Source organism: Leptodactylus fuscus, chromosome 5 (assembly GCF_031893055.1).
Source record: "Leptodactylus fuscus isolate aLepFus1 chromosome 5, aLepFus1.hap2, whole genome shotgun sequence".
Taxonomy (NCBI): Eukaryota; Metazoa; Chordata; class Amphibia; order Anura; family Leptodactylidae; genus Leptodactylus; species Leptodactylus fuscus.
In genome coordinates this window covers 4,066,399-4,138,487 of record NC_134269.1, presented here as the reverse complement: position 1 = coordinate 4,138,487, position 72,089 = coordinate 4,066,399, and the positions used below count along the sequence as shown (strand labels likewise).

Sequence of the window (72,089 nt, the reverse complement as noted above, 5' to 3'; positions counted from 1 at the left end):
ACTGGGGTCGGAGCACCTCTCCGTTTACTAAAGTCCACCACCATCTCCTTGGTCTTCCCAGCATTAATCCTGAGATGGTTCTGCTGGCAGCATTCAACAAAATCCCGGTTTAAGTCTCTGTATTCCTTATCGTCGCCATCAGTGATAAGGCCGACTATAGCAGAGTCATCGGAGTACTTCTGTAAGTAACAGCTGGAGGAGTTGCACCTAAAGTCAGCAGTGTACAGTGTGAAGCGGTAGAGGCGGACCTCGAGACTTTGAGGGATTCATGCAAAAATGATGTCGGTAGGAATAAAAAATGTTCAAATAATCTGAGTAGCCAAGAATTTCGGGCATTACAGGATTTGAAAAAACGTAAAGATATTATTATCAAAAAATCCGATAAGGATGGTAAAATCGTTATAATGAACGAACAAGACTATGTGAAAGGTTGTTTGGACATTTTGGATGATGTGACAACATATAAAAAATTGGATGCCGATCCAACCAGAGTTTTTATGTCTAGGTTAACAGCGTTGGTAGAACAAGGAGTTAAGTTAGGTATTTTTTCACAAGCGCAGTCAAAACACCTGATTCCAATTAATCCGGTAATTGCCATATTCCATGGCTTACCGAAGACACATAAAAACATCCACCCTCCACCGCTTAGGCCAATTATTGCAGGAATTAATTTGATAAGAGAAAGTATTTGTTCATGGCTAGACGGGTTACTACAGCTGCTAGTTCAAAGGATCCCAGGATACTAAGTCTTTAGTTAGGGATACTAAGTCTTTATTAAATATCATGAACGGTTTTTCATGGAAAGCAGAATATGCATGGATGACTTGTGACGTCCAACAGTTATACTCGAATATTTCTCATGATTTGGCTATTGTAGCTTTATCATTTCATCTAAAAAAATATAGTAAATATTCTATGATATTATGTGAGTATATGTTGGACGTCACAGAATTTTTATTAAAGCACAACTTTTTTGTATTTAATGAACAATTTTACCTTCAAATTAAAGGAGCCCCGATGGGGGCTCCTTTCTCTCCATCGATCGCCAATCTGTTTCTGTCATGGTGGGAGGAGGAATATATCTTTTCCATCACTAACCCGTACCACAATAACATCATATGGTACGGGAGATATATAGATGATGTGTTGATAATTTGGCAAGGAGAAATTGAAAGTATATCTGGATTTGTAGAATATATTAATAAAAACAACATTGGTCTTACATTTACCTCCTCCCACCATGACAGACAGATTGCCTTTCTGGATGTTACCCTCACGGGGAATTTGTGTTCCGGGGTTGTAGAAAGTAGTATTTTTAGAAAACCTAATGCAGGAAATTCCATGTTGTTGGCATCGAGCCATCATCCTGGACACACTATAAAATCTATCCCCGTGGGGGAACTTATTAGAACAAGACGAGCATGTTCCACGGATATGGAATATAGAATTCAGCAAGATGTGACTATTAAAAGATTACAGGATCGTGGTTTTCCACCATGGTCCTTGGAGAGAGCTATAAAAATTGTGGACAAAAAAACTCGAGAATCATTATTAAAAGAAAATGGAAAGAGGAGAAAAACTAAAAATCATAATAATATCATATTCTCCACGCCATATAGCAGACAATTCTCTCAGATTAGTAAAATAATCCATCAAAATTTGCCAATCCTTCCCTCGGATCCTTTAACCAGATCAATACTCAGTGAGGGCGTACAATGTGTTGCTCGTCGTGCACACACGATAGGGAATGCAGTTTCTCCAAGCATGTATATCCGAGAAAAAAATGTTAGTACAACGTGGCTGCAGTTGAATGTTTTTTTTAATTGTGGACAAACTAGGTGTACTATGTGTCCTTATGTGAAAAAAACTAAATATTTTCATGACTCCAAATATACTCGACAGTATGAAATAAATGGTTTTTTGAATTGTGGTACGGATCACATTGTATACGTGGTTGAGTGTGTACAATGTGATCTGATGTATGTAGGGTGCTCCATTCGGAGTGTAAAAGTTCGAATATCGGAGCATATACAAGGTAGTGTAAAAGAAGGTGAAGGGTCATCAAATGTGTCTAAACATTTTTTTCAAGTTCATGGAGGCAACGTCTCTAGCCTAAAATTTTATGCTATCGAGAAAATAAATAAACCTAAGAGGGGAGGGGATTGGCGTAAGCAGGTTTTGTTGAGAGAAGCATATTGGATCTTAGAGTTGAAAACTAGATATCCAATGGGGCTTAATATACGCTCAGACCTCTCATATATCTATTGAATAATAATAATAATAATATCTTGGTTGGATATAGATAAGGTTTATTACAAATGGTCTTTCATCTTCTTGCTTTGTTATACTGTAGCAATGTAACAGTCATGCGATAGGATAGGTTAGTTGCTGGATAAAAAGAAGTCACACGATAGTCATGTGATACGGATGTTGTGATGTCTAACAGGAAGTAATCATATGCCGCGTAAGAAGATCGTGTGAATAGAATCTATGGATGTGTCGCATGGGGAAGGTACTGCTATACAATTATATTGAGGGGTAAGTGAGTACAATTTATGATTGTGGATTAGTATACATTCCCTGTTTAAAATGCTATTGGAATATGGTTATTGTTTGCAATATTTATGGTAGTTTGACTAGTAAATAAAATAGGGGGAAGTACATACTGCAAGTTAGTACGAACTATATCAAATGTGGTAATAAAATGTTGGTAATATAATGTAAAATGTGAATTATATATAGATATGTAATGTATGTGTATATAATATAAGTATTTATAATAATTGTTTTGGTCAATAGAGAGTTAAATGAAGTTTAGGGGTGGAGCCAGCTTTTTGAGAGTGTTTTTAAGGAGTCAGTATTTCATTGTTGGGTATGCCATGAGGAAGGGATAATATCCCAAAACGCGTAGCCTTTGTCTTTAGCTGGAATATGACCATTTTTTAATTTTGGATTAATAAAATTGGAGTTTTTTATACCACATTGAATTGGATTTCTGTGATTCGGTTGAAGCTGGAATTGTTTTACTCAAGAAGAGGAATGGGGCAAGAACTGTACCTTGTGGTGCTCCCGTACTACAGATCACAGTGTCAGACACACAGTCCTGGGCTCTCACATACTGAGGGCGGGTTGTCAGGTAGTCTAGGATCCAGTTGGACAGGTGATGGTCCACACCACCAAGGTTCAGCTTCTCCCTCAGTAGTCCTGGCTGAATGGTGTTGAAAGCACTGGAGAAATCACAGAACATTATTCTCACAGTGTTCCCGGGTTTCTCCAGGTGAGAGAGAGCTCTATGAAGAAGGTGGATGATGGCGTCATCTACCCCAATGCCCGGCCAATAGGCAAACTGGAGGGGGTCCAGAGCGGAGCTCACTAGGGGACGTAGGTGTGTCAGGACTAGTCTCTCTAGGACCTTCATCAGGTGGGACGTCAGTGCTACAGGTCGGTAGTAATTGTAGCCCATCGGGTTGGGTTTCTTTGGGACTGGTACCACGCAAGATGTTTTCCACAGTTGAGGTACCACTCCCAGCTTCAGGCTCATATTGTACATGTGCGTAATAATGCCACCCAGCTGGTCACTGCACATTTTAAGAACTCTTGCGCTTATACCATCAGGTCCTCCCGCTTTGTTTGCTCTAATCCTCTTCATTTCCTTACACACTAGAGACTTCTGCAGGATCAGATATTCAGATTGCAGTTGACCGCAGTTCGGTGGGGTTGGGTCTTGGTGTGTGAGGGGAGGGGGATTGGCTGACATTCTGGTGGAGGGAGCATTTGCTTGGAGTCGAATCTATTGAAGAATAGATTAAGCTCGTTAAGCCACTTCCTGTCCCCTACTGTTCGATGCCCTGTTGTTTTTTTCTTGTGTCCTGAAATTGCCTTAAGGCTGTCCCACACCTCAGAGATTCTACCCTCCCCCATATGTAGTTCCATCTTCCGCCTGTAGTTGGCTTTTCCCTTCTCTGATCAATTGTCTTAGTTGTTTCTGCACCGCCCCCAGGCCATTTTGAGGGCTGCTATATTTTAGTATCTATCTATCTATCTATCTATCTATCTATCTATCTATCTATCTATCTATCTATCATCTATATATCTATCTATCTCCAATCTATTGTAAGCCAATGGCTGGTCAGGTAATGGAGGGGGTGTACATCTCACCCAGACTACTAAGGTGGGTGAGATGAGAAAACTCCAGAAGGATTGTTTGTTCTCAGCAGACAACTTTCGTCTGTTGAGCAGTATGGTAAATGCTCATTACTAGGCTGGATTTTTAGGAATGGCAGGTAGGTTGGTAGTGGGACCTGTCATTCCACCCCCCCTCCAGTCCACACTTTGGGTATGTTCTGGCAGCAACTCAGCTGCAGAGAGTCTGCTCATTAAGGGAGGCTTTAGTAGTCAGCTCCAGCAGCAGACTTTGGGCAGAGCTTGTCTAGAGTGCCAAACAGAGAGGTCATATTTTTGGACCTGTGTCCTGAATTATTCAACTGGCTTTTGATTTCTGCTATTCTAGGTGATGTAACCTATTCTGTGTTCAGTTAGAGCCTAGCCGGGCAGGTATTTATATTGTTTCCTTTTGTTGCTGCACTACTGTTTTGAGTGAAAATAAATTCTACCTTTGTCTGGGACTAAAGAAACTGGACTTGTGTGTCTATGCCACCCCACCTAGCAACCCCAGACCCTGACAATTGGTGGAGGATGCGGGCATACAGCGGTTGCTAGGAGCAATGACACGTCCACTCCTTGCTGGAGATTTTTTTTTTTATGTCTTGGGTGAAGGCTGCTGCCGCTATACAGACCGAGACTATGGAGGAGATACTGAAGCATCTTGTACAGTCCAATGTGCAGCAACAACAAACTAATGATTTGCTGATGGAGCAAGTTGCACTTCTTAAAGAGACTGTTGTCACTAGCCCGCAAAGACCTGTGGAGCAGAGAGATGAGAAGCGGGCTGTGCAAAGAGCTTTGCAAAAGATGACCCCAGATGATGACGTGGAGGCCTTCCTGACTGTGTTTGAGAGAGTGGCCGAATGGGAGAAACTGCTGACTGGGCAGACGTCATTGCTCCCTATTTGACCTGTGAACCCCAAAAGGCCTATTATGACCTCTACCAGCAAGATGTCCAGGACTATGATAAACTAAAGGTGGAAATTCTTGCTCAGCTGGGGGTAACAACTGCTGTCCATGCCCAGCAGGTACATACCTGGAGCCACCATATGGACAAGCCTGCCAGATCCCAGATGTACGACCTGATTCACCTAGTGAAAAACCGGGTGGAACCAGACACCTGTACCCCTGCAAAGATGGTGGAGAAGGTGGTCCTAGACTGGTTCACCAGAGCTCTTCCTCCTGCGTTGCAGTGCTGGGTTGGACATGGAGACCCCAAAGATGCCAACCAGCTCGTCAGCCTTCTGGAGAGGTACCTAGCGACTGAAGCGGAACTCCATGATGACCCTACAGCGCGACAATCCCCCAGGAACACCCGGCGGAGGGCACCTCCTAGTAAGACTGTTCCGTTATTTGAGAGCGGAGAGAAAAGAGCTCGAGATGTGTTTTCTAGGCAGTCCACCAGCCCAAGAAGGAACTCTCTGCTGGAGAAACCAGGGCTGGTACAGTGTTGGAGATGCCATGAGCAGGGACATCTTGCTTCCCAGTGCCCATGCACCTCTGAAGCAATGGACTGTGATGCTGGTAGGTGTCGATCATTATTTGCCAGACCTGTCTGTGCTGCGGCAACAGGACTAGAGACTGGGCCTCAGGTCTGCAATGTTGTAGTGCATGGCCTTTCTATCCAGGCGTTGTTGGACTCTGGTAGCCTGGTCACTCTGGTGCATGCCAGCTTCATAGCTGGAGACTATATCCCAGGCAAACGTATGAGTGTTTGTTGAATCCATGGGGATGTCAAGGACTACCCCATGTCCAAGGTCACAATAGAGACTATATTAGGATCTGTTTATTATGAAATGGGTGTTGTAAAAAACCTTATGCATAATGTGATTTTGGGATGTGATTTCCCTTTGTTCTGGGATTTGTGGGCAAAAGGTACAGCTACGCAGCCAAAGGTGGAAACCCCGCCTACGCCCAAAGTACATGAGGAGGGTGACACCTTTCCATTACGGGTCCTAGCTGGAGAGGAAGATGATGCCTCTTCCCCAGCTCCTGAGTCTTATATACCTGAATTAGAGGTATCACTGGATAATTTTGGTACCGCACAGTTGAGAGATGCTATTTGGTTTGCATGTAGCTCCTGCTACCTTTCAGAGGTTGATGGACCAGATCTTGCGGCCATATCATGACTACGCAGCAGCTTACCTGGACGATGTGATCTTTCATAGTCCAGACTGGGGAAGTCATCTCTGTAAGGTGCAGGCAGTACTAGACTCCATAAGTGAGGCAGGCCTTACTATCAACCCTGAGAAATGTGGTTTAGGGCTGGAGGAAGCCAAGTACCTGGGTTATGTCATTGGCAAAGGGGTAAAAAAGCCCCAAATCAGTAAGGTGGAGGCAATACAGAACTGGTCAAGACCGCTAACCAAGAAGCAAGTCAGAGCGTTTCTTGGCATTGCTGGCTACTATTGGAGGTTTGTGCCAAACTTTGCCTCTATTGCAGCTCCTCTCACTGACCTGATGAAAGGTGGGAAGTCAGTGATGATCCACTGGACATCAGAGGCAGAGGAGGGGTTCCAAAAGCTAAAGTTAGCTCTTTGCCAGCAGGAAGCTGTCCCCACTGAGAAAAATTCCGCTATTGTGGAAAGGGAATGTTTGGCCATTAAGTGGGCACTGATTGCTCTGAGGTATTACCTCCTGGGGAGAAATATTAAGTTGATCACTGACCATGCTCCCCTTACATGGATGAAAATCAATAAGGACAGAAATGCTAGGGTTACCCAATGGTTCCTGTCTCTGCAAAATTTTGTGTTTGATGTAAAACACAGGCCAGGGAAAAGATTGGGAAACGCTAATGCCCTGTCAAGGGTACATTGTATGATGGCAACAAATGCCCAGCCCTCCGGTCTGGAGAAGAGGGGGGGGGGAATATGTAAGCCGATGGCTGGTCTGGTAATGGAGGGGGTGTAAGCCGATGGCTGGTCAGGTAATGGAGGGGGTGTACATCTCACCCAGACTGCTCAGGTGGGTGAGATGAGAAAACTCCAGAAGGAATGTTTGTTCTCAGCAGACAACTTTCGTCTGCTGAGCATTTTGGTAAATGCTCAATACTGGGCTGGATTTTTAGGAATGGCAGGTAGGTTGGTAGTGGGACTTGTAATTCCACCCCCCTCCAGTCCACACTTTGGGGATGTTCCAGCAGCAAGTCAGCTGCAGAGTCTGCTCATTAAAGGAGGCTTAAGAAGTCAGCTCCAGCAGCAGACTGGGGACAGAGCTTGACTGGTGTGTCAAACAGAGAGGTCATTTTTTGGAGATGTGTCCTGAATGATACTACTGGCTTTTTGGATTTCTGTTATTCTAGGTGAGGTCACCTACTCTATGATTAGTTAGAGCCTAGCTGGGCAGGTATATATTTTTGAATTGTTTCCATTTGTTGCTGTACTACTCTTTTGAGCGAACATAAACTCTACCTTTGTTTTGGACTAAAGAAACTGGACTTGTGTGTCTATGCCACCCCATCTAGCAACCCCAGACCCTGATATTATCTATCTATCTATCTATCTATCTATCTATCTATCTATCTATCTATCTATCTCCTATATAGCTATCTATCTATCTATCTACCTATCTATCTGTTTATATTTGTATTCTAATGTTCTAAATTCAGATAATTCAGTATTACTTACTTACTAATAATTGTTCTCTAGGAATAGATAAAATCTTAAGCTCCTACTCTGAGCACATTGTAATTAGAGATGAGCGAACAGTGTTCTATCGAACACATGTTCGATCGGATATCAGGGTGTTCGCCATGTTCGAATCGAATCGAACACCGCGTGGTAAAGTGCGCCAAAATTCGATTCCCCTCCCACCTTCCCTGGCGCCTTTTTTGCACCAATAACAGCGCAGGGGAGGTGGGACAGGAACTACGACACCGGGGGCATTGAAAAAAATTGGAAAAAGTCATTGGCTGCCGAAATCAGGTGACCTCCATTTTAGACGAATAGTGGATTTCAAATCCGGGTCATATGAGAATGTGAACTTTGTGACTATGAGACAGGGATAGCTGTACAGGCAGGGATAGCTAGGGATAACCTTTATTTAGGGGGGAATGTTATTAAAAATAACTTTTTGGGGCTCTATCGGGTGTGTAATTGTGATTTTTGTGAGATAAACTTTTTCCCATAGGGATGCATTGGCCAGTGCTGATTGGCCGAATTCCGTACTCTGGCCAATCAGTGCTGGCCTATGCATTCTATTAGCTTGATGAAGCAGAGTGTGCACAAGGGTTCAAGCGCACCCTCGGCTCTGATGTAGCAGAGCCGAGGCTGCACAAGGGTTCAAGCGCACCCTCGGCTCTGATGTAGGAGAGCCGAGGGTGCACTTGAACCCTTGTGCACCCTCGGCTCTGCTACATCAGAGCCGAGGGTGCGCTTGAACCCTTGTGCACACTCTGCTTCATCAAGCTAATAGAATGCATTGGCCAGCGCTGATTGGCCAATGCATTCTATTAGCCCGATGAAGTAGAGCTGAATGTGTGTGCTAAGCACACACATTCAGCTCTACTTCATCGGGCTAATAGAATGCATTGGCCAGCGCTGATTGGCCAGATTACGGAATTCGGCCAATCAACGCTGGCTCTGCTGGAGGAGGCGGAGTCTAAGATCGCTCCACACCAGTCTCCATTCAGGTCCGACCTTAGACTCCGCCTCCTCCAGCAGAGCCAGCGCTGATTGGCCGAATTCCGTACTCTGGCCAATCAGCACTGGCTAATGCATTGTATTGGTGTGATGAAGCAGTGCTGAATGTGTATGCTTAGCACACACATTCAGCTCTACTTCATCGGGCTAATAGAATGCATTGGCCAGCGCTGATTGGCCAGAGTACGGAATTTGGCCAATCAGCGCTGGCTCTGCTGGAGGAGGCGGAGTCTAAGATCACTCCACACCAGTCTCCATTCAGGTCCGACCTTAGACTCCGCCTCCTCCAGCAGAGCCAGCGCTGATTGGCCGAATTCCGTACTCTGGCCAATCAGCACTGGCTAATGCATTGTATTGGTGTGATGAAGCAGTGCTGAATGTGTGTGCTTAGCACACACATTCAGCTCTACTTCATCGGGCTAATAGAATGCATTGGCCAATCAGCGCTGGCCAATGCATTCTATTAGCGTGAACTGAGTTTGCACAGGGGTTCTAGTGCACCCTCGGCTCTGCTACATCAGATTGCTACATCTGATGTAGCAGTGCCGACTGTGCATCAGATGTGTAGTTGAGCAAAACTGACTCAGCACTGCTAAGTCTCTGCATTCGCATAGGAATGCATTGGCCAGCCTTCGGCCAATCAGCGCTGGCTCTGCCGGAGGAGGCGGAGTCTAAGGTCGGACCTGAATGGAGACTGGTGTGGAGCGATCTTAGACTCCGCCTCCTCCAGCAGAGCCAGCGCTGATTGGTCGAGTTCCGTACTCTGGCCAATCAGCACTGGCCAATGCATTTCTATGGGGAAAAGTTAGCTTGCGAAAATCGCAAACTGACAGGGATTTCCATGAAATAAAGTGACTTTTATGCCCCCAGACATGCTTCCCCTGCTGTCCCAGTGTCATTCCAGGGTGTTGGTATCATTTCCTGGGGTGTCATAGTGGACTTGGTGACCCTCCAGACACGAATTTGGGTTTCCCCCTTAACGAGTTTATGTTCCCCATAGACTATAATGGGGTTCGAAACCCATTCGAACACTCGAACAGTGAGCGGCTGTTCGAATCGAATTTCGAACCTCGAACATTTTAGTGTTCGCTCATCTCTAATTGTAATGTTTTCATTCTAGTAATGGACTACTGGACTGAATCCGAGACATCTTATCACAGAAATAGAACTGAACTAAAACAAAACTTTCATTACAATTAATCAAAATGCAAAAAAAAACAAAAAATGGTAATACCGAGATATCCTATATCCCTCCTTACTAGGCTGAGATTAGACCCACCTAATGAGTATGATACAGAAAATCTTGGTATATTTTGCATTGTAATGAAATTATGTTTTATTTCAATTCTCAAAAATCTCAGCAAAAAACCTCAGTGAAGACCATGTTATTGATAATTTACCAGATCACACGCTTAGAAAATGTTTCCTGTACGGCTTTCCTAATGTCTTTATTCCTCAGACTGTATATAATGGGGTTAATAAATGGAGTAAACACAGTATATAGCAGGGAGAGGATCTTACTCACGGAGAGTGTGATATCTGTTGGTGGGACAACATAAACACTGAATATGGTCCAGTAGAATATGGAGACCACAATGAGGTGGGAGCTACAGGTGGAGAAGGCTTTCTGTCTACCAGTACTGGATGGGATCCTTAAGACTGCCCGGACAATAGAAGTATAAGATAATATAATGATTAAGGCTGGGATAAATACAGCTACAAACCCTATAAGATAAATCTCCACATGGATAATAAAGGTGTCTGAACAGGCAAGTTCTAGTAAAGGAACAAGGTCACAGAATAAATGGTCAATGACATTGGGGCCACAAAATATAAGCTTGGCAGTTTTTATGATGTAAATCAAAATAATCAGAAATCCAAACAACCAACAAGTAATAGATAATATCACACAATGTCCACTGGTCATGATGGTGGAGTAACGGAGGGGATTACAGATGGCCACATATCTGTCATAGGACATCACAGCCAGAAGCAGACACTCAAATCCTTCAGAGCCACAAAAAAAATAAAGCTGAGTCATACAACCAATAAAAGTAATGGCTGCCCCATTACTCAATAAGATGTAGAGCAGGTTGGGGACAATGTCTGTGATGACCATAATGTCACTGATGGAGAGTTGTGAGATGAAGAAGTACATTGGAGTGTGGAGGATCTTACTGGTGGACACCAGGGTGATGATCAGGAGGTTCCCACATATTGTCCCACAGTAAACCACCAGGAGAAGACAGGACAGAAAAATTGTAAAATTTTGGCTGATTTGAAATCCTGAAAGGAAAAACTCAGTGCCGGCCGTCAGATTCTTCTTCTGCATGTGATACAAATTATATTATATGTTGTAATAAACTAAAACAAGATGTTTCAAAGCTAAAAGCTTAAATAATCATGTTCTGGGCAGAAATATCTGTGTAAGATATTGGAGATAATTTGAGAGGAATCTTTAGCAATCTGCTTTATGGATTATCAGACAGAAATGTTCTGTTAATGCTTTTTTTGCACTTAATCCAGATTTTCTTTGTTGACATTTTCTCGTGAAGTAAAGTCCCGAAAGCAAAAGCCGGCAGCCGAGATGTTGTGAGGCCATAAGATCCCTGAATGTGACCAGAATGCGGCTAAGTCTAGATCTTTATATACTAAATAATAGAGCAGGTGGCAGGAAAATGAGTCCTGGGAGATTTATACTCAAGAGGCTTTAATTCATGGAATTGCTGATTATTAATGTAAAATTACAATTAACAGTTTATTGTGAAGAAAATCTATATCAAGTAATATTTTTTTTTTTTTAAAAAAAATAGTATGCATGTAGCCTTGATTGGGAGCTTTAAAGGGACAGTTGTTAAAAGTAGTGATAGGTAAAGCATAGAGATGAGCGAACACCATTCGATCGAATATCATGGCGTTCAATGTATTTGTTCACAATTGAATACCAGGCCACATACGCAGTAAAAATTTGTATCCCCTCCCACCTTCCCTGGTGTGTTTTTTGCACCAATAACTGTGCAGGGGAGGTGGGACGGGAACTACGACAACAGAGGCAGTGAAAAAAATTGAAAAAAAACATTGGATGCTGAAAACATGTGACCTCCCATTTATAAGAACGGCCGCCACCCTATTCTCCATTTTTGCGGTCAGAGATAGGGAAAGAGACATAGCTATCAGTCTAGACGCTACAGCGAGGCCTCTGGTCTGTGTCGGTCACTACAGCGAGGCCTCTGGTCTGTGTCGGTCACTACAGCGAGGCCTCTGGTCTGTGCCGGTCACTACAGCGAGGCCTCTGGTCTGTGCCGGTCACTACAGCGAGTCCTCCAGTCTGTGCCGGTCACTACAGCGAGGCCTCTGGTCTGTGTCGGTCACTACAGCGAGGCCTCCGGTCTGTGTCGGTCACTACAGCGAGGCCTCTGGTCTGTGTCGGTCACTACAGCGATGCCTCTGGTCTGTGCCGGTCACTACAGCGAGGCCTCTGGTCTGTGCCGGTCATTACATTGGCTGCCTATTCATTATAGAATACAATATAACCTTCTCCCCCTCCCCCACAAGGCTCTCCATAATGCCGCACCTCCATACATTTCCTCCCTCATCTCTTTCTACCGCCCAACCCGTGTTCTCCGCTCACTCAATGACCTAACACTTCCATCCTCTATTATCAGAACCTCCCACGCTCGTATACAAGACTTCTCCCGAGCTGCACCACTTCTCTGGAATGCTCTACCCCGGACAATCACATTAACTCCCAATTTCTACAGTTTCAAGCGCAAACTAAAGACGCATCTTATCAGACAAGCCTATCACAATGTCTAACGTAAACCCTTCCGCACTATAATTAGAATCCCCGAAATGTAACCCTCCTCTGTCCCCACTCCCACATTACCCCACATGATATGAGGCCATTTCAGGATAACTTTATCTGTCCAAGCTCCATCCACATGTTACAGGACACGACTGCTGACGGCTCATACAGTTTTGTTTGTGTAATGACAGTCACCTCAATTACAGAATTTTCTGACCCCTGTATAAGCAATTCCGCCCCTGCGACCTCTTGTGTCATCCTCTCTACCTCATAGATTGTAAGCTCTTGCGAGCAGGGCCCTCAGTCCCATTGTGTAAAATGACTTTCTTTGTATTGTATCTGTCTGTATTGGAACCCTACAAATTGTACAGCGCTGCAAAATATGTTGGCGCTATAGAAATAAAATGTATTATTATTATTATTATATTGCTCAGGAGGAAATAATGAGACAGAAAGATGAATGGTGAGAATGCACTCGGACAAAGTGATAAGTGGTCAAGATGGACTCTCATCTTCACAGGTTGTAAAAAGTTACAACCCCTGTAAACACATGTAGCTAATTGTCAGCACTGGGAATGGCAGGACATCAACTTGCCTATGGATGTGGAATCCAGACAACAACTGCAGGACCTTCAATGGTAGAGAACCAAATGTATAAAATGAAGGTCCACACGGGGATTCAGATACAAATCAACGAGGCACAAACTGTTCCTTCTGATCCACCAGGAACTCACAACAGCCAATGCCGCGATTTTTTCTCCTTATAAAATATGGGCATATTTTATATAGACAAAAATACAATAATCTGCATGTGTTTACAGAGGGGGTGACTTTTCACAACCTTTGAAGGTTGAAAGTACATCTTGACCACTTATCACTTTTTTGGGACATATTGGCTCTTACAGGTTGACCAAAGCCCTTGCTAAGAACCTCCATTTATATCCATATACTAGAGGGAGGACCCGGCTTCGCACGGGTATATTACATTTTATGTTTGTGTAGTGGCCCCATAAGAATTGTCCAGTTTTGCACTGATGTATTTTGTATGTGGTTTGTGTGTATGTCCATAAGTGTCATGTGATTATGTGTATCTCATTTTGGATGTCAGTGAAAAACCTGTGATCAGTTGTTATGGATACCTGGAGTAAAGCTGTATCTAATCCTTCCCCGTGTAGTACTGTGTTTAGATGCAAGTGTCTAATCCTTGTTGGTGTTATACTTTGTGCAGATGCACATATCTAATCCTCCCCATGTGATATTGTGTGAAGAGGCGCGTATCTAATCCTCCAGTAAGTGAAACTGTGTGCAGACGCGCGTATCTAATGACTCTGGCGTGTGGTACTGAGTGCTGAGACGCATATCTAATTCTATGGCTTGTGGTACTGTGTGCAGAGGCATATATCTAATCCTCCAAAGTGTGGTACTGTGTGCAGACACACGTATCTAATCCTCCTCTGTGTGGTATTGTGTGAAGAGGCACATATTTAATCCTGAGGCATGTGGTACTTTGTGCAGACGCGCGTATCTAATCCTCCCCGTGTTGTACTGTGTGCTTAGACACGTATCTAATTCTCTGGCTTGTGGTACTGTGTGCAGACACATGTATCTAATCCTCACCTGTGTGGTATTGTGTTAAGAGGCACGTATATAATCCTGCGGCTTGTGTTACTGTGTGCAGACGCGTATATCTAATCCTCTGGCGTGGGGTACTGTGTGCAGACGCACGTATCTAATCCTCCCTGTGTGGTACTGTGTGCTGAGACGCGTATCTAATTCTCTGGCTTGTGGTACTGTGTGCAGAGGCATGTATCTAATCCTCCAAAGTGTGGTACTGTATTCAGGCACACGTATCTAATCCTCCCCTGTGTGGTATTGTGTGAAGAGGCGTGTATCTAATCCTATTGCGTGTGGAACTGTGTGTAGACGAGCGTATCTAATCCTACGGCATGTGGTACTGTGTGCAGACGCGCGTATCTAATCCTCTGGCGTGTGGTACTGTGTGCAGATGTGCGTATCTAATCCTCTCCTGTATGGTACTGTGTGCAGATGCGCGTATCTAATCCTCTGGCACGTGGTACTATGTGCAGATGAGCGTATCTGTCACGGGATGGTTAGAGTCTATACTATAGGCAATGTGTAATATATATTTCATGTGGAATGTATTCTCTAACCTGTTATATACATCAGTGTGTAGTTGGCTGATTCGGGTCTAGTGTGTTAGCACATTGTATGCAAATACCTCTAACTAGTGAGGACCAGTGAGGACAATGGGTGGAGATAATCTGATCAGTGTCTCCAAGAAGATGTTGGATGGTGCATTGTCCATAGTAGACAGGGAGTCTGCTCTCCTTGGTATAGGTGAGGGGGGCAGGATCTGTGACTCAGCCCTTCCCACCCACAGATATAGGTGTAACAGTCTTAGTATATAGTTGTAGCTGGAGTTAGTATGTGTTAGCCGGCCTGTGCACAGCTCTGCAGAGAGCCAGGATTTCGTTACAGGACCAAGGAGCCAAAGCTATCATTGGATTGTGACTTCTGTGGACTTATTGTTGTTACGGTTGATGTGACCGCCGCCGGCTACTAACTTTGTGGATTACAATAAATTGCTGTTGTCTCCTGACCTCTTGCGTCCGTGTTGATTCAAGATATCCTCCGGAGGAAGACGTATACCTTTGCTCCGTGACAGTATCTAATCCTCCCCCGTGTGGTACTGTGTGCTGAGGCGCACATCTAATTCTCTGACTTGTGGTACTGTGTGCAGAGGCATGTATCTAATCCTCCAAAGTGTGGTACTGTGTGCAGACACACGTATCTAATCCTCCCCTGTGTGGTATTGTGTGAAGAGGCACGTATCTAATCCTACGGCGTGGGGAACTGTGTGTAGACACACATATCTAATCCTGCGGCATGTGGTACTGTGTGCAGATGTGCATATCTTATGCTCTGGTGTGTGGAACTGTGTGTAGACATGTGTATCTAATCCTATGGCGTGTACAACTGTCTGCAGACGCGCGTATCTAATCCTCTGGAGTGTGGAACTGTGTGTAGACGCGTGTATCTAATCCGACGACATGTGGTACTGTGTGTAGACGTGCAAATCTTATGTCCTGGTGCGTGGAACTGTGTGCAGATGCGTGTATCCAATCCTTTGGCATGTGGTACTGTGTGCAGACGCATGTATCCAATCCCCCGGGGTGTGGTACTTTGTGCAGACGCACGTATCAAATCCTTCAGTGTGTGGAACTGTGTGCAGAAGTGCGTATTTAATCCTCTGGTTTGTGGGACTGTGTGCAGACCCGTGTATCTAATCTTCTGGAGTGTGATACTGTTTGCTGATCTGTGTATCTAATCCTCTGATGCGTGTATCTCAGTTTGGATATCAGTGTTGTATTGTGCATGTGGAGTGACCATGTGTATTGCAGTTGGAATATGAGTGAAAGACTTGCATGTTTGTATTGGCTAAGGGGGGGGGGGGCACTGTGTTTGGAATGCTGTATCTCAGCAACGGTACGTCCAAGTGAGTTGGAGTCTCGTCTTAAACCTTCCCGGATACCTGAAGTATCTCTGTACCAAATTTGGTGAAGATCGGTCCAGCCGTTTGGTTCGCATTAGAGCACAGACAGACCGTTGCTGAGATACAGCATTCCAAACACAGTGCCCCCCCCCCCCCCCCTTAGCCACTACAAACCTGCAAGTCTTTCACTCATATTCCAACTGCAATACACACGGTCACTCCACATGCACAACACAACACTGATATCCAAACTGAGATACACGCATCAGAGGATTAGATACACAGATCAGCACACAGTATCACATGCCAGAGGATTAGATACACGCGTCTGCACACAGTCCCACAAACCAGAGGATTAAATACGCGCTTCTGCACACAGTTCCACATGCCGAAGGATTAGATACACGCGTCTGCACAAAGTACCACACGCCGGGAGATTGGATACATGCGTCTGCACACAGTACCACATGCCAAAGGATTGGATACACGCATCTGCACATAGCTCCACACACCAGAGCATAAGATATGCACATCTACACACAGTTCCACATGCCATAGGATTACGCGCCTCTTCACACAATACTACACAGGGGAGGATTAGATACGTGTGTCTGCACACAGTACCACACTTTGGCGGATTAGATACATGCCTCTGCACACAGTACCACAAGCCAGAGAATTACATACACGTCTCAGCACACAGTACCACACAGGGAGGATTAGATACACACGTCTGCACACAGTACCACATGCCGTAGGATTAGATACGTGCGTCTACACACAGTTCCACATGCCGTAGGATTAGATACGCACCTCTTCACACAATACCACACAGGGGAGGATTAGATACATGCCTCTGCACACAGTACCACAAGCCAGAGAATTACATACATGTCTCAGCACACAGTACCACACGGGGGAGGATTCGATACGCACATCTGCACACAGTACCACATGCCAGAGGATTAGATATGTGCATCTGCACACAGTACCACACAGGGGAGGATTAGATACGCACATCTGCACACAGTACCACATGCCAGAGGATTAGATACGTGCGTCTGCACACAGTACCCCATGCCGTAGTATTAGATATATGCCTCTTCACACAATACCACACAGGGGAGGATTAGATACATGTGTTTGCATAGAGTACCACACTTTGGAGGATTAGATACATGCCTCTGCACACAGTACCACAAGCCAGAGAATTATGTACGCGTCTCAGCACACAGTACCACACAGAGAGGATTAGATACACGCGTCTGCACACAGTACCACATGCTGTAGGATAAGATACACGCATCTACACACAGTTCCACATGCCATAGGATTGGATACGCACTTCTTCACACAGTACCACACAGGGGAGGATTAGATACGTGTGTTTGCATACAGTACCACACTTTGGAGGATTAGATACATGCCTCTGCACACAGTACCACAAGCCAGAGAATTAGATACGCGTCTCAATACACAGTACCACACGCGAGAGGATTAGATACGCGCATATGCACACAGTACCACATGCCGTAGGATTAGATATGCGCGTCTACACACAGTTCCACTCGCCGTAGGATTAGATACACGCCTCATCACACAATACCACACAGGGGAGGATTAGATATGCGCATCTGCACACAGTTCCACACACCAGAGGATTAGATAAGCACGTCTGCACACAGTACCACATGCCGTAGGATTAGATACGCGCGTCTGCTTACAGTTCCACATGTCAGACGATTAGATACGCACATCTTCACACAGTTGTACACGCCATAGGATTAGATACATGCGTCTGCATACAGTACCACATGCCGTAGGATTAGATACACACGTCTACACACAGTTCCACACTCCAGAGCATTAGATAAGCGCCTCTTCACACAATACCACACAGGGGAGGATTAGATATGTGTGTCTGAACACAGTACCACACTTTGGAGGATTAGATACATGCCTCTGCACACAGTACCTCACGCCAGAGGATTAGATACACCTGTCTGCACACAGTACCACACGCCAGAGGATTAGATACGCGCGTCTGCACATAGTACCACATGCCGTAAGATTAGATATGCACGTCTGCACACAGTTTCACTTACCGGAGGATTAGATATGTTCCTCTTCACACAATGCCACATGGGGGAGGATTAGATACACACATCTGCACACAGTACCACACGCCGGAGGATTAGATATGTGCATCTGCACACAGTACCACACCAACAAGGATTAGATACTTGCGTCTAAACACAGTACTACACGGGGAAGGATTAGATACAGCTTTACTCCAGGTATCCATAACAACTGATAACAGGTTTTTTACTGATATCCAAAATGAGATACACATAATCACATGACGCTTATGGACACACACACAAACCACATACAAAATACACCAGTGCAAAATTGGACATTTCTTATGGGGCCACTACACAAACATAAAATGTAATTTACCCGTGCAAAGCCGCGTCCTCCCTCTAGTATTATAAAAATGAATTTCTGTCTGTCTGTCTGTCTGTCTGTCTGTTCTCTAATGCGAACCAAACGACTGGACCGATCTTCACCAAATTTGGTACAGAGATACTTCAGATATCCGGGAAGGTTTAAGATGAGACTCCAACTCACTCGGACGTAGCGTTGCTGAGATACAGCATTCCAAACACAATGCCCCCCTTAGCCAATACAAACCTGCAAGTCTTTCACTCATATTCCAACTGCAATACACACGGTCACTCCACATACACAACCCAACACTGATATCCAAACTGAGATACACGCATCAGAGGATTAGATACACAGATCAGCACACAGTATCACACGCCAGAGATTAGATACACGCGTCTGCACACAGTCCCACATACCAGAGGATTAAATACGCACTTCTGCACACAGTTTCACACACCAGAGCATAAGATATGCACATCTGCACACAGTACCACACGCCGAAGCATTAGATACACGTGGCTGCATACAGTACCACATGCTGTAGGATTAGATACGCGCGTCTACACACAGTTCCACATGCCGTAGGATTAGATACGCGCCTCTTCACACAATACCACACAGGGGAGGATTAGATATGTGTGTCTGCACACAGTACCACACTTTGGAGGATTAGATACATGCCTCTACACACAGTACCACAAGCCAGAGAATTAGATACACGTCTCAGCACACAGTACCACACGGTGGAGGATTAGATACACCTGTCTGCACACAGTACCACATGGGGAAGGATTAGATACGTGCATCTGCACACAGTACCACACGGGGGAGGATTAGATACACCTGTCTGCACACAGTACCACATGGGGAAGGATTAGATACGTGCATCTGCACACAGTACCACACGGGGGAGGATTAGATACGTGCATCTGCACACAGTACCACATGGTGGAGGATTAGATACGCGCATCTGCACACAGTACCACATGCCAGAGAACTAGATACGCGCATCTGCACACAGTACTGCATGCCGTAGGATTAGATACACGCGTCTACACACAATTCCACACGCCATAGGATTAGATATGTGCCTCTTCACACAATACCACACAGGGGAGGATTAGATACGTGTGTCTGCATACAGTACCACACTTTGGAGGATTAGATACATGCCTCTGCACACAGTACCACAAGCCAGAGAATTAGATACACGTCTCAGCACACAGTACCACACAGGGGAGAATTAGTTATGCACGTCTGCACACAGTACCACACGCCAGAGGATTAGATACACGCATCTGCACACAGTTCCACATGCCGTAGGATTAGATACCTGCCTCTTCACAGAATACCACACAGGGGAGGATTAGATACATGTCTGCACACACTACCACATGCTGTAGGATTAGATACGCGCGTCTACACACAGTTCCACACGCCGTAGGATTAGATACGCGCCTCTTCACAGAATACCACACAGGGGAGGATTAGATACGTGTCTGCACACACTACCACATGTCGTAGGATTAGATACGCGCATCTACACACAGTTCCACACACCATAGGATTAGATACGCACCTCTCCACACAATACCACACAGGGGAGGATTAGATACGTGTGTCTGCATACAGTACCACACTTTGGAGGACTAGATACATGCCTCTGCACACAGTATCACAAAACAGAGAATTAGATACGCATCTCAGCACACAGTACCACACACCAGAGGATTAGATACCCGCATCTGCACACAGTACCACATGCCGTAGGATTAGATACGCGCGTCTACACACAGTTCCACACGCTGTAGGATTAGATACGCGCCTCATCACACAATACCACACAGGGGAGGATTAGATACTCGCATCTGCACACAGTTCCACACACCAGAGGATTAGATAAGCACGTCTGCACACAATACCACATGCCGTAGGATTAGATACGCGCATCTGCTTACAGTTCCACATGTCAGACGATTAGATACGCACATCTTCACACAGTTGTACACGCCATAGGATTAGATACATGCGTCTGCATACAGTACCACATGCTGTAGGATTAGATACGCACGTCTACACACAGTTCCACACGCCGTAGGATTAGATACACGCCTCTTCACACAATACCACACAGGGGAGGATTAGATACGTGCGTCTGAACACAGTACCACACTTTGGAGGATTAGATACATGCCTTTGCACACAGTACCACATGCCAGATAATTAGATAAGCGTCTCAGCACACAGTACCACACGGGGAGGATTAGATACGCGCATCTGCACACAGTACCTCACGCCAGAGAATTAGATACACCTGTCTGCACACAGTACCACACGCCAGAGGATTAGATACGCGCGTCTGCACATAGTACCACATGCCGTAAGATTAGATATGCACGTCTGCACACAGTTTCACTTACCGGAGGATTAGATACGTGCCTCTTCACACAATGCCACACGGGGCAGGATTAGATACACACATCTGCACACAGTACCACACGCCGGAGGATTAGATATGTACATCTGCACACAGTACCACACCAACAAGGATTAGATACTTGCTTCTAAACACAGTACTACACGAGGAAGGATTAGATACAGCTTTACTCCAGGTAGCCATAACAACTGATCGCAGGTTTTTCACTGATATCCAAAATGAGATACACATAATCACATGACGCTTATGGACATACACACAAACCACATACAAAATACATCAGTGCAAAATTGGACATTTCTTATGGGGCCACTACACAAACATAAAATGTAATATACCCGTGCGAAGCCGGGTCCTCCCTCTAGTTATAATATAGGGAGATAATAACAGTAATGAGGTTTAAACTTCACATAATTAGTTTACATATATCTTATCCCCCACACTACTACGGTTGCTGCATTTTTTATGTCTATTATCTACAGTCCTATGAAAAAGTTTGTGCCCCCTATTAATCTTAATCATTTTTGTTCTAAATATTTTGGTGTTTGCAACAGCCATTTCAGTTTGATATATCTAATAACTGATGGACACAGTAATATTTCAGGATTGGAATGAGGTTTATTGTACTAACAGAAAATGTGTAATATGCATTACACCAAAATGTGACCGGTGCAAAAGTATGGGCACCTCAACAGAAAAGTGCCAGTAATATTTAGTAGCTCCTCCTTTTGCCTCTAGTTGCTTCCTGTAGCTGTTAATCAGTTCCTGGATCCTGGGTGAAGGGATTTTGGACCATTCCTCTTTACAATTTGCGTTCAGTTCAGTTTGATAGTGGCCGAGCATGGACAGCCCGCTTCCAATCATCCCACAGATGTTCAATGATATTCAGGTCTGGGGACTGGGATGGCCATTCCAGAACATTGTAATTGTTCCTCTGCATGAATGCCTGAGGCGATTTGGAGCGGTGTTTTGGATCATTGTCTTGCTGAAATATCCATCCCCGGCGTAACTTCAACTTCGTCACTGATTCTTGAACATTATTCTCAAGAATCTGCTGATACTGAGTGGAATCCATGTGACCCTCAACTTTACCCAGATTCCCGATGCCGGCATTGGCCACACAGCCCCAAAGCATGATGGAACCTCCACCAAATCTTACAGTGGGTAGCAAGTGTTTTTCTTGGAATGCTGTTATTTTTGGACGCCTTTTTGTATGACCAAACAACTCAATCTTTGTTTCATCAGTCCACAGGACCTTCTTCCAAAATGAAGCTGGCTTGTCCAAATGTGCTTTTGCATACCTCAGGCAGTGACTCTGTTTGTGGTGTGCTTGCAGAAACGGCTTCTTTCTCATCACTCTCCCATACAGCTTCTTCTTGTGCAAAGTGCGCTGTATTGCTGACCGATGCACAGTGACACCATCTGCAGCAAGATGATGATGCAGCTCTTTGGAGGTGGTCTGTGGATTGTCCTTGACTGTTCTCACCATTCTTCTTCTCTGCCTTTCTGATATTTTCTTGGCCTGCCACTTCTGGGCTTAACAAGAACTGTCCCTTTGCTTTTCCATTTCTAATTCTTTCCATTCTTATAATGGAATACAAGGTTATATAGTCATTGGGTGCTCTGTTTTATATATATATGAGCAAAATGGTAACAATGTTTTGCACTTTTCAGGCTCCATATCTCACCATCCACTACTCCCATCATGCTATAGACAATCCTCTCGGCTATCTCATACATAAATGTGACATATGACTATGCAGCCTATGATCAGTTCTGCAGATTCTTGTCATGTAATTGCATTGTTACTGTTTTGTTTCTGGTGGTAGAAAACACTCTTTCTTCTTGTCTAATACAAATTACAACATGTTCTCACATTCCCCAATAACTCAGAGCTTTATTAGGTGATTCCAAAGTGAAAGGTCACTGGTTCATCCCCAAGAAAAGAGAAAACAGCTTATCGATAGCGGTCTCTTGGCCAAAAAAAGCTGAAGTGGATGGTGAGATAAGAAGCATGAAAATCAAAACATTTTTACCCTTTCCATTCCATCCATGTGATGTCATTGATAGTTTTTTAACCTGATTTGTTCAAACAAAGTAATGAGTATGGAACTGATAGGTTTGTGAATATATATATATATATATATATATATATATATATATATATATATATATATATATTTATATGTTCACAAACCTATCAGTTCCATACTCTTTTGTTTGTTTCAACATATCAGGTTAAAAAACTCTATCAATGCCATCACATGGACGGAATCAATCCGAGACATCATAGAAATAGAAATTAAATAAAACATAACTTTCAATAAAATTGATCAAAATGCAAACAATAAATTGTGTAATACTGAAATATCCTATATCCCCTGTTATTAGGCTGAGATTATACTAATGAGTATGATATAGATATAGGATATATGATATAGGATATCTCTGTATATTTTGCATTTTAATACATTGTAATGAAATTATGTTTTATTTCAGTTTTATTTCAATTCTAAAAAATCTCAGCAAATAAACTCAGTGAAGACCATGTTATTGATAATTTACCAGATCTCACGCTTAGACAATATTTCCTGTACGGCTTTCCTAATATCTTTATTCCTCAGACTGTAGATAATGGGGTTGATCAGAGGAGTAAACACAGTATATAGCAGGGAGAGGATCTTACTCATGGAGATTGTGAGATCTTTTGGTGGGACGACATAAACACTGAACATGGTCCAGTAGAATATGGAGACCACAATGAGGTGGGAGCTACAGGTGGAGAAGACTTTCTGTCTACCAGTACTGGATGGGATCCTTAAGACTGCCCGAACTATAGAAGTATAAGACACTACAATGATTAAGGCTGGGATAAATACAACTACAGTCCCTATAATATAAATCTGTATATGGATAGCAAAGGTGTCCGAACAGGCAAGTTCTAGGAAGGGGACAGGGTCACAGAATAAATGGTCAATGACATTGGGGCCACAAAATGTAAGCTTGGCAGTTTTTATGATGTGAATCAGAATAATAGAAAATGCAAGAAACCAACAAGTTATAGACAATATCAAACAATGTCCACTTGTCATGATGGAGGAGTAACGGAGAGGATTACAGATGGCCACATATCTGTCATAGGACATCACAGCCAGAAGAAGACACTCACAGGCTTCAGATGCACCAAAAAAATATAACTGAGTCATACAACCAATAAAAGTAATGGTTCCCCCATTATTCATTATGATGTGGAGCAAGTTGGGGACAATATTTGTGGCCAATAAGATGTCACTAATGGAGAGCTCTGAGATGAAGAAGTACATTGGAGTGTGGAGGATCTTACTGGTGGACACCAGGGTGATGATCAGGAAATTCCCACACATTGTCCCAAAATAAACCAGCAGGAGAAGACAGTAAAGGAGAATTCTTGATTTTTGGCTGTATTGAAATCCTACGAGGAAAAACTCTGTAACATCCGTCAGATTCTTCTCCTCCATGTAATACAAATTATATTCTATTCTGTAATAAAATAAGGCAATAATTTTTCAATAGTTAAAAAGTTGCACTGTAATGTTCTTGGTAGTAATATATGTGAAATAAATATTATTTTTAAATAATTTTAGACAATTTGAAAGATCTCATAAAAATTTGATTACATTTTCTGCTAATTCGTAGTTTTAACTTAATCCGGATTTTCTTTGTTGATAATGATATTCATTTTTGAAGAAAGTCTCAAAAGCCAAACCTGGCAGCCGAGATGTTGTGAGGCCATAAGATCCATGAATGTGACCAGAATGCGGCTAAGTCTAGATCTTTATATACTAAATAATAGAGCAGGTGGCAGGAAAATGAGTCCTGGGAGATTTATACTCAAGAGGCTTTACTCCATGGAATTGATTGTTATAAAAGTAAAAGTAAGGGAAAAAGTTTGGTGTAAGAAAATCCAAGTCAAATAAGTTCTATACAAAAGTGCATCAATTTGAAGTAAATTTTAAGTAAAATTTAAAGTAGGAATTGTTAAAAGGAAAAAATTGACCAAATCTCTAAAGTCAAATAAGTTCAGTATAAACCACAACTTTAATTGTCTTAAAACATAGTGTAGAATACTCTTAGGACTCCTAGGTACCTATCTATAAAACATAGTGTAGAATACTCTTAGGGCTCCTAGGTACCTATCTATAAAACATACTGTAGAATACTCTTAGGGCTCCTAGGAACCTATCTATAAAACATAGTGTAGAATACTCTTAGGGCTCCTAGGTACCTATCTATAAAACATAGTGTAGAATACTCTTAAGACTCCTAGGAACCTATCTATAATACATAGTGTAGAATACTCTTAGGACTCCTAGGAACCTATCTATAATACATAGTGTAGAATACTCTTAGGACTCCTAGGAACCTATCTATAATACATAGTGTAGAATACTCTTAGGACTCCTAGGACCCTATCTATAAAACATAGTGTAGAATACTCTTAGGACTCCTAGGAACCTATCTATAATACATAGTGTAGAATACTCTTAGGACTCCTAGGACCCTATCTATAAAACATAGTGTAGAATACTCTTAGGACTCCTAGGACCCTATCTATAAAACATAGTGTAGAATACTCTTAGGGCTCCTAGGAACCTATCTATAATACATAGTGCAGAATACTCTTAGGACTCCTAGGACCCTATCTATAAAACATAGTGTAGAATACTCTTAGGACTCCTAGGAACCTATCTATAATACATAGTGCAGAATACTCTTAGGACTCCTAGGAACCTATCTATAAAACATAGTGTAGAATACTCTTAAGACTCCTAGGAACCTATCTATAATACATAGTGTAGAATACTCTTAGGACTCCTAGGAACCTATCTATAAAACATAGTGTAGAATACTCTTAGGACTCCTAGGAACCTATCTATAATACATAGTAGAGATGAGCGAACACTAAAATGTTCGAGGTTCGAAATTCGATTCGAACAGCCGCTCACTGTTCGAGTGTTCGAATGGGTTTCGAACCCCATTATAGTCTATGGGGAACATAAACTCGTTAAGGGGGAAACCCAAATTCGTGTCTGGAGGGTCACCAAGTCCACTATGACACCCCAGGAAATGATACCAACACCCTGGAATGACACTGGGACAGCAGGGGAAGCATGTCTGGGGGCATAAAAGTCACTTTATTTCATGGAAATCCCTGTCAGTTTGCGATTTTCGCAAGCTAACTTTTCCCCATAGAAATGCATTGGCCAGTGCTGATTGGCCAGAGTACGGAACTCGACCAATCAGCGCTGGCTCTGCTGGAGGAGGCGGAGTCTAAGATCGCTCCACACCAGTCTCCATTCAGGTCCGACCTTAGACTCCGCCTCCTCCGGCAGAGCCAGCGCTAATTGGCCGAAGGCTGGCCAATGCATTCCTATGCGAATGCAGACTTAGCAGTGCTGAGTCAGTTTTGCTCAACTACACATCTGATGCACACTCGGCACTGCTACATCAGATGTAGCAATCTGATGTAGCAGAGCCGAGGGTGCACTAGAACCCCTGTGCAAACTCAGTTCACGCTAATAGAATGCATTGGCCAGCGCTGATTGGCCAATGCATTCTATTAGCCCGATGAAGTAGAGCTGAATGTGTGTGCTAAGCACACACATTCAGCACTGCTTCATCACGCCAATACAATGCATTAGCCAGTGCTGATTGGCCAGAGTACGGAATTCGGCCAATCAGCGCTGGCTCTGCTGGAGGAGGCGGAGTCTAAGGTCGGACCTGAATGGAGACTGGTGTGGAGCGATCTTAGACTCCGCCTCCTCCAGCAGAGCCAGCGCTGATTGGCCGAATTCCGTACTCTGGCCAATCAGCGCTGGCCAATGCATTCTATTAGCTTGATGAAGCAGAGTGTGCACAAGGGTTCAAGCGCACCCTCGGCTCTGATGTAGCAGAGCTGAGGCTGCACAAGGGTTCAAGCGCACCCTCGGCTCTGATGTAGGACAGCCGAGGGTGCACTTGAACCCTTGTGCACCCTCAGCTCTGCTACATCAGAGCCGAGGGTGCGCTTGAACCCTTGTGCACACTCTGCTTCATCAAGCTAATAGAATGCATTGGCCAGCGCTGTTTGGCCAATGTATTCTATTAGCCTGATGAAGTAGAGCTGAATGTGTGTGCTAAGCACACACATTCAGCTCTACTTCATCGGGCTAATAGAATGCATTGGCCAGCGCTGATTGGCCAGAGTACGGAACTCGACCAATCAGCGCTGGCTCTGCTGGAGGAGGCGGAGTCTAAGATCGCTCCACACCAGTCTCCATTCAGGTCCGACCTTAGACTCCGCCTCCTCCAGCAGAGCCAGCGCTGATTGGCCGAATTCCGTACTCTGGCCAATCAGCACTGGCTAATGCATTGTATTGGCGTGATGAAGCAGTGCTGAATGAGTGTGCTTAGCACACACATTCAGCTCTACTTCATCGGGCTAATAGAATGCATTGGCCAATCAGCGCTGGCCAATGCATTCTATTAGCGTGAACTGAGTTTGCACAGGGGTTCTAGTGCACCCTCGGCTCTGCTACATCAGATTGCTACATCTGATGTAGCAGTGCCGAGTGTGCATCAGATGTGTAGTTGAGCAAAACTGACTCAGCACTGCTAAGTCTGCATTCGCATAGGAATGCATTGGCCAGCCTTCGGCCAATCAGCGCTGGCTCTGCCGGAGGAGGCGGAGTCTAAGGTCGGACCTGAATGGAGACTGGTGTGGAGCGATCTTAGACTCCGCCTCCTCCAGCAGAGCCAGCGCTGATTGGTCGAGTTCCGTACTCTGGCCAATCAGCGCTGGCCAATGCATTCTATTAGCCCGATGAAGTAGAGCTGAATGTGTGTGCTTAGCACACACATTCAGCTCTACTTCATCAGGCTAATAGAATACATTGGCCAATCAGCGCTGGCCAATGCATTCTATTAGCTTGATGAAGCAGAGTGTGCACAAGGGTTCAAGCGCACCCTCGGCTCTGATGTAGCAGAGCTGAGGGTGCACAAGGGTTCAAGTGCACCCTCGGCTCTCCTACATCAGAGCCGAGGGTGCGCTTGAACCCTTGTGCAGCCTCGGCTCTGCTACATCAGAGCCGAGGGTGCGCTTGAACCCTTGTGCACACTCTGCTTCATCAAGCTAATAGAATGCATTGGCCAGCACTGATTGGCCAGAGTACGGAATTCGGCCAATCAGCGCTGGCCAATGCATCCCTATGGGAAAAAGTTTATCTCACAAAAATCACAATTACACACCCGATAGAGCCCCAAAAAGTTATTTTTAATAACATTCCCCCCTAAATAAAGGTTATCCCTAGCTATCCCTGCCTGTACAGCTATCCCTGTCTCATAGTCACAAAGTTCACATTCTCATATGACCCGGATTTGAAATCCACTATTCGTCTAAAATGGAGGTCACCTGATTTCGGCAGCCAATGACTTTTTCCAATTTTTTTCAATGCCCCCGGTGTCGTAGTTCCTGTCCCACCTCCCCTGCGCTGTTATTGGTGCAAAAAAGGCGCCAGGGAAGGTGGGAGGGGAATCGAATTTTGGCGCACTTTACCACGTGGTGTTCGATTCGATTCGAACATGGCGAACACCCTGATATCCGATCGAACATGTGTTCGATAGAACACTGTTCGCTCATCTCTAATACATAGTGCAGAATACTCTTAGGGCTCCTGGGAATCTATCTATAATACACAGTGTAGAATACTCTTAGGGCTCCTAGGAACCTATCTATAATACATAGTGCAGAATACTCTTAGGACTCCTAGGACCCTATCTATAAAACATAGTGTTGAATACTCTTAGGACTCCTAGGAAGCTATCTATAAAACATAGAGTAGAATACTCTTAGGGCTCCTAGGAACCTATCTATAATATATAGTGTAGAATACTCTTAGGGCTCCTAGGACCCTATCTATAAAACATAGTGTTGAATACTCTTAGGACTCCTAGGAAGCTATCTATAAAACATAGAGTAGAATACTCTTAGGACTCCTAGGAACCTATCTATAATACATTGTGAAGAATACTCTTAGGGCTCCTAGGAACCTATCTATAAAACATAGTGTAGAATACTCTTAGGGCTCCTAGGAACCTATCTATAATACATAGTGTAGAATACTCTTAGTACTCCTAGGAACTTATCCATAACACAATTTAAAATACTCGTAGGACTCCAGGGAACCAGTGCTGATGTGATATATTTGCAATAATTAAGGTGCTGTAAGCTAGAACACATGGCATTGCTGTAATAGTGGAGAAGGGAAGGATCTGAGATTCCTCTCACTGCATTATACACTGGCCCCTGGCCTACTACCGATTCATTGACGATATCCTAATCATTTGGACTGGGTCTGAACAACAGCTGAAAACCTTCCATGAACTATTCAACCAGTTCCATCCCACCATCAACCTGACGCTCAATCACTCCTTCTCGGAAATAAACTTCCTAGACACAGTCATCAAGATACAGGACAACAAAATTGAGACATCACTGTATCGGAAGCCGATTGACCGACCAACCTACCTAGGATGGGACAGCTTTCATCCGAAACACATAAAGAACTCTATTGTGTACAGCCAGGCCATCAGATACCATTGCATATGCTCTAACCCTGCAGATAGAGAAGAACACCTTGGAGGCCTCAGAGACACATTCTTGAAGCAGGGTTACCATCCAAGAACGATTGATAACCAAATCACCAGAGCCACCAGGATACCAAGATCGGAGTTATTAAGATACAATACCAAACAGGAGAACAACCGAGTGCCCCTGGTTGTCACTTATAACCCCCACCTGGAGACGCTGAGAGGAATCACACGCAAACTACATCCACTACTACAAAAAGACAACCGTCTAACATCCATATTTCCAGACCCCCCTCTCCTGTGCTATAGACAGCCACCAAACCTCAGGCATATGATGGTCAGTAGCTCACTAACATCCCCAACCAACGCAGGAACATTTCCATGTGGGAATAAGAGGTGCAAAACATGCCCCCACATACTGACCACTGACAGGATAGAGATACCAAACTCGAACAAGGAATGTAAAATTCCAGGTACCTTCTCCTGCAGCACACCCAATGTAGTGTATTTAATAATATGCACCAAATGCTCCACTGATAAATCTGTATGTTGGAGAGACCGGACAGCAACCTAGAATGCGCATGAACTCACATCGCCATACTATTAAAGAACAAAGATCTGACCTTCCCGTGTCAAAACATTTTTGCAGGGGGGACCACAACATTACCAATGACATGAAAATTCTGATTTTGAGAGGGAATTTCAGATCTAAGAGAGAAAGACGCATACATGAATATAAATTCATGACATTGTTTCGGACACTAGAGTGTGGGATTAATGCATCACAGGGGTTCATATCTTTTTACAATCACAATGATCACAATGTACATTTTTCCTTATCGGTATGCCTTTGGAGTATGGGAGGAAATCAACGCAAACACGGGGAGAACATACAAATATACAACAGATGTTGTTCCTGACAGGTTTTGAACCCAGGACTCCAGAACTGCAAGGCTGCAGTGCTAACCACTGAGCTACGGTTTTGCCCCTACTGAGTGTATTATTCATCCTATATTTTACATCTGTGTGTTAGAATTACTTTTCTTGGCTATGTTTACATATTTTTGTTACTGTTTCTATAGTATTTATCACATTTATTGTATAATTGCTGATCTATTGTAATTGATGACGGTCACATTATATATATATATATATATATATATATATATATATATATATATATATATATATATATATATATATATATATATACACTGTCACTGTTTGCTTGAGAAAGGCTCATGTTTGGCCTGAAAGTTGCATGAGGCAATAACCTTCTATCCCCATCTATTTTGTACCATATTGGAGTGCTGCCTGTTTTTTTCTATTTTGGAAAATATATATATTTATATTGTGGGGAGGAAGCTCAATAGCAGCAGTGGTGCGGACCCAACCAGTCAGAGACAGGGACACAAAATATGCAGGAAACAGGTTTATTTAGAAAAAAAAAGTAAAGTAAATAAATCTTGACTTCAGGCACAAAATGAGCATAATAAAATACAGCCTTAACTCCAGGCAAAGCAATAAGAAACAAAACCCTGCTCGTCTGAGCAACTAACTAAAAAGTAATAATAAACTAACTATACATGTGGCTTACTAACAGACACACGAACAAAGTAATAGGCAGGATACAGTCTCACCAATCAGGACAGACCCAATGCCTCCTCTCACTCCCTGGATCTGCCCTGTAGTGCAGGATCTGCTGCCTTTTCTGGCCCAGTGTTACGGTTCTGTGTATAGATTTAAAAATAATATTTTTTAAATGACAGACCCGCTAGTCTTCAAGGCACTGCAGCGAGGTCCACAGGCCCAGATGGGCGACTGTATGTCAGAACAGTACACTACCAGTTAAACTGCACTGGCAGTGATGTGGCGCAGTGCTTAATGTGAACAGGCTGCAATAAAACCCTGCCAGTTAACCTCACTGGAAAGGTGCACCTGTACAGCTAACATAGCAAGGCTGCCTAGGGTTAATCGTCACCCCAGGTCAGCAACGTAACATGCTCCTGCTACAGCTAGGAGAAACAAAGGAAGTATTGACAGTTTAAGAGGCTACCTCAGGGACCACACCTGCTGACAGCACCTCATGCTGGAACAGAGTCCACGGCTCCTAGCCTTAGTGTAGGCCTGACAGTTCAGGATTTACAGGTTCTAAACTACAGTACAGATAGAGGCTAAAGAAACCCCAGACAGAGGCCTATTCTACAACCTGCCTGAATGCTGGAGCCTAGCCTTGATCTACTGTCATTAAGGAACTTTAGTCAAAGTGTGAGAACCCGGCAGACATCGGCTCACACTATATAAAGGGAAGTCCCTGACCAGCAGGGGCGGTGGCCATGACATCACCGGTCATGCCCAGTATGGCCAAAATGGGACTTAGTCTGTGAGCGGATCCAAACTGTCTGAGCATGGTCAGTAGGGAAAAAACTGGACTTATACTCCAGTCGCCTCACTGCATGAGGCCGAGGGCGAGAGTCGGATTGACCCGCAGGTGGCGCTGTGCGCCGGGAAGAAAACCTATGAGACCCGATCCTAACACCCAGTAATGAGCTTAACACTCACACATGGGGCTGAAGCCTACTCCAGACCTGCCCTGGACCAATTCTGGGGCTGATATAGCGGGACTTTAGCACTCTGTCACCTTATAATTATATACAGTATCTCTCTATATTATAAAAATGAATTCTTGTCTGTCTGTCTGTCCGTCTGTCTGTCTGTTCTCTAATGCGAACCAAACGACTGGACCGATCTTCACCAAATTTGGTACAGAGACACTTCAGGTATCCGGGAAGGTTTAAGATGAGACTCCAACTCGCTCGGATGTACCGTTGCTGAGATACAGCATTCCAAACACAGTGCCCCCCATTAGCCAATACAAACCTGCAAGACTTTCACTCATATTCCAACTGCACAATACAACACTGATATCGAAACTGAGATACACGCATCAGAGGATTAGATACACACATCAGCACACAGTATCACACGCCAGAGGATTAGATACACGGGTCTGCACACAGTCCCACACACCAGAGGATTAAATACGCACTTCTGCACATAGTTCCACACACTAAAGGATTTGATACGTGCGTCTGCACACTGTTCCACATGCCGAAGGATTAGATACAGGCGTCTACACACAGTTCCACACTCCAGAGGATTAGATACGCGCGTCTGCACACATTTGTACACGCCATAGGATTAGATACACGCGTCTGCACAGAGTACCACATGCCTTAGGATTAGATACACGCGTCTACACACAGTTCCACACTCCAGAGGATTAGATACGCGCCTCTTCACACAATACCACAAATGGCAGGATTAGATACGTGTGTGTGCACACAGTATCACACTTTGGAGGATTAGATACATGCCTCTGCACACAGTACCACAAGCCAGAGAATTAGATACGCATCTCCGAACACAGTATCACACAGGGGAGGATTAGATATGCATGTCTACACACAGTACCACACAGGAGAAGATTAGATACGCGCGTCTACACACAGTACCATATGCCATAGGATTAGATACACGCCTCTTCACACAATACCACACAGGGGAGGATTAAATACATGTGTCTTCAAACAGTTGTACACGCCATAGGATTAGATACACATGTCTGCACACAGTACCACATGCCGTAGGATTAGATACGCACATCTACACACAGTTCCACATGCCATAGGATTAGATACGCGCCTCTTCACACAATACCACACAGGGGAGGATTAGATACACGTGTCTTCAAACAGTTGTACACGCCATAGGATTAGATACACGCGTCTGCACACAGTACCACATGCCATAGGATTAGATACGCGCGTCTACACACAGTACCACATGCCATAGGATTAGATACGCGTGTCTGCACACAGTACCAGATGCCGTAGGATTAGATACGCACGTCTACACTCAGTTCCACACCCCAGAGGATTAGATACACGCGTCTGCACACATTTGTACACGCCATAGGATTAGATACACACGTCTGCACAGAGTGCCACATGCCGTAGGATTAGATACACACGTCTACACACAGTTCCACACTCCAGAGGATTAGATACGCGCGTCTGCACACAGTTGTACACGCTATAGGATTAGATACACGCGTCTGCACACAGTACCACATGCAGTAGGATTAGATACGCGCGTCTACACATAGTTCCACACGCCGAAGGATTAGATACGCGCCTCTTCACACAATACCACACAGGGGAGGATTAGATACGTGTGTGTTTGCGCACAGTATCACACTTTGGAGGATTAGATACATGCCTCTGCACACAGTACCACAAGCCAGAGAATTAGATACGCGTCTCAGCACACAGTATCACACGAGGGAGGATTAGATACACGCGTCTACACACAGTACCACATGCCGTAGGATTAGATAAGCGCGTCTGCACACAGTACCACATGCCGGGGGATTGGATATGCGCATCTACACACAGTTCCACACACCGTAGGATTAGATACACGCCTCTTCACACAATACCACACAGGGGGGGATTAGATACATGTGTCTTCACACATTTGTACACGCCATAAGATTAGATACACGCGTCTGCACACAGTACCACATGCCGTAGGATTAGATACGTGTGTCTGCACACAGTACCACATGCCGTAGGATTAGATACGTGTGTCTACACACAATTCCACACGCCGTAGGATTAGATACGCGCCTCTTCACACAATACCACACAGGGGAGGATTAAATACGCACGTCTGCACACAGTACCACATGCCGTAGGATTAGATACCCACGTCTACACACAGTTCCACATGCCGTAGGATTAGATACGCACCTCTTCACACAATACCACACAGGGGAGGATTAGATACGTGCATCTGCACACAGTACCACACGACTGACTGTTAGATGTGCGCGTCTGCACACAATTACACACGCTGAAGGATTAGATACGTGTGTCTGCTCTAAGTACCACACGGGGGAGGATTAGATACGCACATCTGCACACAGTTCAACACGCCAGAGGATTAGATACGAATGTCTTCACATAGTACCACCGCCAGAGGATTAGATACGCGTTTCTACACACAGTATCACACGGGGAAGGATTAGATATGCGCATCTGCACACAGTACCACACGCCAGAGGATTGGATATGCACATCTGCACACAGTTCCATATGCCGGAGGATTAGAAACGCACGTCTGCATATTGTACCACATGCCGTAGTATTAGATACGTGCATCTGCACACAGTCTCACACGCCAGAGGATTAGATACGAGCGTCTGCACACAGTACCATACGCCGGGGGATTGGATACATGCGTCTGCACACAATACCACATGCCAGAGGATTGGATACACGCATCTTCACACAGTTGTACACACCATATGATTAGATACACACGTCTGCACACAGTACCACATGTTGTAGGATTAGATACGCGCGTCTACACACAGTTCCACACACCGTAGGATTAGATACGCGCCTCTTCACATAATACCACACAGGGGAGGATTAGATTCATGCATCTGAACACAGTACCACACTTTGGAGGATTAGATACAGGCCTCAGCACACAGTACCACATGCCAGAGAATTAGATACGCGCCTCAGCACACAGTTCCACATGGGGGAGGATTAGATACGCGTATCTGCACACAGTACCACACGCCAGAGTATTAGATACGCGCATCTGCACACAGTACCACACACCAGAGTCATTAGATACGCGTGTCTGCACACAGTTTCACTTACTGGAGGATTAGATACGCGCCTCTTCACACAATACCACACGGGGAGGATTAGATATGTGCATCTGCACAAAGTACCACACCAACAAGGATTGGATACTTGCATCTAAACACAGTACTACACGGGGAAGGATTAGATACAGCTTTACTCCAGGTATCCATAACAACTGATCACAGGTTTTTCACTGACATTCAAAATGAGATACACATAATCACATGACGCTTATGGACATACACACAAATCACATACAAAATACATCAATGCAAAATTGGACAATTCTTATGGGGCCACTACACAAACATAAAATGTAATATACCCGTGCGAAGCCGGGTCCTCCCTCTAGTATATATATATATATATATATATATATATATATATATATATATATATATATATATATATAAAACAAAGAGCCAATTAGTCATTAATTTCCTATAATCACCAAGTTCTATATACTCTATATACTTTCATTAAAACCCCATGAAACAAGGCATAAACATGGCCACACATAACATATATAATGTAGTGCATCAACCCATGGATATAACCCCCATATTATCTACCAAAGGATGTATAATGTCCTTCTCAGCTACTGCATGTTACTCTGCCGTATCAAAAACTTTAATGTGGCCGCATGAATCACTTGGGCCAGTGCGCACTTAACTAATGCCCCACCTATGTCTATACATAGACCCATACCACAGTGGGGGACCTCCACTATCTCGGACACCTCTAACTTACGTCATATTAGAACCCCATGGAGAGATGAGGCACCATAATACTGAGCAGGACATAGAGATCCACCAAAAGTCATAAACCCAACTGAAAAACAAAAAAAGTACAAATTAAAAATTTGCACCAAAATTTACTTAAGAAGCAATCTGTTACATTTAAAGGGGAATACTCATTTTACGCTCTACGTATGGGCTTGTACCTTTGAGGAAACATTTAAGCCCATATATATGTTGACTAGCAAAAGGGTAACAATTAGAGATGAGTGAGTAGGTATTCGATCTAATACTACGGTATTCAAAATATTTGTACTTGATTGAATAATACTAGCTATTCACAGTAAATATTTGATTCAGAGCCAGCGTTGATTGGCCGAATGCTGTACACTGTAGGTAGTATACAGTGTATAGCATTCGGCAAATCAACGCTAGTTCTGCAGCAGGCTCATTCTTGCTAGTCAGGAGAGCTGGAAGCTTGCTGTTATGAGGGAGCTTGCTTTTTCTCAAAGGAATGAATAGACCAGCATTGATTGGCCCGTGTACAGCATTTGGCCAATCAATGCTGGTTCTGCCGGATACTCGTCTTTGAGGAGGCGGAGTCTAAGATCGGACCACAGCAGTCTCCATTGTGGTCCTATTTTAGACTCCGCCTCCTCACAGATGAGCCTCCGGCAGGACCAGCGTGGATTGGCCGAATACTGTACAATGGCCTATTAACGCTGGTCTATTCATTCCTATGAGAAAAAGGCATCTCCCTTGTAACAGCAAGCTGCCATCTCTCCTGACTAGCAAGGATGAGCCTGCAGCAAATCAACGCTGGTTCTGCAGAAGGCTCGTCCTTGCTAGTTGGGAGAGCTGGCAGCTTGCTGTTACGAGGGAGCTGACTTTTTATCAGCGCAACTACAAGCGTTTTGCAGTTAAAGCTCACTGTCCTCATAGACTATAATGGGGTCCATGTACTTTAACTGCACAGCGCTCCCCCTCAACACTCTCCTCCTGCTACTCGTGGACTTGGTGACTCTCCCTTAGTAGAATAGTGGTTTCCCCTGAAACAAGCATTTTTTCCCATAGACTATAATGGGATTCAATACTCGATTGAGTAGTCGAATATTGAGGCTCTACTCGAAACGAATCTCAAATCTCGAATATTTCACTGTTTGCTCATCTCTAGTAACAATGTTCTGACCTTGTGACTCCCAGGCTCCACATCTCACCATCCACTACAGCTTGAAACATGACACTCCCATCATATTATAGGCACCATCTTGACTATCTCATACATAAATGTGACTTGTAACTATTCAGCATATTATTAGTAATGGAGATTCTAGTCCTGTAACTACACTGTTACTGTTTTGCTCCTAAAAATATAAATTTAATATTTGTGAATCCACCTTTGGCTTTCATCACTTCCTGAATTGTTCAAGGATGATCTCGACCAAAATCTGATCCCAGGTCTCTTCTACAATGTTGGTGCTTACTGGTCTACTGGTCAACTCACTTGGGTACAAATACATTTTTTTGTTTAACTCTACCCACACGTGTTCTGTTGGATCTGGACACTTCAAGGGCAAACTCAGCACCTCTATTCATTGTCATTGAACCATTTTTTTTTTTTTTCACTAATTTCGATGGATGCTTTGAGTTGTTGTCCTGCTGGAACACCATGTTGTACTTGTCATACCCATAGTACTCTAGTATATGAAGTAACTTGTCTTGTAGGATTCTCAGATATAGCTCAGCACTAAGACCACCATCGATCCTAGTCAACTATCCAACTCCTTTGATTGTGAAATAACTTCCTATCATCAGGGTCCATCCACCAAACTTGACAATTCCTTTAATATCTTGATCTGTTCGCCCCTTTTTGTATTAATATGTTTCCAGTTGACAATTAGCTGGGTGAGGCTGTGTCTCTTTTCTTGGGAAATCTTCTTCATGGTGGATCCAGGATATGAACCAGTGACCTTTCTCTTGAGCATCAACCTAATAACATCCTGAGCTATTGAAGAATGGGAGAACACATTGTAATTTATAGTAGACAAGAAGAAAAAAAAATCCACCGCCAGGAGCAAAACAGTAACAATACAGTTACATGACGGGAATCTGCAGAACATTTTCACATGTATGTTCACATCTATGCTTGGTGAGAAGTGGGGTTGAGCCGATCTTGAGATTTTAGGATCCATTTTAAAATCCGGTTTGCGATCGTCAAATTTGCTCGATCGCCGATCGAGATCCAATCTTTCCCGATCGCTGAACGCTAGTCAATGCTTCTCTATAGGAAAAGTCGCTTTTAGGGTTGAGTCGATCTTCAGATTTCAAAATACGATTTCCGATCATTTTCCAGCCGATCTCGATTGTGAAATTTGCTCGATCACCGATCGGGATCCGTTCTTTTCCGATCCCGATCGCCCAACCCTGGTGAGCACTCAAGGACTCTGTTCCCCATTCTGCTTTTGGAGACTGGGTACAAACCTGGTAGTCTCCATTGTAATCTATAGAGTCTGCTGGTTTCCACAGGTAACTGAATTTTAAACAGATTAGGTTTTTGTTTCTCAAGTTGTTCCCAAGCTGACCCAAGGAACTGAAAGGCAAATGCAAGTGTGATCCTAGAGAAAAAAACTAAATTAAACATAACTTTATTTACAATTCATTAAAATGCCAACAATACATAAGGCAGAATCAAAATATCCTCCTGATAAGGCTCAGTATAGATTCAGCCTAATAAGTGGGACATGAGATTTTTTGGTATTGTCCCATGTATAGTTTGCATGTTAATCACTTCCGGACCGCCCATAGACTATATATGTCCGGATAGTGGTTGCCTTGTTCTGACAGGACGTACCGGTACGTCCAATCAGAACACAGCAGCTGCACAAGATCGTGCAGCTGCTTTCACTGGGAGCCGGCTGTAACTTCAGCCGGAGCTCCCAGAGAGAAGACAGGGAAGGTTTATTCCCTTCCCTGCTTTCTCAATCGCCGTGTATATGAGCCCAATGAGCGCTGTATACACGGCAATGGGCGCAGCCATGATGCTGATGCATCATGATGCATGATGATGATGGTCACGTGATCCACTGGGAGCAGCGTCTTGCAAGAGCTACTGGGTCCTACAGGACCCAGATCAGCTTTGTATACTGTGTATACAGCGTGCAGGAGGCTGTATCCCTCCTGCAAATGGGGCTAAATGTACCTGCCCCGGTTATAGGAGAAATCAGCCTCCAATACAAAAAAAAAAAAAAAGTGATCAGATGTCCCCAAAGGTCTCTTATGACCTTATGGGGACACCATCTGAAAAAAAAATAAAAAATAAAAAATTAAGTTTTAAAAAATGAAATAAAATAATTAAAAAAATAAGTAAAATAATAAGTAAAATAATATGCCAATAAAATGACATCATTAAAGGTTATATCCCCACCCCCGATGACACCATATAAAATAAAACTTACCGTAATAGAGAGGAAAAACTATTTTATAAAGTTTTTCAGTTGCACTTTGTGTTATTAAATAAAAAAATTTAAAAAAAGAAAAGTGAAAACCAGACACAATTTCCCTCCTATTATGTTTATATTTTCCCAGATATAAAAAAATTAAGAAAAAAGAAAAGAGAGAGACACCGAGTGCCAATAGTGTAGTATTCCCGATAAGATGAGGCAATAGGCATAAATTAAATCCCCTTACCTTGTTGTGCTGTGATGTGACAAATCACAACACTATTAGCACACAGAATTAAAGTGTGGTGGCAGCAGCTAGTCCCCTTGCGACAGTCAAGGCTCGCAAAAAATTAAACATACAGGTGGCCCTCAAAGTTCAAGACCAATCAGGTTGTAGAGGAGTGGGGTAAGGTACGCACAAACCAGCTGGACATAAATTCTTCCAGAACCTTTATTGACAAGGCACTACGCGTTTCGGGCACTAGCCCTTTCTCAAGTGCATATATGTCAAGTGACATCAGACGCTGCAGACAAATTAAACAGACCTATATGCACTTGAGAAAGGGCTAGTGCCCGAAACGCGTAGTGCCTTGTCAATAGGGGTTCTGGAAGAATTTATGTCCAGCTGGTTTGTGTTTGCCTTACCCCACTCCTCTGCTACCTGATTGGTCTTGAACTTTGAGGGCCACCTGTACGTATGAAAAAATTAAAACACATTCAAAAATAAAAACAACATAAAAATAAAGCCCTATGTGCCCCCCCCAAAAAAAGAGGCAAAACTTAGTTGAATGAGATGTATGAGAAAAATGTTACAGCCCTCAAAACCGCACATACAAAATAAACCTAAAATGTGTCTGGTCCTGGAGCACAAATTTGCCCAGTACTGAAGTAGTTAATGAACCTTTCATAATATGAAAATTATCTTTTAGTTCAGTTTTATTTCACGGATTAAGAAAAAAAAAATCTTCAAAAAAACCTCAGTGAAGGCCAAGTTATTGATAATTTACCAGATCACACGCTTAGGAAATACTTCCTGTACGGCTTTCCTAATATCTTTATTCCTCAGACTGTATATAATGGGGTTAATAAATGGAGTAAACACGGTATATAGCAAGGAGAGGATCTTACTCATGGAGATTGTGAGATATTTTGTTGGGACAACATAAACACTGAACATGGTCCAGTAGAATATGGAGACCACAATGAGGTGGGAGCTACAGGTGGAGAAGGCTTTCTGTCTACCAGTACTGGATGGGATCCTTAAGACTGCCCGGACAATATAAGTATAAGACACTACAATGATGGTGGTTGGGGTAAAGACAACTGGAACACTTAGTAAATAAATCTCTAACTGAACAATGAAGGGGTCAGAGCAAGAAAGTTCTAGTAAGGGGACAATGTCACAGAATAAATGGTCAATGACATTGGGTCCACAAAATGTAAGCTTGGCAGTTTCTATGACGTGAATCAGAATAATAGAAAATCCAGCCAACCAACAAGTAATATACAATATCACACAATGTCCACTGGTCATGATGGTGGAGTAACGGAGGGGATTACAGATGGCCACATATCTGTCATAGGACATCACAGCCAATAGAAGACACTCAGAAGCTTCGGAGGCACATATAAAATATAACTGAGTGATACAGTCAATAAAAGTAATGGTCCCCCCATTATTCAGTAGGACGTGGAGAATCTTGGGGACAATATCTGTGATCACCATAATGTCACTGATGGAGAGTTGTGAGATGAAGAAGTACATTGGGGTGTGGAGGATCTTACTGGTGGACACCAGGGTAATGATCAGGAGGTTCCCACATATTGTCCCACAGTAAACCACCAGGAAAAGACAGAACAGAAAAATTCTTAAATCTTGGCTAATTTGAAATCCTAAAAGGAAAAACTCAGTGACGGCCGTCAGATTCTCCTCCATGTAATACAAATTATATTTTATGATGCAACAATCTAAAATGGGAAGATTCAATAGCTTAAGAGTTACATGATCATGTTCTTGGAAGAAATGTATCAGTGTAAAAAAAAAAAAATATATATATATATATATAGTGTTCAATTGATTTAGATCATTTGAGAAGAGTCTTTAGCAATCTGGGTTGTGTTATTTTCTGTTAATATTTTAAACTTAATCCGTATTTTCTTTCTATTGTAATTTGTTTTGTAAGGAAAAATCCCAAAAGCAAAAGCCGGCAGCCGAGATGTTGTGAGGCCATAAGATCCATGAATGTGACCAGAATGCGGCTAAGTCTAGATCTTTATATACTAAATAATAGAGCAGGTGGAAGGTAAATGAGTCCTGGGAGATTTTTTGGTTTCCTCGAGAATCTTTGCTTAATGTAATTGCTGATTATTATTGTGAAAGATTAACAGTTTGTTGTAAAGAAAATCTGTATCAAATAAAATCTATATATATAAAAAAAAATGTATTACATAAGTCATTGGTTAGGAGACTTAAAGGAGCACTTAACCAAAGATTTATGAGAAGTTCGCCACATTAGACTGGTTTAAAGATTAGAAAACCAGTGGTCATTATTAAAGGGATTTTTCAGTGAGCATAAACATACATAAATGTATAGACAATGGCTAGGACTCCAGTGAAGAATCTCAGCTCATGTTCCAAGAGGTTCTGACCTCCTTTGGCCAACACTTGAGCGATACATGAAACAATGGCTAAGCCACTTATTGGCTAACACACTCACATGTGGGCAGAATGATAACAAAGTCCAAGGTCAGAGACTCTCCCTCCTAATGAAGGTATAAAATCTTACAAACATTAATAATATGGCACAAAGCAAGTTGAGAATTTTGCTGGGATTACTTGCAATGGTAATCGTCTGAGACCCAGGCACTCCCTAATTTTATTCCAAACTTGGATTACTCCTTTAATGAGTATGTTTCTTATCACTATTGTCTCGAGTTTAGTAGGTCTCTTTATAATGATGGATACTGAAATTTCCCAGAATATTTGTCATTGTCCAGCCAATGTCTCAACTGGATTGCATTATATTATTGTCAAAGAGTCCAATACCCTTCTTCTACTCAGGTTTGCCAAAGGAATTTCTGGCAAAGTGACTACAGTTTCTCTCCTACTCTCCTATCTGACTTCTTGCCTTCTCTGCCTTTCTTTAATCCCCAAACGCTCTCCAGTCACCTCGAGATTGTTCTCCAGATGGCACATACTGCCAACCCAGATCTCACCGGTTTGCCTACCACAGCCTCTCTTGTCTGCACGATGTTCAATGCTAAATGTTACAACTTACCCAACAAGCGCCATCACATCTTCATTCTCCTTCATAAACTGAAAACTGATGTAGCATTCCTGCAGGAAACACACTTTAAAAGTACCAAGATCCCCAAGTTTCCCACCCAGGATTTCTCCAAGAGCTTCCATAGCACAGATCCACAGTCAGCTTTGAAAGAGGTCTCCATCTTCTTTGGTTCCAGGCTTCTTTTCCACCTCACTGAACAATACTCTGATGTGGAAGGAAGAGCACTCTTTATGAAGGGCACCATATCATCGGTTCTATAGACCTTTGTGAACATCTGTGCTCCACACAAGGGTCAGGTATCCTGGCTTATTAATACTCTTCAGTCTCTGAGCTTCTTTTGGGAAGGTCAAGTTGGTCTAGATGGAGACTTGAATGTGGCTCTAAATCACGTCTTCGATTCCACCTCCTCAACTTCGCCTTTTTCACAGAGATCTCTGGGTGCACTGGTAAAAGCTCTTCAGGACCTGAACTTAGTAGATATATGGAGAACCCATCACCCTACAGTTAAAGACTATACCTTTTACTCCCAATCAGGGATCTCATACCATATAATCGACCATCTGTTTGTCTTCTATGACTTGCTTCTCCTCTTGGTTAATTCTCGAATAGGATCGATAATGGTGTCTGACCATGTCCAGGTATCAGTCTCCATAGAGATGCGAAATGTGCCGAGGGGCAAATGGACCTGGAAACTTAATGAGTCTCTCTTGAATTCTTTTGAATAAACACCTCAAAGACTTCTTTGAAACTAACTCCACCCCAGACGCCACACCACCAGTGTTATGGGAAACACACAAAGCATATATGAGAGGAGTTATTATCTCCATGGCCTCCAAAATCAGGAGAGAACACCAAAAAACCCTGGATGATACTCTGAAGCTTATAGCGTCCGTGAGAGGACTCATAAAATATCAAGGGCTCATCTATTACTAACAAAACTCACATCACTTAGAGAAAAACTCCTGGACATGCCGAATGCCAAATCCGCCAAACACTACTGGCACTATCACAAGCATCTGTATGCACTTGGCAACAAGGATAGTCATCTCATGTCATCATTAATTCACAAATGCAAGTCTAGATCCTACATCTCTGCCTTCAGGCGCAGGACGGGAGGATTGACTTCTGCCACGAAAGACATTTGTCTTTTCTACTCAGATCTTTATAATTTTAAAAAACAGAGATCCCCCAGAGCCACAGTCGCTCAGACGATGGAGAGTTTCTTGTCCCGACTCTCCCTGCCCAGGGTAGCAGAGGAGATCACCCCTTCCTTGGTGGAACCAATGTTTTTGAAAGAACTAATTGAAGTAATCAAAAATTTCCCTGCCGGCAAAAGTCCCCAGGCCTGACGGCTACCCTCTTCTTTATTACAAGAAGTTTCAATAGATCCTGTCTCCCCAACTCTCACTTGTATGTAACGCTTTACTACAGGGAGATCCAGTCCACTGCAACCATGGCTCAATGTGGAGGTGAGAAAAGAGAGTGAAATATTTTAGGCATCTGCAGGTTAAATCTAGGAATTGGAAGAGCACTTCAGATGGATAGGTGCTGAGGGGTGCACTCTAGGTACCATTAAACTTGACAACTTCGTTAAGAATTTCAAAGTATTTTTTGTACTGATTTCAAATATGTTTTCAGATTTTTTTTTTCCATCATGCAGGTTTTTTTGTGACAGGCATTTAAACGTTAATGGGAATAGTAATAGTAACATAAAACATACTCAATCAAGATTATTTAAAACACAGTTTATTTAAAATTTCTTTCATGATTTACGGGAATATTTTGCATTCGGGATGTCTCTCTTTGTAGTCCAACAAGAGTCCGCCAGTCGGGTGCTGCTCCACTTGTCTTGGTACCTTCGTTCCATTGTAGAAATCTGCTGATGAAAACGCTCCCCGGGGGGCGGAGCCTAACCGTCAACACAGATGGACATCTGAGCCTGCAGCTCCGTCTGTGAATCGGCCTTACCCACTCCAAACTTAACGAACAGTAGCACAAATGGGGAAGAACGGGCGAGACAAGAGCCAGGAGACCCCCGGTACACCCATCGGGAGGAATCAGCAGGGGGAAATGCACAAATTCTTTAAGAAGAAGCCGGCCAGGTCCCCGGCCTTGGCGCGCAAGATGGCGCAGGGGGAAGTGCAGGAGGAGTACACTGCCGAGGACTCGGATATGGAAAGCGTGACCAGCGCGGACAGGTCAGATACCAACTCTTCGGCTCTAGTTACTAAGTCCTTTATGCGCAAACTACTCTCACATACGGTAGCCCCGATTATGTCGGAATTAGCAGCCCTCAGGGAAGACATGCAAAGCCTGGGGGGCAGAGTGTCGTCGGTGGAGTCGGCCTACTCGGCTCTCGCCACTCACTCCACCACCGTAGAACAGCATGTCGTGTTACATCATGCCCACATTAATAGAGCAAGTGATATGTTAGAGGATTTGGAAAATCGAAACAGACGCAGAAACATACGTCTGAAGGGTCTGCCTGAATCCTACCCCCCGGAGGATTTGAGAGACATCATGGCGTCTATCTTTACATCGCTCCTGGGCCAGGAGAGGGCTGGGGCTATCCAAATTGAAAGAGTACACCGTGCTGTGCGGCCTAAACCCGCAACCACCGATCCTCCCAGAGATATTATATGCGGACTTTTGAATTCAGTAGACACTGTGGAGATCCTGACCGCGGCCAGGGCAAAGAGGCCTGTTCAATATGAACAATCAGAGGTACAACTTTATCAGGACTTGGCTCCGGTAACCCTATCTAAGCGGCGCATGCTGCGCCCGCTGCTAGAGGCATTGAAGGAGAAAGGCCTACAATACATGTGGTTGTTTCCATTTGGGCTGGCAGTCCTGAAGCAGGGCCGCAGAATTGTGATACGCTCGCCTGCAGACCTCGAAGCCGCGTGGCCCCTGTTGGGCATCCAGCCTATTCCCATTCCCTCCTGGCAGGCTCTCAATATGGACATAACTGCTTGGCCTTCGCTTCCCAGCATCACCGGGCCGGATCGCCCGTATAAGCCAAAGTCTCCCAAGGCAAGGAAGACACTTGTCCCCTGAACCCTGGTTTTTCAGGACCCTATACGACTTCACCCAGACCCTGGACTTCTCTTTTGGCACTTCTCCTTTGGCGCATCTTCGCAGTTTTTTGAACTTGTGTTCTGGACCCACACCCAGAGCGACTCAGTATTGCTTATATTTATGGTTTTCTTTATTCTCATGCTACGCCGGGTCTTAAGTCATGTTTCACATACTGGCAGTGTTGGTGACAGATTACTTGCGGCAATCTGATTTATACTAGTTCTTTGGCATTTTTATTGCTTAGTGTTCTTATATCCTTGGGGGGGGTTCCTGCCCGTGGCCCTGGGGTACCGAGGATGGGCCCCGCGGCCCCGGGTGGCCGCCCTTTCCCAGACCCTGCATTGCACACACGCAGCGGTTCAACCTATCCAGCTTATGTGGGTTGTGCGGGTATGTTTCGTGGGGAGCCTCAATCTCTAGTTTCCTATGTGATTAGCCAATGATTGCGTCTGTCCTTATCGGGCAGGTGCTGATTTTGGGATCTTCTGGTCTGCTAATTGTTACGCCGGTTATATGTGTCTTTCATGCTCTCTCTGTTTTTCCCCCCTCAACTCATTCCCCCCCCCCTCCCCCCCCCTCCTCTGCCTCTTATGCCTACCTCCAGGGTCTCCTACCCTCTATGCTATGTGTCCACCCCCTCTTTAACTGCTCCCCCCTTTTCACCTTCTTTGTATAGTTATCTACCTCCTGTTTGGAGTGGTCGGCCGATGACCACGATTGGACTTTATCTCCTACCTCCGTTTAGCTGTCGTTTGGACAGTGTTTTGCATAGCTAGCGGATATCAGGCTTGCCGCTGCTATAATACGCATAATTTGACTGTTATTGCTTTATATTGTTGATTGCCTTTCACATTACACTGTGGTTGTTATTTGCAGTGAGAACCACTTCTGTCATTTGCAATCTCCCGGTTTTTTTTTACTGATTACTTCTAGTTGTACCCTCCTCCCCCTCTTGCTCACTCTCTCCCAACCTTCCCTCCCCCCCCCTCCCCTACGTGTTCCCTTTACCTGGGCCTTTAACATCATACCTCCCTGACCCTACGCCGGACCCATGGCTAAACTAGTGTTCACATCCTATAACACTAATGGGATGAACTCTCCCAATAAACGTTCTCAAATCTTTACAATCCTCAAACGGCTCCGCACGAATGTTGCTTTCCTACAGGAGACTCATTTTAAATCTGGTTCCATTCCCAGACTCCCTACTAATGCTTTTCCTTTAGGCTTCCACTCCACGAACTCGATTAAACGCACGTGCGGAGTCTCCATATTGTTTCACAGCTCAGTCCCGTTTCAATGCTCACAGACTTATGAAGACCCGGAGGGCAGAGTCCTTTTATTAAAGGGCACGATAGCTTCCCAGGCGTACACGTTTGCGAATGTATACGCCCCTAACAAGGGCCAAGTAGGTTGGCTTCTGTCGGTGTTGAAGGTATTAGAGCTGTTTGCTGAGGGCCAGGTGATCCTAGCAGGGGACCTAAATGTCACTCTCACTCCAGCTTTAGATTCCTCTTCGGGGGTCTCCTCCATATCCCAGAAGGCGCTTGGTAAACTAAATCAGGCGCTGTCAGAGGCAAATTTGGTAGACCTGTGGCGCACACACAATCCCTCATTGAGAGATTACTCATTTTACTCCAACCCTAGAAAATCGTACCAGAGACTGGACTACATATTTGTGTCCAGATCTATGGTCTGTAACTCCCTGGACTCACGTATTGACTTGATTTCGGTTTCGGACCACGCCCCGGTTTGGACGGCTTTGACTCTGGATCGGCTCCCTAGACGAGATTGGAATTGGCGCCTAAATGAAGCCTTGTTAGACAGAGCAGACTTTCACGCGACGGTTAAAAGTCACCTTGATATGTATTTTGAGCTGAACGCGAACCCGGACACCTGCCCCGTGATTACATGGGAAGCCCATAAATCTGTTATAAGGGGAATTTTCATTTCCCTCGCTTCCAAAGCTAAGAAGGAGTCGCGGGAAAAAATGGACTCCCTCCTCTCTGAGATTGCGAAAATAGAACGCCTCAGAAAATTAAGCACTCAACGCAGACTACACGAAAAATTGTTCAAGCTGAGAGAGGAGCTTAGAGACCTAATAAACGCACGTACAGCAAAGCAGTTTCTACACTTCCAACATAAACTTTACGCTCACGGGGATAAGAGTGGGAAATTGATGACGTCCCTGATTAAGAAGAGGAAAGCTAAATGTTTCATTTCAAAAATCAGAGATCAGACAGGTGCTTCCCATACTTCTACCCCAGATATCACTTCCGCCTTTCTCACATTTTATTCCTCTCTATACAACCTTAATGCCGAAGATTCACCCTCTGACACAGAGGATAAGGCGAGAGAGAGGAAAGCCTTTCTGGAAGCTGTACCCCTGCCCTCCTTATCGGAGGAAGAGGCGACAGCCTTGTTAGACCCCATTTCCCATGAGGAAATTAAACAGGTACTCAACAGCTTTCCTACTGGGAAAAGCCCAGGCCCGGACGGCTTTCCGCTGCAATATTATAAAATTTTTCAGTCTGAACTCATCTCCCATTTTGCCAACTCGTGTAATGCACTCCTTCAGGGTAAATCCCTCCCCAGCCAAGCCCAAGAGGCACACATTACACTCTTACCCAAGGAAGGGAAGGACCCCCTGTCTTGTGGCAGTTATCGCCCCATATCCCTTCTCAATTTGGACCTTAAAATCTGGGCAAAAATATTGGCCACCAGAATCAAACCCCTGATCCCACACCTTATTCACCCAGACTAGGCGGGGTTCGTGACGGGGAGAGAGGGCAGGGATAATTCCCACCGCTTGCTCCATGCCATTACACATGCTCGTAAACATAGATCTAAAGTAGTTCTGCTCGGTCTGGATACCGAAAAAGCATTTGATAGAGTGGACTGGAGTTTTATGCACGCAACACTTGAAAAGTTTAGCTTCCCGCCCCAGTTTATCAAGGCCATATTTTCACTTTACAATTCGCCTCATGCTAAACTCAAAATTAATGATACATTGTCTCCGAGCTTCCACATCAAAAATGGCACGAGACAGGGCTGCCCTCTCTCCCCCTCGCTCTTCTTACTGGTGCTAGAACCCCTTTTGCAAACTGTTCGCCTCCATCCAGATGTATCGGGACTCCAAATAGGTGATTACCAACTTTATTCCGCGGCTTTTGCGGATGATGTATTATTTCTGGTCTCTAATCCAGAGAAAGGCTTACCCACCATTATAAGTTTGTTGTCCCAATACGGCTGGATCTCAGGCTATAAAGCCAATTTAGATAAGTCGGAAGTTCTGAATATTACCCTCCCGAATTCTAAGGTCGCCTCTCTCGCATCCACCTCTCCGTTCAAGTGGTCATCCAAGTCCTTGAAGTACCTAGGAGTTACACTGAAATCAAATCCATGTTTGCGACATTCCTTTGGAACGGCAAGAAATCCAGGCTCCCTCTCTCGCTCCTCATGAGGAAAAAGACGGAAGGTGGTATAGATATGCCAAGTGTCACCGACTATTATAAGGCGGTACAGCTGAAACGGTGGGTAGACCTGACCAATATCTCTACCCCTTCTCTGATCTCAAACATTTCTTTGAATACTTTTGGGGCACGATCCCAGGCAGATCTCTGGCTCTATGGGACACCTGGACATCGTCCAAAAGATATAGATCAGCTTTTGCTGGGAGCTTGCGAGACTTGGAGGGACATGAGGGGACAGTTGGCCCCAGATTCCTCACTCATGTTTCCTGTAGGTCTCATTCCCTCACAGTTGGGTCATTCTCACTCCTCCTACGGCGATGTTTGGGAACGTCTTCTGCCGCATAGGCTGGTTGATAATTTGGATAGTAACTCTGAGATTGATTGTGACAGGCTGGAATCACGCCTACCCCGTTCTACACTCTCCTTTCTCCAAAAACATCACTTATCTAAGTTGACGGGTGATTGGTTACAGGCCTACAGACCGCGTACGGCACTCATGCCCTTTGAACGCTCAGTTTTGGCGAACAACTCACAGCTGAACAAGACATCCTTTGTCTTGAAGCACTACATTAGCCCGAAAGTGTTTTATAAACCCGCCTATGTCTCGTCTTGGGAGTCCGATCTGGGGCTCAAACTAACGGATGAGCAGGTCAGTGTTGTCCTAAGCAACTCTCATGGTTTTTCTCCGTGTGTGCGCCTACAGGAAACGCAATTTAAATTATTGACAAGATGGTATCACACCCCTGAACGGCTCTCACGCATGAAACTGGGTGTCTCAGAGTTATGCTGGAGATGTAAAATGCACACAGGTACCCTTTTCCACATTTGGTGGCAATGTCCACTAATTCGCGCCTTCTGGGATGACATCCAGGACACTGTCAGGAAAATTACCTCGCAGCCCTTCACTATTCTCCCCTCTATGGTTATTCTTTCATTGCCTAGCTCCGATTATGCCCCATCCAGGTCCAACTTAGTCTCCTATTTGTTGTCGGCAGCGAACTCTCTGATTCCGGGCAGATGGTTGAACTCTGAACCGCCAACCAGAGCTGAGTGGATTGCTAAAGTGAATCAGATTGCCAGGTTCGAAGAACTCTCTAGCTGGCGTCTGCGAAGGCACCAGGCTTTCCTTAACACTTGGGAGCCATGGAAACGTTTGAATTCGTAATGTACTATTAGCCATTCAGAGATCTAGTGGATTATCAGGCCTACTTCCCTTCCACCCCCCCTCCCCCCCCCTTACCCACCCTCATCCCTCCTGCCCCCCGGCCTATCCAAACCTTCCCACCCCCCTCCCGCATTTTTCTGGGTACGTCTTCTTTCATCTCTTCCTAGTGACCTAGGTTCTCAGATACTGCTTGCCACGTCATTTTTGGTTTTTCTCACGATTATCCTTAACTCCCCCTTTATTTATTGTTCATTTTCATTGGTAATGGTCATGTTGACCTCATTGGAATACCCTTTCCTTGTATGTAATTTTTTGGTATTCTTATTTCCTAATGTATGACACCATGCATATGTATCTTTTACCATTGTATTTTCGCAGAAGCTGTGCCTTCTTTATATGTGCATGCTCAATTTTGGTATGTCTATACTTTTTGAAAATCAATAAAAATTATTATAAAAAAAAAAAAAAAAAAAAAGAAAACGCTCCCCATGCTGGTCACTGACAGCACCAAGATTTTCTGGGAAGAAGTCCGGGTGGGAGTCCAAGTCATGAAGTTGTAAGGACACGTTGCATCCCATAGCTTGGTATGATTCCACAAGATCACACATTGTATCACTGTCGTTTGCTGCTTTATAATTTCCAAGAAAAGAAGAGGAGACATTGTTGAAGGACGGCCAGGCTGCTTATTGCAATGGAATTAACAGTTCCTGAAATTTTGTCATCCATGACCAATCCTATTTGTAGCCCTATAAAAATGCTTTGACTTTTATATCACTAACATTTGGAAATTTTGATTTTAAATGCATAAATGCAGCAGAAGTTTTATCGATTACTTTTGCAAATTTTTTCAGAAACCGGAGCTTAATTTGCAGTGGAGGCAGGTAGACTTTTGTAAGATTCACTAAAGGTACATTTGACACAAAGTTTTGACCAGGAACAAGAGATTCCCGTTTAGGCCATTCCTTCCTAATATAATGAGATGTCTTATCCCTGCTTATCCCATTCATATAAGAAACAGCAGAATTTGTGTATCCAAATTGCCACCCAGAACTTTCCTTCTTTGCTATCAGTAGCATGTGCAGCAGGGATTGATGGTAAGGAATTACCATTATGTAAAATACTGGTCCTTAAACTAACTTTTGAATTCATGTTACAAAAAAACTGAGCCTGATGGAACAATTCTGACAACATTCAGGATGTGAAATACTAAACTACTTCAAAAAATAAAGGGCCCCCTCCAATAACACCTCCTAGATCTGAATGAAATCTTCTCATTGAATACTTTATTCTGTACAAAGTTGAATGTGATGACAACAAAATCACACACAAATCATCAATGGAAATCAAATGTATTAACCAATGGAGGCCTGGATTTGGAGTCACCCCCAAAATTAAAGTTGAAAAACACATTACAGGCTGACCCAACTTTGATGTAATGTCCTTAAAACATGTCAGTATGAGGCTGAGTAGGGGGCAACACGGTGGCTCAGTGGTTAGCACTGCAGTCGTGCAGCGCTGGAGTCCTGGGTTCAACATCTGCAAGGAGTTTGTACGTTCTCCCCATGTTTGTGTGGATTTCCTGAAATTCTACAAAGACATACTGATAGGAGAAAAAGAGGCTCAGTAGTGTGTGTGGACTCCACGTGCCTGTATAACCTCCCTAAAACACCTGAGGCAGGTTTGCCATGCAAGAACAGTTGAAAACCAAATCACCAGGGCCACCAGAATACCAAGATCGGATTTATTAAGATACAATACCAAACAAGAAAACAATCGGGTGCCCCTAGTCGTCACATATAACCCCCACCTGGAGACGCTGAGAGGAATCACATACAAATTACATCCACTACTGCAAAAAGACAACCGTTTAACATCCATATTTCCAGACCCCCCTCTCCTGTGCTACAGACAGCCACCAAACCTCAGGCATATGGTTGTCAGCAGCTCACTGACACCTCCACACAGGAACACAGGAACACAGGAACATTTCCATGCGGACAGAAAAGGTGAAAAACCTGCCCTCACATACTGACCACTGACAGGATAGAGATCCCAAACTCTAACAGGGAAAATGAAATCCCAGGTACGTTCACCTGTAACACCCCGCATGTAGTGTATTTGATAATTTGCACCAAATGTTCCACTGAAAATCTGTATGTTGGAGAGACCGGTCAGAAACTGAGAATGAGAATGAACGCACATCGCCATACAATTAGAGAACAGAGAATGGACCTTCCCATGTCAAAACATTTCTGCAATGAAGATCATAATATCACCAATGACATGGAAATTTTGATTTTAAGAGGGAATTTTAAATCAAAGAAACAGCGACATCACAGCCTATTTAACACTCTGGAGAATGGAATGAATGTCTCACATGGGTTCATGTCATACTATACAAATCACTGAAATAAGACAGCCATAAAGATAAGAACCTGGGAACTGGGAATTGTTTACATGTTTATACTAATAAGCCTCGCCTCTTCTCTGGCAGTGCTCCTCCTGTTCCTCCTTGTACAAAGGTGGAGGTAGCGGTCCTGGTGCTGGGTTGTTGCCATCCTATGGCCCTCTCAACGTCTCCTGGTGTACTGGCCTGTCTCCTGGTAGTGTCTCCAGCCTCTGGACACTACACTGACAGACACAGCAAATCTTCTTGCCACAGCTCACATTGATGTGCCGTTCTGGATGAGCTGTACTACCTGAGCCACTTGTGTGGGTTGTAGAGTCTGTCTCAGGCTACCACGAGTGTGAAAGCACAACCAACATTCAAAAGTGACCAAAACATCAGCCATAAAGCATTAGTAATGAGATATGGTCTGTGGTCCCAACTGTAGAACCCTCCTTTATTGAGTGTCTCCATAATTGCCAATAATTTCCATCTGTCTATTCCATTTGCACAACAGCAGGTGAAAGTGATTACTGTCAGTGTTGCTTGGAGTTACATTGTGTTGCTTAAGTGTTCCCTTTATTTTTTGAGCAGAGTACTATAATTGCTATTTAATGTTTTTGTGAAAAAAAAAATCATGTTGACCAGTGTAATTGTTCTCTATAAATGTATAAAATTGTTGGAGCCAACTCTGAGCACATTGTAATGTTTCTTCCTATCACTTTCATTACAATTCATAAAAATGCAAACAATACATCAGGTAATACCAAATATCTTGGTATTGTCCCATATATATTTTGCATTTTAATGAATGTTTTAGTTCTAGTTCAGTTTTATTTCAGCGATTAAAAAAAACACAATCTGCAAAAAAGTTCCATGAAGACCATGTTATTGTTCATTTACCAGATGACATGCTTATGAATTATTTCCTGTACGGCTTTCTTAATATCTTTATTCCTCAGACTGTATATTATGGGGTTGATCAGAGGAGTAAACACAGTATATAGCAGGGAGAGGATCTTACTCATGGATAGTGTGATATCTTTTGGTGGGACGATATAAACACAAAATATAGCCCCGTAGAATATGGAGACCACAATGAGGTGGGAGCTACAGGTGGAGAAGGCTTTCTGTCTACCAGTACTGGATGGGATCCTTAAGACTGCCCGAGCAATAGAAGTATAAGACACTACAATGATGGTGGTTGGGATTAATACAAGTGGAGCACCCAAAATATAAATCTCCATATGGATATTAAAGGTGTCTGAACAGGCGAGTTCTAGTAAGGGGACAGGGTCACAGAATAAATGGTCAATGACATTGTGCCCACAAAATGTAAGCCTTGCAATTTCTATGATTATAATAAGAATAATAGAAAATCCAATCAAACAAAAGAGTATAGACAATATCACACAATGTCCACTTGTCATGATGGTGGAGTAACGGAGGGGGTTACAGATGGACACATATCTGTCATAGGACATCAAAGAGAGAAGAAGACACTCACAGGCTTCAGAGGCACAAAATAAATACATTTGAGTGAAACAGTCAGTAAAAGTAATGGCCGCCCCATTATTCAGTAGGATGTGGAGCAGGTTGGGGACAATATCTGTGATCACCACAATGTCACTGATGGAGAGTTGTGAGATGAAGAAGTACATTGGAGTCTGGAGGATCTTACTGGTGGACACCAGGGTGATGATCAGGAGGTTCCCGCATATTGTCCCACAGTAAACCACCAGGAGAAGACAGAATAGGAACATTCTTAAATCTTGGCTGATTCCTAAGAGGGAAAACTCAGTGACCGCCGTCAGATTCTTCTCCTCCATGTAAAACAAACAAAGTAAAATTTTATTTTGTAATAAAGTAGAAAGGGAAGATTCAATAGCTTAAGAGTCACACGGTCATGATCTTGGCAGAAATATATCATTGTAAAAAAAAGTGAAATAAATATTACATTGATTTTGACCATTTGAGAAGAATCTGCATTATGTATTAGACAGAAACGTTCTGTTATTATTTTTGTGCTTATACTGACTAGCAGTAGATGTTCTTGACCATAACTGGCTCTTCCCGGCATCCCTGATGGTGGTGATTACCAGGATAATGTTGGGGGTTAGAGTGAGCCTATTCATCACATAATACTAAGACACCATCTTAGTGATCGATGTTGTCAATAATTAGCCAAACAATAGTTATAAATACTAAATGTTAAAGAAGCATTTATTTTAAATAAAGTTTATTGAAATAAAATAGCCATACATAACCACTGTATGAAAAAAGAACAGAAAGAATAACACTACTGTAAAAAAAAAAAAAAAAAAAAAGGTCAATGATCTGTTCTTGTCCAGCATTGTCTCCTCTCATGGAGTAAACCAGCCAATGACATCTAATTTAATGGTTTATGACATGTGATAGGGGTTAGTAGACTTGATTGCTTGATTAAACCCCCTTTTTTGGTGAACAGAGCACCAGGATGTGCAGATCTGGGGGCTCTGTGCACCAGAGTGAGTGGACTCCATCTCTTATAGGAGAGGTACTCCACACTCTACAGGAGAGTTACCCCGCAACCCCTGTAAGGGTTAATCGTGGTCACGTCAAGTCTGAAACTAACCCTTTCTTGGACATTAATCAGTAGCTCCATCACTTTTTTAGAATCACTAATTGGAGTGCAGATGTCCTGGTTAGCCAGCAGTGAAAACGTCTGACCATGGTTCCCCAACACAGTAGGGAGAGAGGATAGGCACGGGGTCCTCAAAGCTGTAGTGCCATAAAGCATATTCATTAGTACTACCATACAGATACAGTATAGAGGATCTAATACTAGTATTTCCATCTTTAGACATCTTGGTCACTTGACATTTTAACTCCAATGTTAAAGAAGCATTTACCCTCTCCACTAATGAGACTGAATTACTCCAGCTGCTAAACTCTGCTACTCTGTGTCTCGGGGACGTCTTTTAACTCTGCTATGCATCAAGATAGCACTCTATCAGTACACAAAATGGGGCAATAAATCAACTACATACTTCTCCTCCCCTCCCCTTTCCATAGAGTTCTGTGTGTGAACTGGGAATATATACAGATTGTATGTAAACAAACAGACTGGGTGTAGATTAGGATTAGGATTAGGAGTGCTGGCTGAGAAGTGGAGAATGAAACAGATTTCTTTGTCACGTTGCCATACCTACAGTACTAACCATTGTATGAGGCGGAGTATAAATTAGGGTAAAGGTTCAACCTGTGGGGATCAGACTGTAAAATGGATGACAGTCCCAACACCATACAAGGGAGTTACAACAACGACTGGATATTAAGGGTAAACTACAACTACTAGAACTTGTATTATTTTCCATAACATACGATATATGTCACATAAGCCATCCTGCCATCCTTCACTTGGTCCCAAATAAAATTGCAAAGAATATTACAAACAATGTAAAACAAGTAAAGTGAAGAGGTTATTCGAGAGGTCAAAGGAACTTTTATGGTGAATCCTCATCAGAGTCAACAACTGTGGAAAACTAGTGTTATTCCTAGTGAAAGGATGAATGTAACACCAACCTATTATCAAACCAATACAGATACAGGGGTAGATAAGTCATGGATTATTGAGTAGGTGGGCACATGGTCTAACTAGAACAATCCCTCTATTTTACAATCAATATTGAGACCATGAGGTATCAAAGTGTGAAGACTACATAGAAGTTAAACAAGTTCTTAACAAGACTGGTTTATTACAAGTTATCAAAAAATCTTGTGTTCCACAGAACCCAAAATTTTTTGGATTTCACCACCCAGAAATAATTATTGTACTCTGGAGTCTGGCACTACATTGTCCTCTTGTGATGTCAGCATATCCTGAAGTCTTTGATTGGGTCTCCAGTAAGGCACACCATTGTTCATTTTATTATTATTTTCATTTTCCATATTTTACAAGGCTCAATACATAAAGAAAAAAAAGTCGAATCAGAGAAATCCTACCACAGAAATAGAGATTATTTGGGGAGCAATGAATCTTACAAGTGCATTCTCTGGTCAAGATGTATTACTATTATGCATTCCAGTTCTTGGCGTTACCTGTACTGAGGGCAGCAGGGGAGGCTGAAGCTTTGGCTCTGAGTCTGGGTATATCTCAAAAACTAGTCTGTGCTCCGGACACAGACCCATAGACTGGAGATGAGTCGACACGTAACCAGTAGAGATGAGCGAACACTAAAATGTTCGGGGTTCAAAATCCGATTTGAACAGCCGCTCACTGTTCAACTGTTCAAACGGGTTTTGAAACCCCATTATAGTCTATGGGGGGAAATGCTCATTTCAGGGGTAGGCAACATTCAATCAAATTCTACTTACCAAGTCCATGAGTGAGGGTCGGGCTGGATTCTTCTCCCTGTGCAGCGTCCCCGTGTCCTCTTCCGGCCTTGAATTCACTCTGCTAGGCATCGGGCCTGGGCAGAGTCGACTGCGCATCCCCGCACTACAAGCGGACATGCGCAGTCGGCTCTGCCCAGGCCCGATGCCTAAGCACAGTGAATTCAGAGACGGTAGAGGACGTGGGGACGCTGCGCAGGGAGAAAACTTCTAAAAGTAGGAGAAGAACCAGCGTTGATTGGCCGACTGTATAGCATTCTGCCAATCAACGCTGGTTCTGCATCGAATCTTAACTTTGAACAGCTAGTAGTACTCAATCGAGTACGAGTATTTAGAATACCATAGTATTCAATCGAATACCTACTCGATTGAGTACTACTCGCTCATCTCTAGTAACCAGAAGGTGAAGCATCTTCAGGGGACAAAGGAGCTAAAACTCCAACTTCCATAGCTGTCCTCCATGCTGTTTAGTACTGTGGGGGACCAGGGTGCATATTAGTAATAAAGCTTAACGAGAGAATGGCGACTGTATGAATTGTATCCAGTATCAAAACTGTTGCAACTCAACTCTTAGTAAGAACATTAAAATGAAACAAACATATCCTTGGGTATTCACTTACACATTGCAAGGCCCACTGGCCTCTTACTTTTAGCCACGGAATGCACTGCAAGGATTTATTACTCCCTGGATAACACCTTTAAAGGAATGCAATGAACAGTAGCTCAGGTTTATTTCAATAGAATCTGATTCACTTTGCAGATTTTTTTTTTTATTTTTTTTCTGTGATGTTTACACCATGGCCAAACCACTGCATCTACAATAGTCTAAATGTTATTCTTACCAGATTAGGCATTTATAGAGTTTCCCCTTTATGGCTTTCTTAATATCTTTATTCCTCAGACTGTATATAATGGGGTTGATCAGAGGAGTAAACACAGTATATAGCAGGGAGAGGATTTTACTCATGGTGAGTGTGAGGCCTTTTGTTGGGACAACATAAACAGTGAATATAGTCCAGTAGAATATGGAGACCACAATGAGGTGGGAGCTACAGGTGGAGAAGGCTTTCTGTCTACCAGTACTGGATGGGATCCTTAAGACTGCCCGGACAATAGAAGTATAAGACACTACAATGATTAAGGCTGGGATAAATACAACTACAAACCCTATAACATAAATCTCCATATGGATAATAAAGGTGTCCGAACAGGCAAGTTCTAGTATAGGGACAACATCACAGAATAAATGGTCAATGACATTGGACCCACAAAAATTAAGTTGTGCAGTTTTTATGATGTGAATCAAAATAATAGAAAATCCAAGCAACCAACAGGACATAGACAATATCCCACAATGTCCACTTGTCATGATGGAGGAGTAACGGAGGGGATTACAGATGGCCACATATCTGTCATAGGACATCACAGTGAGGAGAAGACACTCAAATGCTTCAGAGCCACATAGAAGATAAAACTGAGCTATACAGTCAATAAAAGTAATGGACTCCCCATTATTCAATAGGATGTGGAGCAGGTTGGGAACAATATCTGTGGTCACCACGATGTCACTGATGGAGAGTTGTGAGATGAAGAAGTACATTGGGGTGTGGAGGTTCTTACTGGTGGACACCAGGGTGATGATCAGGAGGTTCCCGCATATTGTCCCCCAGTAAACCACCAGGAGAAGACAGAAGAGGAAAATTCTTAAATCTTGACTAATTTGAAATCCTAAAAGGAAAAACTCAGTGACCTCAGTCAGATTCTTCTCCTCCATGTAATACAAATTGTAGTTATGTCGTAACAAAAATCAGTGAGATATAGTGACAATAGCTGGAGGGTCGCACGGTCTTATTCTAGATAGAGATACATTACTAAATATTGTGTAACAAACAATTATATTGCAGAATCTATGAGCTGTGACCTTAAAAAAGACATAGAAAGAAATAGCAATTTTAGGTAATCTTGTCTCTCCAGTGTTGGTTGGACCTAGATAAAAAACGTCTAAAACAGCCGGGAACAAAGACAACCATGTGGATGTGAAGGATCGGACCTAATATGTTTGTCCTTTTCAAACTGATCAAATTGAGAGGAAACTTTATCATTTTCTAAAACTTACATCACATTTGTCTTTGCTCTTGATATTCATTTTTACGGTGTATATTATTTTTTTGTATTGTGAAGGAAAGTCCCAAAGGCAATAGACATTGCGTTGTGCGGTCGACAGATACAAGAAATGAGCCAGGATGGGATTAGTCTGGATATTTATATACTAGAGTACAGACGAGGTGCCAGGGAGAAGACGTCTCTGGAGATTAATGTGTCATTGTCTCGTGAGTCTTGTTCTGCTTAATGCAATTACTGAGTATAAACATAAAACTATAATGAAAAATTTGTTAAGAATATCGAAATCAAATGAATTGCATAAAAGGGTAAGATGTCAAATATAACATTGGTGGACAGAATTTTCTTTCCATAAAGTTACCCATTCTATCTATGTAATTTTCCTCTTTTTACTTCCTAGCCCCTCTTCATAGTAATTTAGATACTCCCTTCTATCTGGAAGACGGGTTGAAGCTTTGGTACCATGAGAGGTAATATCTATTGTGGATGTCCGAGACGTGGTCCCTCCGGAAGTGGGTCTTCTCAAAACATGAGAATGAAACTTATGCGATTGATACATAATTTGATTTCTGTTTTGGGAAGTTTTGAGGCCTCTCGAGTTGAGGGAACAAAAAGTGACGGAAGACATGGGAAATGAACAAAAGGAGAAACGAACAGAGACAGATAGTGGCGAGAGAAAACTAACAAGGAAAAACAAGAAACAAAGTACAAACAACAAACCCACTAAGTGGGGAAAGAGGTGAAAACTCCAAAAATCATGCTACGAGGTAGCGTGAGAAACCCAGTGGGGAACAGGCTTTCCAATAACAGTGCCGCGCCTCCCCCCAGAGCCCCGGGCCAAGCCAAATAGCACAGAAAACAACATCAGTAAAAAACGAAGTCAACAACCGAGCTATGAACTGCAATGAGATAAGATAAGTGACAATAGCTATATGGGGAGTGGGAAGGAAATAAAATAACGGGAGGGGGGATAGTAGGATCACCTGGGGCCAGCAGGAGCAGGCAACACAAAGCCCTAAAGGCTGGAAAAAGAGTGTATGTTACATAGTTACATAGTTGATAAGGTTGGATAAAGACATTAGTCCGTCTAGTCCAACCTCAAGCAACCCCATATGAGAGTCCATCACAGAGCAAAAGTAACCACTTAACCAGCAAACAGTCATCAGGGTGAAGATGTGTCCCGACCGGCCAGAACTTCGGCGGTGGAAGAGAGATGGTTGCATTTGGGACAGTGGTGTCTACTATGTTGGGCCTTCGGAGGCTGCACAATCACCTGGAAATTGGAGGAATAGGCCAGTCAGGGATATCAACCGGTGGAAGCCCGAGGGACTACATAAAGCAAGGAACATCCTCCAGACACTGGAGAAGCAGAAGACTCCAATCTCTGCGGACTTGGAGACGAAAGGGGAAAGCCCAGTTGTAAGAGATATGGTTGGAGACCAGGACTTCCAACAGCGACTTAAGAGAGACAGTAGATGATCCTCAATGAGAAACTGATCAGAGATGCCATCTTTCAGTTGATAACAGTGGGCTCTGCAGATAATGTCCCTTAGGTTGTTGGCATCAGGTGGACGCTGGCCTAGTGAACTTACCCTTACCTACAGTAGTGGAGCTGCACGAGGATGTGTCTGCCCGGACCTTATAAGAGGCGTCTGCAGCAACTCCCGTGTTTTATAGAGAAAACTGCAGAGGATTATGGGAAACATCTATAGGTATAAAAGGATTCCATTAGACAGCAAGCTGGGTGCTGGTGGAGTTCTCATGGTGAATAGTTTGTGGGACTACAGCAGCCTGAAGTGCTAGGTTTTTGTTGTACACAATAGGGATATTTTCTAAAGAATTTTTTTTTTTTGTCAAAAATTGGACTGCCTAAAATAAACTGCTTTGGATTATTTTCACTAATTAAGGTCTGATTGTTTTTTGAAATATCCCATTCTACACAGGGACATGAACCAGCAATCCTCTGATCGCTGGTTCAGTGTTATATACTCCAATACTTATATTCTCTGTTTTATATATACAGAGCTAAAGACCCCATTTAATGGCTCTGCTTTTCTCAGTCCACTATGACCAAATATCCATTACCATTATTTAGGGGACCTACCTATTGTGACCTAAGTTATTTGGCATTAATGTGTTTAACCCCTACCTGCTCTGTGTTATAGTATGTCACGGCATGTATATAGGTCATGCTCAGTTCAGTACTACTACGGCATTGTAATGTCGCGGGCACAGAAGCTGTACCTGCAGCATTACATCCGTTCTACACAGCCAAGGGGTGGAATTAGCCAACAGAGTGAGACTCCGACTACAGCGGATTAACCCCCTAGATGCCATGATCAATAGCGATCCAGGGAGTCCGAGGGCCAAATCACCTCCCCTTCCCAAAATCGCCTTTCCCTTTCATCAAGATTGCAGGTTCCAAGGAGTAGCCATGGCAGCCAAGAGTTCAGGCCACAGCCTCCTGATTTCCTATGCATAGTTCCCATCAGTGGTGTAACTAGGAATGGCGGGGCCCCGTGGCGAACTTTTGACATGACCCCCCCCCCCCAACCGACACCGAAGACCTCGACCGACCCCCTCCTCCGCATTCCTGCGTGCTCTATTATGTCCCTTAATGGACCCTGCACACAATATTATGCCCTATAGTCGCCCCTGAACACACTACTATGTCCCACTGTGGACACCCATAAACAATTATTACACTCTGGGGTCTTTTCAGACCCCAAGTATAATAATCGGAGACCCGGGGGAATAAAAACATAAACTACTGTTTCTTACCTGTCCCCGGCTCCTACACTGTCGACCTCCGCTGCCGTCCTTCTTCAATGACGTCAGACGTCACATGACCCGGGACTCAGGCCGGGTTCATGTGACGTCAGAGACGTCAGACAACTAGGAAGGAGGCCTGGCAGGATCGTGGAGAGGTAAGTAACAGTGTTTTTATGTTTCTTACCGGGTCTTTTATGTACCTCTCCCGGGCCTTCTATCATTATACTCGGGGGTCTGCAAAGATTGGATTGGTAAGTAAATGGATTGGATTGGTAAGTAAATAGGGCCAGTAACGGCCTATAAAAAAAAAAAATGTCCCGGGCCCTGTGGCAGCTGCTACCACTGCTACCACGGTAGTTACGCCACTATGTATTGCAGGGTGTTGAGATCCCAGCTTCAAGTCCCCTTGGACATGTAAAAGATGAACAAAACGAAAAATTAATAAACAAATAATTAAAAGTATATTATAATTATGCTAAAAAGGTTGGAATTGGAAGAAGCAATGACGTGGGCTTTTTTTTTCAGGGTACCATCTTTTTTTTTTTCTGGCAGGAGTATTAACTCTGGTAATATGAGTGACAGTATGGTATTGTATATAATGTGAGATTTTTTTTCCACTAATAATAATACTAATAATAATAATAATACATTTTATTTCTATAGCGCCAACATATTCCGCAGCGCTGTACAATTTGTAGGGTTCAAATGCAGACAGACAGATACATTACAAAGAAAGTCATTTCACACAATGGGACTGAGGGCCCTGCTCACAAGAGCTTACAATCTATGAGGTAGAGGGGGTGACACAAGAGGTAGCAGGGGCGGCATTGCTTATACAGAGGTCAGACAATTCTGCAATAGAGGTGACTGTCATTATATAAACAACAAATTTGTATTAAAGTTTTTGCATTGTACATCAAATAAAGAAGGACATAAATAACAAGAAATAATTATGAGTAGTCAGATAATGACGTTGCTGAGTAGCAAATACACGGGTAGATAGTATAGCGTAACATCCAATACCATCAAACATTACATAGATCCAAAGGAAAGGAAACCATCTAATATTGGTTAAACGATAATACAGAAGGTAAGAAAGGAGAGGGGGAGGTAAGAAGCTTAGGAGAGGGAGAAAAGTCATACAAGGAGGAGGAGAGAGGGAGAGAGAGGACAGTCACAAGAAGAGAAGAGAAGGCAGGAGGCTGAAAAGAACTAAAAAAACACTCATCAAAGGACCTAGGGCCTGATAGGGGGCAGTCAAGCCGGGTGGTCGAGCCAGGGGTCTTGATCTGTAGAAATTTGTCATGAGTCCTGTTGGACCAGCTAAGGAGCTCTTCAAACCTAGCTAGAAGGTTAACTTTATTCACCCAGTTCACAGAGGATGGAGGTGTAGTTTGGAGCCAATGTAGCGGGATAAGGAGTAGCGGCCAGGAGATGTGAGATAAGGATGTGTTTAGTTGGATTATACGCAGGAGACGGATGCAGAAAGAAAAATCATGGCAGGTGTTATGTTGAACTGCGGATATCCAAGAGACCTGATCACATCTCTAATGTCTCTCCAATACGTCTGAATAAGTGGGCAGTCCCACCAGAGGTGTAGGTAAGTGCCTTCCACTTGGGAACATCTCCAGCAGGAGTTCGTGGAAGTGAGTCCTTTATGATGAAGCCAAGAGGGGGTATGATACCATCATGATAGAAGCTTATAGTGGCTCTCTGGTAAGTGTAAGCATCTGGATGGACCATGAGAGTACTGCAGAATAGTATCAACCGCAGGTTACGAGAACACCAGGCCTAAGTCTTTTTCCCACATGTCTATGAAACCTGGTTTGTTGTAGTGAATTGGATCAATGTAACGTTGTAAGAGGCGGGATGTCTTCTGAAGAAGAGTGGTGTTGGAGATCATCAGTTTTTCGAATTCCGTAAGTTGAGTTCTAATTGTGAATTTCTTCCAGAGTAGTTCCAAGCATGCTTTTAGATGTTGTTCATGAAGGAAGGCCACTGATAAGTTTGGGAGCAAGGAGAGTATGTCAGTGAGTGACAGGAGGCCCTCTGCGGATGTGAAGTCCCTCAGCGTAAAGGTGTTGAGTTTGGACCACAGGCTTCGGTAGGGAGCACCATCAAGATTCAGAAGGTCAGGAAGAGCTTCCAGTGGCATAAGTAGCGAGGGAATGGGCGCCAGGCTTTCCACGAATTCCGCCCAGATAGACATTGGGCCTTGTAGCAGTAGGTTAGATTGAAGTGTTTTTCGCGATCTTGAAGCAGGTATCCAGAGGCCGGGCAGAGGTGAAAGAGAGCTGGTTTGCATCAGTAAGCATAGGGGCAGATGAGATCTGAGGGGGGCAGCTAATTCTAGCCACCAGGCTAATTGATTCACCTTATAGTATTTGCGAATGTCCAGGAGGCCTATACCTCCAGAGTGTTTCCTTTCCATCAATTTCTCCCAGGCAATTCTCGTATTTACTTGTGAACCATGTGAACTTGGAAAATATGCTCTTCAGTGAGGCAAAAAATGCAGTAGGCAGAAAGATTGGGAGCATTACAATTTTGTATAAAATTTTTGGTAGGATGTAAGTCTGTATTAAGTTTTTTCTTTCAAACCAAGAGAGAGGCAACGTTGTGTAGATGCAAGAGATTTAGAAATTTCGTCTACAAGAAGGGGAAATTGCGGTTGTAGAGATCAGCAGTGCGAGAGGTAAGACAGATGCCAAGGTATTTCATTCTGGAGCCCAATAAGGTAAAAGGCGTGAATGCTTTAAGCTTCTCCATTCTGGACGCAGGAAGCGAAACATTTAATACCTCGGACTTCGATAAGTTAACCTTGTACCGAGAGACCATTCCAAACACTGAGATAGCTTCGACTAAGGTGGGAAGGCCTTCTTCAGGGTTCGTAATAACGAAGAGGACATCGTCGGCATAAGCTGTAGAATACAAGGTCTGGTTACCCATCTTCATGCCCCGGATTCTGTGGTCTTGCCGGACTTATTGAAGTAATGTTTCCATTACCAGCACGAAGAGCGTCGGGGATAATGAGCTCCTTGCCTCGTCCCATTAGTAATTGTAAAGCTAGGTGAAAGAGTTCCATTAATTCTAACTCGAGCCATTGGGGAATTGTAGTGAGAGAAGATAGGGGGTGGAAAACCAAATTTGCTTAGGGTAGATTTCATATACTGCCAATCAACTCTATCGAATGCCTTTTTGGCATCGACGGCTAGCAAGATTAGGGGGGGTTTGGGAGCGATTCACCAAATGTATCAGCGGGAGGAGTTTGGCGGTGTTATGCCAGCCTTCTCTACCGAAGACGAAGCCAGACTGCTCCTCATTGATCAAGTCAGGAATAAAGGATTGAAGACATCTAGAAAGAATCTTTGTCCAGATCTTGACATTAACATTCAATAAAGAGATAGGGCGGTAGCTACCACAGGAGGATAAGTCCTTGCCCTCCTTGGGAATGAGGGTGATGTGCGTCTCTTGCGCTTGACTTGGCAAAGAAGCTCCCTGCAGAAGGGCGTTGCAGAGCAAGGAAAGTTGTGGGACAATATGTTTTGAAATTTCTTATAATAGAAAAGCGGAAGGCCATCAGGGCTGGGGCTTTTGCCTGTCAGGAAACTGTTTAACATGTCATTGACCTCCTGCAATGAAATGGGCTCAAGAACGGTGGTCGCCACCGTGACCGGAAATCTTGGGAGGGTAAGAGAGTCCAGGAACTGGGTCACACACACTCCATGGTGATCAGGTCATGCGATGATCCTGACCTAACAGATGTGATTTTAGAACAGTTTTGAAGCTGCTGTAGTTGGAGGATTAATTAGATTGTCCGGGGTAAAGCATTTCAGATCCCTGATGCAGCTTGAGAAAAGTCTTGGAAATGGGATGTTCTAGAAAACTCTCAAATTTACAAGATTTTATGCTTATAAAGTTTCTCGTGGGGAGGAGGCTTTGGGTTCTTTTCTTTCATCAGGTCAATGGCAGATTGTTTGGTCCCGAGCTCAGAAATCCTCTCAGTGCATTACTTTGAGGGAAACGCAGTACAAATTACTGATGCATTGGTACCATATCCCCACCCTCCTCCATGCTTTGAATCCTGCACTTCCTACGGTGTGTTGGCATTGCAATGCTGCGGTCAGTACTCTGTACCACATCTTTTGAACCTGTCCCCTCAATTTGGGCTTTTGGCAGGAGGTTAGAGCACTGACGGACTCCCTTTTCCTTCAAGGAGTCCCACTAGATCCTCTTATTTACATTTTGAACCTTCCCCCTAGTCACTTGGGTCGCAAGACCTCCAGACTGTTTCTCTATCTCTGCACAGCTGCTAAGACCCTCATCGCTAGACATTGGAAAAGCCCAAATCTCCCCTCTGGTACGGAACTCTTGGCTCACATTAAGGACGTACGGAGCCTCGAGTTCCTTACCGCCAGTCTTAACAACACTCTAGACGACTTCCTCTCCATTAGGTTTTCCTGGGACGCCTATTGCGCCCAGCAGGGCCTGTGACCTGGTTCTCCCCTTCCTTCTCTCCCTTCCCCCTCCTTTTCTTCTTCCTCTTTGTATTTGTCTTCTCACCCCCCTTCCTGAGTATTTTTGTTAATTATATGTTTTGATGTGAGTTATGGGATTGGCAGTATGCCTCTCCCCTATTTCTGTTTCTGTGTTTGGATTTGTTTTATCTCTTGTTATGTCAAAACCTTCAATAAAAATTACAGTTGAAAATTATTTTTTTTTTCCCCTGTACGGCTTTCCTAATATCTTTGTTCCTCAGACTGTATATAATGGGGTTGACCAAGGGAATAAACACAGTATATAGCAAGGAGAGGATCTTACTCATGGTAAGTGTGAGACCTTTTGATGGAACAACGTAAATACTGAATATAGTCCCATAGAATATGGAGACCACAATGAGGTGGGAGCTACAGGTGGAGAAGGCTTTCTGTCTACCAGTACTGGATGGGATCCTTAAGACTGTTACAACAATATAAGTATAAGACATTGCAATGATTAAGGCTGGGATTAATACAAATGGAAAACCCATAATATAAATCTCCATGTGGATAATAAAGATGTCAGAACAGGCAAGTTCTAGTATGGGGACAATATCACAGAATAAATGGTCAATGACATTGGGGCCACAAAAATTAAGGTTGGCTGTTTTTATGATGTGAATTAGAATAATAGAAAATCCAAGCAACCAACAAGTAATAGACAATATCACACAATGTCCACTTGTCATGATGGTGAAGTAACGGAGAGGATTACAGATGGCCACATATCTGTCATAAGACATCACAGCCAGAAGAAGACACTCAAATCCTTCAGAGCCACATAAAATACAAAACTGAGTGATACAGTCAATAAGAGTAATGGTCCCTCCATTATTCAGTAGGATGTGGAGCAGGTTGGGGACAATATCTGTGATAACCAAGATGTCACTGATGGAGAGTTGTGAGATGAAGAAGTACATTGGAGTGTGGAGGATCTTACTTGTGGACACCAAGGTGATGATCAGGAGGTTCCCATATATTGTCCCACAGTAAACCACCAGGAGAAGACAGAACAGGAAAATTCTTAGATCTTGGCTGACTTGAAATCCTAAAAGGAAAAACTCAGTGCCAGCCGTCACATTCTTCTCCTGCATGTAAAACACATCAAGTGTTAAGTTGTCATATACCAAAACAGCGATATGTAATAGCTAGAGGTTTGGACATACCCAAAGTTTATCTGAAACAGCCAGGAACAAGGACAATCACATGAATGTCAAATGTAAAAGATCAGCTATTAGACCCTCAACAATCATCCCCCATTTCTTCTGCTTTCTCAAATGTTGAAATCTGAATCCATCCTCTTCCCCCTATGTGACCCATCTGTCAGAGTTTGTGGTGCCAGACTTATCTTAGTCCCACAATTTAGTTTCCTGTGGGTAATCTTTGATTATATTCTGTTCTTCAAGCCACACATTCAAGCCCTCAACGCCTCCTGCTGGCTCCAACTCAAGAATGTCCATCCGCATCTTTCTCACCTCTAAAACTAAAAATATTCTAGTCCACCCCCTCATACTCTCCCACTTAGATTACTGTAACACCCTTCTCCATGGACTCTCAACAAATTAAGCTGCTCACGTAATACACCTCTCTCTACGTACTGTATCGGCCGCTCACCTTCTCCGCTCTCCCTTCACTGGTTACCCATTGCCCACCAAAGCCATCCAAAACCTGTCCCCTCCATATACAGTTAGGGCCAGAAATATTTGGACAGTGACACAATTTTCGCGAGTTGGGCTCTGCATGCCACCACATTGGTTTTGAAATGAAACCTCTACAACAGAATTCAAGTGCAGATTGTAACGTTTAATTTGAAGGGTTGAACAAAAATATCTGATAGAAAATGTAGGAATTGGACACATTTCTTTACAAACACTCCACATTTTAGGTGCTCAAAAGTAATTGGACAAATAAACATAACCCAAACAAACTATTTTTATTTTCAATATTTTGTTGCGAATCCTTTGGAGGCAATCACTGCCTTAAGTCTGGAACCCATGGACATCACCAAACGCTGGGTTTCCTCCTTCTTAATGCTTTGCCAGGCCTTTACAGCCGCAGCCTTCAGGTCTTGCTTGTTTGTGGGTCTTTCCGCCTTAAGTCTGGATTTGAGCAAGTGAAATGCATGCTCAATTGGGTTAAGATCTGGTGATTGACTTGGCCATTGCAGAATGTTCCACTTTTTTGCACTCATGAACTCCTGGCTAGCTTTGGCTGTATGCTTGGGGTCATTGTCCATCTGTACTATGAAGCGCCGTCCGATCAACTTGGCAGCATTTGGCTGAATCTGGGCTGAAAGTATATCCCGGTACACTTCAGAATTCATCCGGCTACTCTTGTCTGCTGTTATGTCATCAATAAACACAAGTGACCCAGTGCCATTGAAAGCCATGCATGCCCATGCCATCACGTTGCCTCCACCATGTTTTACAGAGGATGTGCTGTGCCTCGGATCATGTGCCATTTCCTTTCTTCTCCAAACTTTTTTCTTCCCATCATTCTGGTACAGGTTGATCTTTGTCTCATCTGTCCATAGAATATTTTTCCAGAACTGAGCTGGCTTCTTGAGGTGTTTTTCAGCAAATGTAACTCTGGCCTGTCTATTTTTGGAATTGATGAATGGTTTGCATCTAGATGTGAACCCTTTGTATTTACTTTCATGGAGTCTTCTCTTTACTGTTGACTTAGAGACAGTTACACCTACTTCACTGAGAGTGTTCTGGACTTCAGTTGATGTTGTGAACGGGTTCTTCTTGACCAAAGAAAGTATGCGGCGATCATCCACCACTGTTGTCATCCGTGGACGCCCAGGCCTTTTTGAGTTCCCGAGCTCACCAGTCAATTCCTTTTTTCTTAGAATGTACCCGACTGTTGATTTTCCTACTCCAAGCATGTCTGCTATCTCTCTGATGGATTTTTTCTTTTTTTTTTCAGCCTCAGGATGTTCTGCTTCACCTCAATTGAGAGTTCCTTTAACCGCATGTTGTCTGGTCACAGCAACAGCTTCCAAATGCAAAACCACACACCTGGAATCAACTCCAGACCTTTTAACTACTTCATTGATTACAAGGTTTACGAGGGAGATGCCTTCAGAGTTAATTGCAGCCCTTAGAGTCCATTGTCCAATTACTTTTGGTCCCTTGAAAAAGAGGAGGCTATGCATTACAGAGCTATGATTCCTAAACCCTTTCTCCGATTTGGATGTGGAAACTCTCATATTGCAGCTGGGAGTGTGCACTTTCAGCCCATATTATATATATAATTGTATTTCTGAACATGTTTTAGTAAACAGCTAAAATAACAAAACTTGTGTCACTGTCCAAATATTTCTGGCCCTAACTGTATCTCTTACCGAATCTCAAACTACCTCCCCACACATCACCGGTGATCTTCTCAATACTTCCTTCTTTGCCTTGCTCTTATCCGCTCTTCACACAACTGCCCCCCAAGATTTCTCCTGTGAATCCCCCATATTCTGGAACTCACTACCAACGACATATAAGACTGACCCCCACAATCACAGGCTTCAAGAAGGCCCTGAAGACTCCTCTATTACAACCCCCAATAACACTACTGTCACCACACCACCATCTGAGGTTTGTCCTTTTCTCAATCTGATCAATTTGAGAGGAAACTTTAGCAGATTTCTTGATGAATTATTACCCAGAAATTTGCTTAAACTTACATCAGATTTTTCTTTGTTCTTGATATTCATTTTTAAAATATGTATTCATTTGTATGAATGTTGTGAAGAAAAGTCCCAGAGGCAATAGACATCGTGTTGTGCGGCCGTCAGATACAAGAAATGAGCCAGGATGCGATTAGTCTGGATATTTATATGGTAGGGCCAGGTATAAGACGTCTCCGAAGATCTATTTGTCATTGTCTCAGGAGTCGTCTTCCACTTATGGCAATTACTGAGTATAAACATGTCAAGAATATCCAAATCCAATAAATTGTGCAAAAAATAAAAAGATAAGATGTCTAATATAACATCGTGAATAGGGTTGAGCTGATCTTGACTTTTCAGGATCGATTTTGAAATCCGATTTCCGATCATTTTTCATTCGAACCCGATCTCAATCCCAATTCCGATCCCAATGCAAGTCAATGGGATTTTTTTACTAATCGGAGATTGGATTTTAAAAACAATCCTATTCACTATACAGCATGGAATCTAACAATTGGGCACTTTATTCACTAAGTAGCCAGAGGATTTTTTTTTAATCCTCTGGCTACTTAGTCCCCCCTGGTGTCCACTTTCCTGCAGAGATGGCTGGTCCGGTGCCCGGTGTTCTCGTTCTTCTTCGCCTTGTTGCACCCTGCCTGTCAGGTTAGGAGAGTGCGGGCAGGTACTGGGGTACTTTTTTAAATTATCCATCATACGGCTACATTAAATTTGCTGTATACTACCAGTGGCTACTCACGTGTCCTATTTTTTTCTGTTTTCACAGATCCCTCAATACATTCAAATGTATTATAATTGATCTGTGGGACAGGGGTAAGCGCAGTTTCATTAACTTTGATAGATGGGTCAGGTAGAGGGGCCGTACAATGTGGGCAGGAGTGAACCTACCCCTTTCGCCGCCCGAGGCGAACTACAGAAAGCCGTCCCATCCCCCCCCCCACCGGGAGGAGGGGGCGGAGCGTAGGGGGCATGACAGAGTGAAGGGGGCGTGACTGCGCGAAGGGGGCGGGGCTTAGCATGGGGGGAGGCTGCTGGAGCAGCGCTGCTTCAGTGGCCTCCCCAAACCACCGCTCGGTGCTAAGCCAGTCCAGGACAGCTTGTCCTTGACTGGCTTAGATAATCAAAAATGCCGCCCTCCCTGGGGTCCTGACATAGCGCCGCCTGAAGCGCTTGCTTCAGTTCGCCTCATGGGAGGTGCGGCACTGGATGTGGGGCGAAGATAATAAAGTCCGTTTTCTCCATGTTGATTTTGAGAAAGTGGGAGGAGAGAAAGGAGGCTACGGCCGCTAGGTACTTTGGAACTCTGGCCAGCAGAGAGGTAATGTCTGGTCCAGAGAGGTACATCTGATTCTATGAGTTGGACCAAGTCGAGGGTGGAGATGGAGAACAGGAGGGGTCCTAGGACGGAGCCTTGGGGGACACCTACAGAGAGAGGGTGTGGTGAGAAGGTAATATGCAAATGAATGATGTTGAATGTTGTGAGGTATGAGGAGATCCATGAAATGGCCAAGTCTTTGTTGTCAAGGGATGAGTTTATAATAAGATGAGTGGTCGACTGTGTCAAAGACGGAAAAGAGATGAAGGAGGAGGAAGACATAGTAATGACGCTTGGCTTTGGAGGTTAGAAGGTCATTGGTGACTTCGGTTACAGCAGTTTCTGTGGAATGACAGGTCTGAAACCTGATTGTAATCTGT

The 72,089-nt window shown here is 43.6% G+C and overlaps 5 protein-coding genes across 5 annotated transcripts; all 5 read right to left on the bottom strand.

Annotated features, from left to right (window-relative positions):
* Positions 1-10,200: 10,200 nt before the first annotated feature.
* On the bottom strand, positions 10,201-10,923 carry LOC142202272 (olfactory receptor 11H6-like). The gene has a single exon (XM_075272332.1). The coding sequence runs from the start codon at positions 10,921-10,923 to the stop codon at positions 10,201-10,203; it is 723 nt and encodes a 240-aa protein (XP_075128433.1).
* A 12,649-nt stretch (positions 10,924-23,572) lies between these two features.
* LOC142202271 (olfactory receptor 5G3-like) lies at positions 23,573-24,508 on the bottom strand. Its single transcript, XM_075272331.1, has one exon. The coding sequence runs from the start codon at positions 24,506-24,508 to the stop codon at positions 23,573-23,575; it is 936 nt and encodes a 311-aa protein (XP_075128432.1).
* A 13,384-nt stretch (positions 24,509-37,892) lies between these two features.
* LOC142202270 (olfactory receptor 11L1-like) lies at positions 37,893-41,457 on the bottom strand. Its single transcript, XM_075272330.1, has 4 exons — positions 40,529-41,457; positions 40,067-40,210; positions 38,563-38,696; positions 37,893-38,086 (listed from the first exon to the last, which is right to left on the bottom strand). The coding sequence occupies exons 1-4, from the start codon at positions 41,455-41,457 to the stop codon at positions 37,893-37,895; spliced, it is 1,401 nt and encodes a 466-aa protein (XP_075128431.1).
* A 16,662-nt stretch (positions 41,458-58,119) lies between these two features.
* LOC142202269 (olfactory receptor 5V1-like) lies at positions 58,120-59,058 on the bottom strand. Its single transcript, XM_075272329.1, has one exon. The coding sequence runs from the start codon at positions 59,053-59,055 to the stop codon at positions 58,120-58,122; it is 936 nt and encodes a 311-aa protein (XP_075128430.1). The 5' UTR covers positions 59,056-59,058.
* A 7,800-nt stretch (positions 59,059-66,858) lies between these two features.
* LOC142202268 (olfactory receptor 5P55-like) lies at positions 66,859-67,803 on the bottom strand. Its single transcript, XM_075272328.1, has one exon. The coding sequence runs from the start codon at positions 67,801-67,803 to the stop codon at positions 66,859-66,861; it is 945 nt and encodes a 314-aa protein (XP_075128429.1).
* Between the last annotated feature and the right edge of the window lie 4,286 nt (positions 67,804-72,089).

Excerpts from the sequence above, each read along its gene's own strand:
- LOC142202272 (XM_075272332.1), bottom strand. The coding sequence starts at position 10,923 with ATGGTCATCACAGACATTGTCCCCAACCTGCTCTACATCTTATTGAGT.
- LOC142202271 (XM_075272331.1), bottom strand. The coding sequence starts at position 24,508 with ATGGAGGAGAAGAATCTGACGGATGTTACAGAGTTTTTCCTCGTAGGA.
- LOC142202270 (XM_075272330.1), bottom strand. The coding sequence starts at position 41,457 with ATGGAGGAGAATCTGACGGCCGTCACTGAGTTTTTCCTTTTAGGATTT. Across the intron at positions 40,211-40,528 it reads TTTCCTAAGCGTGTGATCTG|GTGGCCCTCAAAGTTCAAGA; the intron begins GTAAATTATCAA and ends TCATACGTACAG. Across the intron at positions 38,087-38,562 it reads ATTACAATGGAGACTACCAG|CTCAGGATGTTATTAGGTTG; the intron begins GTTTGTACCCAG and ends ATTCTTCAATAG.
- LOC142202269 (XM_075272329.1), bottom strand. The coding sequence starts at position 59,055 with ATGGAGGAGAAGAATCTGACTGAGGTCACTGAGTTTTTCCTTTTAGGA.
- LOC142202268 (XM_075272328.1), bottom strand. The coding sequence starts at position 67,803 with ATGCAGGAGAAGAATGTGACGGCTGGCACTGAGTTTTTCCTTTTAGGA.